At 31.7% G+C, this 72,089-nt stretch overlaps 4 protein-coding genes across 7 annotated transcripts; all 4 read right to left on the bottom strand.

Annotated features, from left to right (window-relative positions):
* Positions 1-35,319: 35,319 nt before the first annotated feature.
* LOC133699514 (uncharacterized) lies at positions 35,320-37,217 on the bottom strand. The gene is made up of 2 exons (XM_062122788.1): positions 37,079-37,217; positions 35,320-36,657 (listed from the first exon to the last, which is right to left on the bottom strand). Exon 2 carries the CDS (start codon positions 36,569-36,571, stop codon positions 35,414-35,416), a length of 1,158 nt encoding a protein of 385 aa, XP_061978772.1. The 5' UTR covers positions 36,572-36,657; positions 37,079-37,217; the 3' UTR covers positions 35,320-35,413.
* A 6,109-nt stretch (positions 37,218-43,326) lies between these two features.
* Positions 43,327-48,517, bottom strand: LOC133673675 (protein ALTERED PHOSPHATE STARVATION RESPONSE 1-like). The gene is made up of 4 exons (XM_062094527.1): positions 47,370-48,517; positions 46,962-47,137; positions 45,848-46,071; positions 43,327-44,325 (listed from the first exon to the last, which is right to left on the bottom strand). The coding sequence occupies exons 1-4, from the start codon at positions 48,265-48,267 to the stop codon at positions 43,536-43,538; spliced, it is 2,088 nt and encodes a 695-aa protein (XP_061950511.1). The 5' UTR covers positions 48,268-48,517; the 3' UTR covers positions 43,327-43,535.
* Positions 48,518-54,804: 6,287 nt separating this feature from the next.
* On the bottom strand, positions 54,805-59,057 carry LOC133693954 (uncharacterized). Of its 4 annotated transcripts, XM_062115352.1 has the most exons (10): positions 58,754-59,057; positions 58,453-58,599; positions 58,247-58,363; positions 57,709-57,782; positions 57,526-57,628; positions 57,034-57,084; positions 56,188-56,341; positions 55,914-56,052; positions 55,347-55,452; positions 54,805-55,254 (listed from the first exon to the last, which is right to left on the bottom strand). In XM_062115352.1, exons 2-10 carry the CDS (start codon positions 58,559-58,561, stop codon positions 55,088-55,090), a joined length of 1,020 nt encoding a protein of 339 aa, XP_061971336.1. In that variant the 5' UTR covers positions 58,562-58,599; positions 58,754-59,057; the 3' UTR covers positions 54,805-55,087. The 4 variants fall into 4 exon arrangements, with proteins under 4 accessions (XP_061971336.1, XP_061971328.1, XP_061971353.1 ...); XM_062115344.1 differs by lacking the exon at positions 58,754-59,057 and having other exon boundaries at positions 58,453-58,747; XM_062115369.1 differs by lacking the exon at positions 58,754-59,057 and having other exon boundaries at positions 58,247-58,347; positions 58,453-58,747.
* A 1,679-nt stretch (positions 59,058-60,736) lies between these two features.
* Positions 60,737-64,741, bottom strand: LOC133700921 (uncharacterized). The gene is made up of 6 exons (XM_062124655.1): positions 64,300-64,741; positions 64,053-64,185; positions 63,411-63,514; positions 62,565-62,709; positions 62,334-62,474; positions 60,737-62,099 (listed from the first exon to the last, which is right to left on the bottom strand). Exons 1-6 carry the CDS (start codon positions 64,338-64,340, stop codon positions 60,990-60,992), a joined length of 1,674 nt encoding a protein of 557 aa, XP_061980639.1. The 5' UTR covers positions 64,341-64,741; the 3' UTR covers positions 60,737-60,989.
* Positions 64,742-72,089: the final 7,348 nt, after the last annotated feature.

The raw sequence follows: 72,089 nt of genomic DNA, 5'->3' as shown, positions 1-72,089 counted from the left end.
ATAACTACTGAATCCACTACCCGTCATTATGCATACTGTTAAAACTTAGCTATATGGTGTTAGGTTCAATTTTGTGTGTGAGCTCAAAATTTATTCGGTCACCTCTTGCCATTTTAATGAACATCAAGTCATTTCTATAATCAAAACACTTTTAATCTTCTAGCTTTAACTTTGCATGTTGGAGTTTGATCAGAATGTTTTATCAAAAATAGAATGTTAAACACGTTTTGATTTCAAAACAACAAAGAGACAAAGAAAAAACATATTTCATTGACTGATGAGATGTGATCACAAAACAAAATGCATGGCATCAAAATTCCATAATAATATGACATTCTAAACCAACTTCTCCTGCAATCATCCATGTCTTGTTATCCCTTAATGACGATGACCTAGTGATAATATGATCATTGATAGAGGCATTTGAGTAGATGCTATGATGAGACTTGACGCACAACCAAGGTTTTCCAATTGAGAGTCATCTTCATATTCATCTCTCATCGTTGTTGAATTCTTTCAGCAATCCTTACCACGTCATGGAAATGTTGAGCTGAGCTTCCCATCAAATGCTCATAGTAAGAGGATTGAAAGGTGTTTGCGAACAACATCAGCATTTTTATATCCATTAGTGGTGGTTGAACATGTGTTGCCTTATCTCGCCATCTTTATGCATATGCCCTCACAAACTCTTGGTTTTCTTTCTTCATAGCCATTAGGATGGTTTAGTCATGAGCAGTTTCCAGATTGAATTTATACTGCTTCAAGAAGACGTATACCAGGTCTTTTCATGTCTTGATCCTGATATTATTTAGCCTCATATACTAGCTTAAAGCAGATCCAGTGAAACTATCTTGAAAAAAATAAATCATCATCTTGTTATTATAGATCATTTCAACCATTTTGTTGCACTATGACCGGAGATGGGTGTTTGGGCATTCTAGTTCGGTATACTTGATGAAGTCTAGCACTTTAAACTTCTTTGGCACTATAATGTTTGGAACCAAACAAACTTCAACTGCTATCATAAGGTCAATCAAATTTTTTTCTTCAATTGCTCTCAACCTCTCTTCTAGGGCAACCCATTTATCATGGTCTGCGGGATTGGTAGATCTATTTTCAGAAGATCTTTTCATTCTTGGTTCCACAATGATCTGAGTTTGATTCAAATAGATGGGGGTAAAAGGGATAAAATGATACTCGGTTACTAGTTTGCCCCCAAGTTTTGAGATGTGTAAGGAACGCAGACTGATGGTGTTTTCATAGGAGGCTGTGCAGATGTTCCTTTTCCATTATTGAAACCCAACACTTGTTCAAACAAATCTGCAAGTCTAGTTACTTGGCCTTTTATGCTCTTAATTTTCTTTTGATAATGAGCCTTTAACTAAGCTCTTTCTTCATTTTCCATCTTTCAGGCATAGCAAACTTTGAGTGGGGGACTTATGTTTCAACCTGGCAATATGCATGATAAATGTATGAGTATATTTCTATATGATAAACTCGTTCTTCAAGGGTACACACATGGCCATAAATCTTGTTTGATGAAACAAGAACTTTGGTTCTTGTTCAAAATCTACAACATAATTTTCCTGGGTGACGACCATTGTGTTAACCATAAGTCTTGAGTTCAAGATGCTTTAAGAAGGGCTCGATTCGATACAAAATAATAGGTAGGAAGCATACACCCTAAATGCAGGTTCTAATTCTTTTATGTGAGACAAAGGGCAAGTCAACTACTTAGCCTTTAAAAAGGGTTCCTTGTTGTCCTAGTGATCACCCTTAAGGCGATATAGGGGCTTAATAGGTAATTGGATGACATGTGAACCAATCATTACCAGTTTAAGCACTCAGCGAAGAGTTGAGGTTTACACAAACTTAAACCTTAACTAAAATTCATAAGGTAAGTTGTTAGTGCCCTTCTTAACCTCTAGTCTTTTTAGTATAACTCTCACAGAATAAGTGAATGATGCATGAATCAATTCTATACCATGCATGAATAAATATGTACAGAATTAAAGCGTATGAGCAAATGAGCAAATGCATATTAATAAAAACACAAACCAGCCATAAAACACGATAATCAGACAAAAACAAAGCTTAGTTAACAAGTTCCTTACAATCTTTTCAGTATAACTCTCACAGAATAAGTGAATGATGCATGAATCAATTCTATACAATGTATGAATAAATATGTACAGAATTAAAGCGTATAAGCAAATGAGGAAATGCATATTAATAAAAACACACAAACCAACCATAAAACATGCCATTCTGTCGCTCGTGTGCGGCGTCGTCCACTCTCGTATGTATTTGGAAAATATATAGAGACAAGGATTTCTTGTCTTTTATTAGTGGAATGAGAGAATGAGAGTCGTCATTTAGTATTTTGGTCACTATGAACCCTAATTGGTGTCAGAGATCGAGCACGGGGACTGGTTGCGTAAATGGAAGATATTAGCACCCCAAATATACCCTACCTAAGGTAAGCTATATTATTTAATTGTCTGATATATGTTAAGGTGCTATTGTATTTCTAATTGTTGGTCCATCTATAGTTTAAGAAAAATCCTCCTCAGTAAAGAAATCCTTATCTTATCAGGTAAAACCTAACTATTCTAACGTCAACAAAAGAATTTAATATCTATAATACGTTTTACGTATAACATCGTAACCCCAAATACTAAAAGAAAACAAAATATATTTTTTTTTTGAAATATTGGCCTGATTCTCATGACTTTAATAAATTGGTTATTAAAGCCAAAATACATGTTAATACATATTTTTGAATTTTTTTCATTGTATGAAAATACAATATGATTTTTTTCGATCTTTGAGAGACTTGGTTGTATGCATGAATACAAGACTTTTTTTAATATAATGTTTTGCAATGTTTTGATGAAAACCATGTATTATGATACCGGATTTGTATAAAAATGCAAACCAATATTAAGCAAAATTGATAGAAAAATACGCGGGAAAATCACAAATTTTTCAAAAGGAGTTTTTGGATTTTTTTTACTACGTTGACCCGGCCTAGTGCATTTTGAATTGCGCCAGTCTGGCCCAGTAAATAGTAGGAAAACTCCCCACTGTTCACTTTGCAAAACAGTGGTAACGGGGGCAAATAAAGCATGAGAATAAGAAAAGGAGGAGGCAGGGAGGGGGCCAACTGATCGAGCAGTGGTGCTGGCGGTGACGCTGGTAATTCTTCTTCCAAATAAGGTGGTTGTTCGCTGGGGAGCTGCTTCACCAGCCAACCGTTTTTTTTCTTCTTTTTCTTTGTGTATTGCCTCTGTTTCTTCTTCCATTCTTTTCTTTTCTTTCATGTCTTTCTTTGTTTGATTTCTCTCTGTTCTCTCGTCCTCTTCTCTATTTTTCAGCTCTCAAAATCCTCTGCTTTTCCTTTCTTTTTTTTTCTTTTTTGTTTTGTTATCTCTCTCTATTCTTCTGTCTTTTCTTGTTTCTCATCTCTCTCTAAAACCTTTCTGTTTTTCTACCCTCCCCTATTTTTTTGTTCCCTCAACCTTCTCTCCAAGTCTCTCTTTCTCTCAACACTTCTTTGTTTTTCCTCTATTTTTTTCACCCCTATGTAATCTCCTCTAAAACTCCCCCCCCCTCTCACCTCCCTTTCCCCTCCTCTATTTATAAGGGCAGGGGAGAGGGAGCCACCCTACCTCCATCCAATCATAGAGGCAGGGTAGGGTGGCTGGCGTGGCCGTTGTGTAGTCGCCTCAGCTGCCCATAAGGCATGGCTTCCCTATCTAATCTTCATCATGGTGGTGGGTAGGAGGTGTGGGTGGTGTTAAGATTTGGGCAAGTGGGGAGGGGGGGGGGAGAGAGAGAGTGGCGTAGCACGGGAGAGAAACTTCTTCTTCTCCTACCTCTGTGTGTCTAGGGTATGAAAAAGCACAATGCCGTTCAAAATGGCACTGTTTTGTGCTTCCTCTTTCTCTTTTTTTTTTGGAACAAAGCATAACACAACACCGTTTTTCCCCAAACGTGTCGTTTCATTTAAAAAGAAAAGGCACCAAAACATGTTGATGTTCAAATCAGTCCTCAATTTATGATTTGTTCAATCAAGTCTTTAATTGTAATTTTGATTTTAAGAATCAATTCAATCACCGGCTTTGAACTTGGCCGCATTTTTCAATTTGGTCCTTGGTCTCGGATTTATGTAATTGGAACCTCAATTGATCAACAAACTTTCAATTTCTTCAATTTAGCCCCTGATTAGATCAATTCCAAGCCCTTTATTTACACGTCTTTTCCAATTTGATCCGTGGTTTTAGATTTCTTCAATTAAGTCTCTAATTGGCCATCAAACTTCAATATTTATGCAATTAAGCCCCTGATTTGACCAAATCAACTCTCAAAACTTTAATTTGACCCCAAAACTTTAATTTCTTCCAATTAAAGCCCAATTTGATTTAAAAGTCAAATTTTCTTGCAATCAAACCCTCCATAAATTCAATTAAACCTTCAATAAAATTTAATTGAGTCCATAAACATATGATTTTTTACATTTCTTCCTCAAATTGAATTTACTTTATCAATAGGGCTCTCATCAATCAATGATATACTGTCAAAATTTAATTTTTTTATTTTTGAATCTCCTCAACGAATTTTTAGCCATTTTCTAGGCACTCTGACATCCTCCTTTCACTACTATTATTTTTTGAATTTCTTCTGAATATATATATTTTGTATTTTCTCTTTTTTATGTGGGGACCCGAAAATGGATAACAACAATCTTAGTCACCACATAAGAAATGGAGGCCAATTTAAGCAACTCCTAAATAATCCTAGGCAATTCACATCCAAGCCAGGCTAGAAAAATTCTAAAAGAAGAAAATTAAAGTCATTTAACATTTTGTTCTTTTGTCCTGCACATTATTTTCTCCATCTATATTTACTAACTTTATCATCAGAGGATTTTCTATTCTGACAAGGAACTTGTTTTTTTTATAGGAACAACCAAGCCCCCCTAAAAAAAATGACCCCAAACCCATACACTTAAGCCTAATCCAATCCAATCCTAGTGTTTTTATGACTTTATTTATTGGAAAATAAATAAAAAGCTAGTTTATTCTTGTTTTACACCTTTTCCCAAAACTCTTTTCATAGCTAATGACATAAACTCTCTAGGATGTGAGAGAGTAACTGATCTTCTTACCTTAGAAACTCTAGCTTTTTTAGATCTTTCATAACTCTCCCATTAAATGTAAGTGCTTGACAATGTTGTTTCAGCTACACAAGAACAATTTCACACTTTTCCATTCCCTCAACATGATTATTAATCACACAAACTCCTAAGAGTGAAGAACATTTCCACCAATTATAAGATTTTATACTATGTCATTGAGTGTTATACACTCATTTCCATAAAGATTGTGTCTCTATGAAGGCGACAACTATAATGGTCTTATAGATCCTAGAGAGCATATACAAAACATAAGAAGCACAATAAAGCTTTTAATGAAAAAAAGTGACACTATGTAAAAAATTATTCCAGCAACATTACGTGGATTTAGTAGGGTGTCATATCATAACTTCTAGCCTAGATCTATCCTTGGCCTTCACGATATCTACATTAAGCTTATCTCTAATTTTATAACTAACATACGAGCTAAAAAAAGCATGATTGCATTCTTCATCAACACCTAACATGAAGATAAAAGCATCAAAGCATATCTCTAGAGATTTAATGAGGAGTGCTAAAGTGAAAAATCTACTCAAACCGATTACTAATGAAACACTGATTAGTAGATTCTAAAACTATTATTTATTGGAACATTTGTATACTCTCCCTGATAAAATTGCCCTCAACATGAAATAGGTAATAGAGAATTGTATTGGAGTAGAATAAAAAAACATGACCAGACTAAGACACCCTTATTTTCAAAGAGTATAATCTTCTCAACATCATCAATCTCTTACTAGGACATTTAATAAGAGCACCAATGAGTTCATTAATGATCACCTAATAGTTCATGAGCCCCTAGCCACACCTCCTAACACTATATGTATTAAGGTGTTGTCTACCATTTAGAGAAATAATTTTTCTAATACTTGTATCCTATGAAAAGTGATATGAACATAAGAAATTCTAACAAGTTCTATCACTTTTACCATGACAATGATCATGACACCGATGTATGTTATGCTCTGAAAAAAGAGATTGATTGTTTGATTTTGAGGGTGTCAAAGCCTAATTTTGACCTTTTTTCCTTAAAAATATGAAAAAAGCAAACATTTCAAAGAAACATGTTTTTAGTTATTCACATGCCTATTTTGAGAATGTTTTCCTAAAAAAGTAAAAAAGTCAAAAATATTTTTTAGAGCATTTTAGCTATTAACACACTCATTTTATAATTCTTGATTAATTTCCAAATGGAATTGACATTGTCATTTTTTTTAATTAAAAAACAAAAAATAAGAAAAATCAATATAGGAAGCAAAGTGGACAAATGAACTAAAGTGCAAGATAAGAGAAGTAAAAGACAAAAATAAAATAAAATTACTTGGGGACTAAGTGATTGAAAAAAAGAAATAGCTTAAAAATACTAGAGAAATCTTGCAAGAATAGGGGGCATTATTTGATGAAAGAAAACCCTAGCTTTCATTTTTCTCCCTTTAAAACATCTAACCACCAAGAGGCCACTATGAGAAAAAACCCTAGCTACTACAGAAAACAAAACCAAGCTACCAAATAGTCACCTTTTCTCACTCTTATCTCCTCTCATTTCAGAACACATAAAAATAATAAATAAATAAATAACAAAGACATAAAAGGAAATAAAGAGAGAAACTCATAGCTTTATTCTTTGTTTCTTTCCTAGTCAACTGGTAAAAACAACTAGCCTCCTCTCTCTCTCCCGACTAACCATCTCATTCGCCTCCTGCCATAAAGATAGTAGCCACCAAATCCAAACCCAACAAACCTTCCATCTTTGTTTTTTTTCCACTAACAACAAAGCACAATCGAACTAACCATGATGAAGGATACCCATGATAGCTCTAATGGTGACAATAGCCTGCGTTAGCCATGAACAACAATGGTGTTGTCATATGTCTCTCCTTTATTATTATTGAAATCAATTACCCCTTACACAAGCACGATGCCGACAACCATGACTAATCATAGTCTATAACAAAGTGATAACAAATTGCTCTTCCATGCATAATTGATATAACAACCATCTAAAAAAAGAAAGAAACAATTGTGGTAGTGAAAGAGTCAAGATCAGGGAGAGGAAACCAAAACCTTAATAGAGTTGATCTTCCTCTACAGATGTCTATTTTCTGCATCGATAATAGGGAATTAAAGAGAGAGAGGCGCTTCTAATCTACTAGGTGGTATGACTTAATAGCAACAACATGTGAACTTCACGTGACGGTAGCTACGGTGGTGTGTGACCTCCACGCGCTGAAAATAACAAGCTTTGTCATTGTTCTAAAAAGTTTTCAACTTTGTTCTATTAGTTCTAGCAACTTTCAGTTGATTCCTACTACTTTAGTGACTTTGGAAGGTCCATTTCAAATCCTAAACATATTATTGTGGTTGATTTATATTTGTATTTGTGATGAAGTTGTTGAGGTTAAACAAACTTTGTGATTGGTTGTGTATGTGTGCGAACATTTGAAAATCTTGCATGTTTAATTTATCAAGATGATGAGTTTTATGGATGGTTGTGCATTGTGAATGTATTCAATGTGTTTTCAAGTCCTTTAAGATTTTGCATATCAAGGTCGAATCCTTTAAAGTTTGCATCTTGCTCATATTTGATTTTTTATTCATTCATTTTTGTTATTTATACATTCAGTTGCTTTTAAATAAAAGGATGATATTCACATTCACACATATATTTGCATTGGATTTTATAATTTATTTATAAAATTCATTAAGGATTCAGCCCATTTTAAAGGCCAATTGGGTTGACATATCAAAAACTTTTAAAAAAACAACTTTGTTTTCCTAAAACTCAATAAGATTTTTTTTTTTTGCCATAACTAATGGTTATGACATTAGTAACAAATAAATCGGACTTGGACCTGAAGAGAGAGGTGCAGAATGAGGTATCTAGAAATTCTTCTTTTTATGACATCATCTAAATAATAGTTATTTTGATCAACCGAAAGGTCATATTATAATATTTCATTGAATCTACCAATCTCAATGGATCAAGAAAAGGCTATCTTTTTCATTCCAAACTAACGGCTGGGAAAAAGACAGATCTTCAAATTCATTTTTAGTAGATAAAATCTCATCTCAGGTTAAGCAATGCAATTCAATTGCTGCTCAAACAAAAACAAAGCGATAGGATCAGAACAGGATGAGAAAGTGGGTGTCGACCGGTCTTTTGACCTGATCCCCCTGAAAACCGATGGGGGAGGGGAAGATGACTTGAGGCTACTATTCAATTCAGTTAAAAATATGTGTGTGTATTCTACATATTTTATAGAATTTAAAATAAGAAAAATATTCCTAGTATTGTATCCATACATTTAAAATATCTTAAGTTATTTTAATTATGTTTTGTTTACACTATTATTTTCCATTTAAGTCCATATTAGACAAGATTATCAGATCATATGATATAACTTGTATTAATTTATTTTTTCAAAATTCAAATATAATTAAAAATTTTAAATAAATATGCATCAAATACATAGAACATCTTATTTATACATTATTTTTTAAAAAGTAGAATCTTACATATTTTAATGAAGTTAATTTTTTTTCCATTCATATTTAGTTGATAAAATATTGATTATATATATATATATATTAAAAAAACTTAGCTAAAAGTTTCTTTGTAAATAAAAAATAATTCTTTTTTAAATACACAAAGTTATTATTACAATATTATATTGCAAACCTTATAAAATTCATTTAAGTTTTTGGCTTTACTTTATAATTTAAGTTCAATTCATATTTATATATGTACAAATTAATGCAAAGTTGTTGCAAAGTTTCATTCAAAAAGTTATAGAGTAAAATTCTTAAAATTAATGCAAAATTGTTGCAAAGTTGCATAAAAAATTATAACTAATGCGGAATTTAATAGATTTTCAAATTTTATAAATGATTCATAGTTGTTATAATTATGCATTAGTAAGAAAAGAAAAGAAAAGCAAACAAGGTAATTGATTATATATATATATATATATATATATATATATATATATATATATATATATATATTCCTTTTCTTCCATTATAATGGCCTTCCTATCTCAAGTATTTTTTTATACATTTTCCCTTAGAAAATAAATCATGTTAGGAAATTGACAGCTCAAAAATAGAAAATGCTATCATGGTTTTTTTTTAACAAATGCAAAATTATGAAGATATATGAATTAATATGTGTAAGAACAAATTGATGACATTTATTTTGAATCTAATAAAAATATATATATATATATATATATAAAACAATAATGTTAGGTAGTGCCTTCTTTTTGTTCATTTTAAAAAAAAACATGGACTCTTGAATAATTATATTAATGTTGCCTCATTCAAATTTATTATAATGCAAATTCAAAGAAAAAAAGATAAATACTTTACAAGAAGATCAGAGTAAATTGATTTAAGGATAACTTGAGAGAACAAGAACAAGAGTAAAAAAAAACAAATGAATGAAATGCGGCTATTTGCAACAAGATTCAAGAGTTTCTTTGCTATATTTTATTGGTTTAATGAATTGTTGATGCAAATGATATTAGTTAAATCAACCCTTCATAAGAAAGTTAAATTCAGGTTTGTGATTGAGCTTATCACAATGATAATTTGTACCAAGGCATAAAGATCATAAAAATTAAACGCCCACTTAATGCTTATAAAGAGACATGAATGAGAAGTATAGAAGATACAATAAAGCTTCATTAATTATTTGATGAGTTAGAGTAGTTCAATGAAAAACCAAATTAAAAAAATTCACTCTCACACATGCAATAGATTATTTTGAAATTGAAGTCTATATAAAAGCAAAACCTAAATATAAGCTAACTAACCATATTTATAATAGGTAAAAACATCCTAAATAAATCTTGAAAAATAATAAAAGAGTTCTAAATAAAATAGAAAAAATAATCTTAAATCAACTAAGAAACTAATACAATTCTTGATTACTATGCAACTTTAACCATATATAAAAAGGCCTTTAGAATCTTCTGGTAAAATTCAACTTGATTCAATGATCGGATAAAACATTAATATGCTTGTTAATGTAAAACTATACATTTGAAAAAATAAGCTCAAGAAGTAGATGTATTAGGCCCTTAGTGTACATAAGTTAAATTGACTAAGGTCTGATCATCACTTGTTGAAGATGTAGCCTTCTAGAAATTCACATTGGCCTAAATACTCTAAATAAGCTCATTGAATGTATCTTTTAGCTTCTTTTCTCTTGATCTTGTAGTTGGCTGAACTATAACTTCTATTGGATCTTTTGATGTAGTTTGGATCGTATCAAACATGTAGTGAATTAATTTAGAGTTGGTCAGAACACCAAGTGGATAGAAAATTTGAAGGTCTTGTTGAAAAGAATAGGAAAATGGATTAAAGTTTGTCAAGATTGTACAAATGTGATTATTAAGGACCAAAATCAACAAGGTGGTAAAAAATGAGTCCAATTTTACTAGTTGAGGGCCTAATTCAAGAGAAAAATTGAAGATTGAGGTGAAATTACATAAATTAGAGAGTCAAGGACCTAAATGAAAGAGATGTAAACTTGAAACGACTTAATTGATTTAATCAGGGGCTTAATTTATAGCAAAAAAGAAGATTGGGAGTTGGTTTGATCAGTAGTTTGATCAAAATTGGAGGAATTAAAGGTCTAGAGACTAAAGTGTAATTGACACTATAAATGAAGGGATGAAATTGACTCAATCAGGTGCAAAATTAAAATAATATGAAGTTAAAAGGTCAATCGTGCGCTAAATTAATTTTTTTAAACCAAGGACCATTTTGTAACATGTGATGAGGTACCAAGATTAGAACATAGTGGAAAAGTTTCAAAGATTAGGTACCAAAATTGAAAAAAAGAACATGTGTTTGTGTGTGTATTCTTTCTTCCTTAAAATGACATTGTTTAGCTAAACTCTATTCAATTAGGGCTTTCATATATTTGTCATATTACATGCATATTGGGTTCTATAACAAGTTTATAAAACTCATTGAGGCTTCTGCTAAATTAAAAGGCCAATTGGACCAACATTTCAAAACTTTTAAAAATCCATGGTTGTTTTTTCACAAATCATGTCAAAAAAGTTTTTCTACTCACTTTTAGTAATTAAGATTGCCTTTGAGGAGTAGCTCATCTTTTTAATTTTTTAAACAACAAAATTTTCAATCAAATACTTCCTTACATTATTTGTAGTATTGTTTCTAATTTTAGATAAAATTATAAGATCATATAATTTATAGTACTATTTTTTTAAGTCAGTTATAATTAACGAATAAATATAACATCTTATACATATATTTTTTTTCAAAAATAATTTCTTACCTATTTTTAAAGAAGTTGATTTTTTCTTTCAAATTTAGTTCATAAAACAATTGAGCAAATAGTTAATTGACTTATATATATATATATATATATATATATATATATATATATATATATATATATATATATATATATATATATATATTAACTAAAAGTTTCTTTATACATAAAAAAACATCTTTATTTAAATACATGAAGCTATTGTTACAATGTTATATTGCAAACCTTATAAAATTAATTTAAGTTTCTGGCTTTACATTGTAATCTTAGCTTAATTTATAATAATAAGTGTATGATAATAGTGAAAATTAATGCAAAGATGTTCCAAAGTTGCATAAAAACATTAAGACTAATGTAGAATTTAATAGAAGTCCAGATTTTATAAATGACTCTTGATTGATATAATTCTGCATTATTTTTTAAATTTTAAGTTAATAATAAGAAAAGAAAAGCCACATGTTAATAAAATAACACAATGTAGAAAAGAAGGTACTTGATTCTCAAATTATTTTTTGATTATTATTGAAAAAATATTTCTTAATTTATTTAAGTTTGATTATTGTAGTACTCAACAAGATTTTCTTACACTAACCATCAAAATTATAAATACAAACACAAGACTAATCAATAATACATTTTATTTCCTATTTATCCATCCAAAATTCATCAACAAGTAACTATACTATACATTTTGTTCTAACCTTCAGTGCTTACTTTATTTATGAGATCTATTGTATGTAGTTCGATTATCATGTTCTATCCTATATCATTTCTTTTATTATATGTTTGTTATATTTTTGCAAATATATATATATATATTAATGGTACAAAAAATTAAATAAAAAAAAATTCCCATCATGTGGGCGAGGCCTAAACGCAAATGGGTTCCCACTCTAACCTTACATCTACACCTCAAATTGTCCAATACCTACAAGGCACACTCCTCAAAGTGTTTTTTAGGTTTTAAGAGTTATGCACACAAATTCTTTGCACAAAGATATACACATTTTCTATATAGATGAGGTAAGGGTTATTCTTTGCCCACACTTCTCTATCGCAAGCACAACAACCAATGACAACGTTAACCTATCCATCTATGGTTCAACTCCCATTCAGACACAGAGGTCTTGCAACTGTACACGCCGTTAGGTAAGCTGACATGATTGGAGCCTATAAATACCTTGGTCACGACGTAAGAAATGAAGGCCAACTTAAACAACTTCTAAATAATCCTAGGCAATTCACATCCAAGCCAGGCCAGGAAAATTCTAAAAGAATAAAATTAAAGTCATTCAAACTAATTACTCCAAACTAATTACTCCAAACTCCTTTGTCTTGTACATTGTTTTTTCCTTCAACATTTACTAACTTTATCATTAGAGGGTTCCTTATTCTGACAGGAGACTTTTTTTATAGGAATAACAAAGCACCCCCCCTTCCACCCCTAAAAAAAACTACACCCAAGCCCATACATATAGCCCATACATACAAGTCTAAGATGTAGCTAGGGAAAGCCTAATCCAATCCTTGTGTTTTTACGACTTTATTCGTGGGAAAATAAATAAAAAGCTACTTTATTCTTGTTTTGCATCTTTTTCCAAAACTCTTTTACATGGATGATGACATAAAATCTATAGGGTATAAAAGAGTAACTAATCTTCCCACCATAGAAACTCCACCTTTTTCAGATCTTTCATAACACTCCCATTAGATACGAGTGCTCAACAATGTTGTTCTAGCTATACAAGAACAATTTCTTACAACATAATCAGTAATTAGACAAACTCTTAAGAATAAAAACCATTTCCACCAACTACAAGACTCTATACTTTGTCATTGGGTGTTACATACTTATATCTCTAAAGATTATGTCTTTGTGAAGGTCAACTTGGATATCTATGACGGTCTTACAGATCTTAGAAAGCACATACAAAACACAAGAAACATCATAGAGCTTGTAATGCAAAAAAGATGACACTATGTGAAAACTTCTCCCAGCAACACTATGTGGATCTACTAGAGTGTGGTATCATAACCTGTAGCCTAGCTCCATCCATGGGCTTCTTGACCTTTATGTTAAACTTATCTCTAATATGAGGACTAACATACAAGCTAAAAAAAGCTGGATTGCATTCTTCATTAGAACCCAATAAGAAGATGAAAGCATGAAAGCATAATCACGATATGACATTAACATATCTCGAGAATTAAGAATTTTTGGATTTAAGTTGTTGAATCTAAGATTTGATGAAAAACCTTAATTTGCAATTTAAACCCTATTTTTTCCCTTATGCAATTCTTTTATCTTTATTCTTCCTCTTCTTTGTTTTTAATTTTGAATAACTAGATCTCAAATAATCTTCATTTTTTCAAGTTTTACCGCATCTAGGTTTTAGAAGACGCTAATGATGAAAGAATATGAAAACTAAAAGATAAAGGGATATAACTTGATTTTAGAGTCTTGCTGTGATACCAACAAATGTGAACCTCATGGATATAAAGATCTAGAAGCTAAAAACCCACAGTCAAATCAACCCTTCTTAAGGAAGTTAAATTCGGGCTTGTGATTGAGTTTGATAGAACAATAACCTGTTTCGAGGCACTAAAACCATAGAAACTAAACCCTAACTCAATACCTATGAAGAGACTTGAATGAAAAGTATAGAAGACACAATTAAGCTTGATTAATTATTTGATATATCAGAGTAGTTCAATGAAGAACCAAATTAAGAGAATTCACTCTCATACATGTTATAAATTATTTTCAAATCTAAATCTGTATAAAATCTAAACCTAAATATAAGCTAAATAACCTTATTTATAATATGTAAAAACATCCTAATTAAAGCTTGAAAATAATAAAAGTGTTCTAAATAAAATAGAAAAAAAAAGAATCCTAAATCAATTAGGAAACTAATACAATTCTCGATCACAATGCAATTTTAACTATATATAAAACAAGGCCTCTTAAATCTTTTGGTAAAATTCTACTTGATCCAATGGCTGGATAAAAAAATATGCTTGTTAGCATAAAATATGCATTTGAAAAAATAAGCTCATGAAGTAGATGGATTAGATCCTTCTTGTACATAAATTAAATTAACTAAGGCTTGATCATCACTTGTTGAAGATGTAGCCTTCTTGAAATTCACCTTGGCCAAAATACTCTAAATAAGCCTATTGATTGTGTCTTTGAGCTTCTGTATCCTTGATCTTATAATTGGCCCAGAACTTCTAATGAATCCTTTGATGTATTTTGGATCAAATCAAACATGTAGTGAATTAATTTAAAGCTGGTCAAAATAGCAACTGGATAGGCAATCTTGAGGTATTGCTGGAAAAAAAGGGTAAATGGATTGAAGTTTATCAAGATTGTATAAATTGGATGATTAAGGACCACAATGAACAAGGTGGTAAAAATATGAGTCTAATTTTACTATTTAAGGGCCTAATTGAAGAGAAAAATTAAAGATTGAGGTGAAATTACATAAATTAGAGAGTCAAAGACCTAAATGAAAGAGATATAAACTTGAAATGGCTTAATTGATTCAATCAGGGGCTTAATTTTGATAAAAAAAGAGATTTGGAGTTAATTTGCTCAAAGTTGGAACACTTAGTGTAAGAACTATTAAAAAAAAAACAAAAAAAAACACTTTATAATGAGCACTGCGACTTTCGTTTTTTCTTTCATTTCAAAAAACATGGACTTTTGAATAATTATATTAATGTTTCCCAATACAAATTTATTATAATGCAAATTAAAAGAAATCGATATGAGTACTTTAGAGGAAAATTAAAGTAAACTGGTTTAAGGATAACCCAAGAGAAGGAGAATAAAGGTAAAAAAACAAGTGAATGAAATTCTAATCATTCAATAGTTTTTTGCTATATTTTGTGAGTTTAATGAATTGTTGATGGATATTATATTAGTTGGGGAGTTATATATAGTCAAGAGTGAAGCTCATAAATGTATATACATGAATGCAAATTGCAGAACAATGAACAAGTTCTTTTCTTAATTGAAAACTCTGAGTAAATTCCATTTATTGTCCTTATATCTCATTATCTTAGATTAGATGCAAGATTGCTTTTTTAATAAAACCTAAAAAGACAATTATTGTTGTCACATAAGAAAAAATATGTTTTTAATTAATTTTAAAAAGCTAACGCAAAGCAACAAATTTATTTAATGAAATTAAAAATATCATATGGCATAATATCAATGATTATAATAGATTTTAACGCATTGATGCCGAATGTAATAGTGATAATGGAAGATTTTTAAAGAAATATATTTTTTATTTAGTTATTTTTATTTCTATTTAGTTGTGTAAAATAGTTTCCTCTATGATTTCTTTATTTTTTTCCATATAGTTTAGAAATTTTATTTTTTCTTAGTTATTTTTAGTCCTATTTAGTTTTTAAAAATATTATTTTATAGTGTATTCATTCTTTCTACATAGTTTAGAAATTTAATTTTTCTTTATTTTTCTTTATTATTTTTTGAGATAGGAAGAAGTAACTAAGAAAAAATAAAATTTCAAAAATAAATATGAGGAATTTAATTAAAAATAAAATAACAAATACTTTCCTAAACTAAATAGGAATAAAAACAACTAAGAAAATTAATATCTTTTTTTTTTAAATCATCCCACGTCAAGAAGTGATTATCATTTTACTAACTAGATGGTGGACTGACCTCTCATCATGGATCCTATTGCTTTTACATAGATTTCTTAAATCTATGAATTGAATAAGAGTTTTTGGAAATATTTTTTTATTTAGTTATTTATTTTATAAAAATATTTTTCTTTATCATATCTTTATTCTTTCTATTTAGTTTAGAAAAATATTTTTCTTTATGGTGTTTTTATTCTTTCTATAGTTTAGAAGTTTTATTTTTTCTTATTTATTTTTAGACTTATTTAAATTAGGAAAAAATAACTAAGAAAGACAAAAATCATAAACTAAATAGAAAGAACAAAAACACCATAAAGAAAAATATTTTTCTAAAATATCTAAAAATAAAAATAACTAAGAAAATAAATATCTTACTCTAAAACTCCTCATGTAAGGAGGAGCCACTATGAATATGGATTAAGGAGAAACAATCACGTGGACAATCAAGATCCTCGTTTATTTATTCCTATAATTGATTTGCAATCTTTTTTTTTTCTATAAATAAACATGACAACCATATTGAAAAACATTAGAAATAATATTGAAAATGTATTTGAATATATTTTATTATCATGTTTGTGTCCGTTGACATACCAATTTAAATCTCTGCCACATAAATTTCTATTTATAGTCACTCTAAAGTTAATAAATCCTTTATGGTTAGTCAATTTTAATTTGTGATTTTTAGGTAAACATCTATTTATTACTATTCTTTAGGCTTTCCATGCATGATATCACAAGTATATGTTTTTTTTTATGAACAATAAATTTACATATATTGTAATATTAAAACCCTTTGAAAAAAATACTTAAGGATAACAATGGGTATCCACAAGTTGGATTTTTTAACATTCATATCCTACTTATTACCCATCAAGTAAGAAATTTATATATCTATAAACTATCCATCAGATTTCAGAGATGTGTGTGTGTGTGTGTGTTTATATATATATAATATAATATTTACCATTTTACCATTTATATGTGTGTGTGTGTGTGTTTTCTGTCAATATTGAGATATGTGTATAACATAATCTATTAAAATAATATAAATGATCTACAAATATATCTATATAATATAAATAGATATTGGTTTGAGAAATTACAAGATTCTCTTGTAACTTTTATAGAGATGGCTTGAGAAATTAAAATAGGACTCGTAGGATCATAAAACTTTTATAGATGAGAGGCCCTAAGCTATAGTATTGGTTTTGGGATTAAACTACAATTGCGTTTGGTTAGACTTTAGCTCGAGGTCGTGTTAATTTTAACATATTTTTTTTCCCATAAAAAAATTATATTTTGCTAACCAATGAATGATTTTATCATTAATTTCCTTCTACCACTCGAGCTATTTTTTATAAAGGAAAAACATCTAGCTTTAAAGAAAAATCTCAGGTTTTATGTGTTTTATGGTGGGTGATTAAGGGTTAAAATAACTGGAATTAATTCGTGTATCGGTTTTAATCCTAATACTATTGTATACATAGGGGTTGACAAGGTTTGTTCAGCACAACAAAATAACTAGCTCTTCTACCATCTTCTCCTTTCCAACTAATGCTTTTTTTAGTAGTTTTTTTTTCTAGATATTCTATTTTTTGTTCTAAATCTTTTGGCATATATTCTATTTTTTATTCTAAATCTTTCGGCTCTTGTGTCATAAAGAAAATTTGAGTCTATTTTTTAATTTTATAAGCCTTAATTGGTAGTGCAACATTTCAAGAAGCTATTGTTGGAATCTTAAAATGTAACTAGCATACAAACCATTTGCACCATGTGAGAGACAATTTAGCCTTTAGATAAAAGCTATAATCCTCGACAATAATACACTTTATTTCCTATTTATCCCTCCAAAATTCATCAACAAGTAACTATACTACACATTTTGTTCTAAGCTTTAGTGCTTACTATATTTATGAGATCTATTGTATGTAGTTCGATTATCATGTTTTGTTCTGTAGCATTTCATTTATTATATGTTTGTTATAGTTTTGCATATATATATATATATATATATATATGTATGTATGTATGTATGTATGTATGTATGTATGTATTGATGGTACAAAAAATCAAATAAAAAAAATTCCCATCATGTGGGCGAGGCCTAAGCGCAAATAGGTTCCCACTCCAACCTTACATCTACACCTCAAATTGTCCAATACCTACAAGGCACATTCCTCAAAGTGTTTTTTAGGTTTTAAGAGTTGTGCACACAAATTCTTTGCACAAAGATATACACATTTTCTATGTAGATGAGGTAAGGGTTATTCTTTGCCCACACTTCTCTATCGCAAGCACAACAACCAATGACAACGTTAACCTCTCCATCTATGGTTCAACTCCCATTCAGACACTGAGGTCTTGCAACTGTACACGCCGTTAGGTAAGCTGACATGATTGGAGCCTATAAATACCTTGGTCACGACGTAAGAAATGGAGGCCAATTTAAACAACTTCTAAATAATCCTAGGCAATTCACATCCAAGCCAGGCCAGGAAAATTCTAAAAGAATAAAATTAAATTCATTCAAACTCATTACTTCAAAATCCTTTGTCCTATACATTGCTTTTTCCTTCAACATTTACTAACTTTATCGTTAGAGGGTTCCTTGTTCTGACAGGAGACTTGTTTTTATAGGAACAACAAAGCACCCACCCCTTCCACCCCTAAAAAAACTATACCCAAGCCTATACATATAAGTTTAAGATGTAGCTAGGGAAAGCCTAACCCAATCCTTGTGTTTTTATGACTTTATTTGTGGGAAAATAAATAAAAAGCTAGTTTATTCTTGTTTTCCACCTTTCTCCAAAACTCTTTTCATGGCTGATGACATAAAATCTATAGGGTATAAAAGAGTAACTGATCTTCCCACTATAGAAACTCCACCTTTTTCAGATCTTTCATAACACTCCCATTAGATACAAGTGCTCGACAATGTTGTTCTAGCTATACAAGAACAATTTCTCACTCTTCCATTCCCTCAACATAATCAGTAATTAGACAAACTCTTAAGAATAAAAACCATTTCCACCAACTACAAGACTCTATACTTTGTCATTGGGTGTTACATACTCATCTCTCTAAAGCTTATATCTTTGTGAAGGTCAACTTGGACAACTATGTCGGTCTTACAGATCCTAGAGAGCACATACAAAACACAAGAAACATCATAGAGCTTGTAATGCAAAAAAAAAATGACACTATATGAAAACTTCTCCCAGCAACACTATGTGGATCTACTAGAGTGTGGTATCATAACCTGTAGCCTAGCTCCATCCATGGGCTTCTTGACCTTTACGTTAAACTTATCTCTAATATGAGGACTAACATACAAGCTAAAAAAAGCTGGATTGCATTCTTCATTAGAACCCAATAAGAAGATGAAAGCATGAAAGCATAATCACGATATGACATTAACATATCTCGAGAATTAAGAATTTTTGGATTTAAGTTGTTGAATCCAAGATTTGATGAAAAACCTTAATTTGCAATTTAAACCCTATTTTTTCCCTTATGCAATTCTTTTATCTTTATTCTTCCTCTTCTTTGTTTTTAATTTTGAATAACTAGATCTCAAATAATCTTCATTTTTTCAAGTTTTACCGCATCTAGGTTTTAGATGACTTGATAAAGGGATATAACTCCACCTTTAGTTTCTATGAAATAATATGTAAACTAAAAGATAAAGGGATATAACTTGATTTTAGAGTCTTGCTCTAATATTAACTAATGTGAACCTCATGGATATAAAGATCTAAAAGCTAAAAACCCATAGTCAAATCAACCCTTCTTAAGGAAGTTAAATTCAGGTTTGTATTGATTTTGATAGAACAATATCCTATTTCGAGGCACTAAAACCATAGAAACTAAACCCCAACTCAATACCTATGAAGAGACTTGAATGAGAAGTATAAAAGACACAATTAAGCTTGATTAATTATTTGATATATCAGAGTAGTTCAATGAAGAACCAAATTAAGAGAATTCACTCTCATACATGTTATAAATTATTTTGAAATCTAAATCTGTATAAAATCTAAACCTAAATATAAGCTAAATAACCTTATTTATAATATGTAAAAACATCCTAATTAAAGCTTGAAAATAATAAAAGTGTTCTAAATAAAATAAAAAAAAAAGAATCCTAAATCAATTAGGAAACTAATACAATTCTCGATCACTATGCAATTTTAACTATATATAAAACAAGGCCTCTTAAATCTTTTGGTAAAATTCTACTTGATCCAATGGCTGGATAAAAAATTATGCTTGTTAGCGTAAAATATGCATTTGAAAAAATAAGCTCATGAAGTAGATGGATTAGATCCTTCTTATACATAAATTAAATTAACTAAGGCCTGATCATCACTTGTTGAAGATGTAGCCTTCTTGAAATTCACCTTGGCCCAAATACTCTAAATAAGCCTATTGATTTTATCTTTAAACTTCTTTGTCCTTGATCTTATAATTGGCCCAGAACTTCTAATGAATCCTTTGATGTAGTTTGGATCGTATCAAACATGTAGTGAATTAATTTAAAGCTGGTCAAAATAGCAACTGGATAGGCAATCTTGGGGTATTGCTGGAAAAAAAAAGGGTAAATGGATTGAAGTTTATCAAGATTGTATAAATTGGATGATTAAGGACCACAATAAACAAAGTGGTAAAAAATATGAGTCCAATTTTACTAGTTAAAGACCTAATTGAAGAGAAAAATTAAAGATTGAGGTGAAATTACATAAATTAGAGAGTCAAAGACCTAAATGAAAGAGATATAAACTTGAAATGGCTTAATTGATTCAATCAGGGGCTTAATTTAGAGAAAAAAAAGATTAGGAGTTAGTTTGCTCAAAATTGGAAAAATTAAAGCTCTAGTGAATGACATGTAATTTGTATTGTAAATGGAAGGATAAAATTGGCTCAATCATGTGAAAAATTAAAATATTCTGAAGTTAAAAGGTCATTTGTGTGCTAACTTATTATTTTTAGATCAATGATCATTTTTTAACACGCTATGAAGTCCAGGGGGAAAATGAGGATGATGAGAGTGTGTGTATATATATTTATACACTCATATTGCATACATATTGGGTTTGTAATTTAGATGGCCTATTAGGTCGACATTCTAAACTTTTAAAACCCATCCTTATTTTTTCACAAATCTAGTCAAAAATATTTTTGTAAACACTTTTGGTATTTAGGGTTGCCTTAGATATTAAGAGGAGTAGCTCATATTTTTTATTTTCTAAACAATAAAATTTTTAGTCTAATATTCACAGATAGCAAAATCAGGAGTATTAAAAATAAATTCAATCTAATACTCACAAATTATATTTGAGTATGAATAAGGAGTATTAAGTCTTCATTAAGCAAGTATTGCATGTGAAACCTCGGTGCTATATTATAGGTAAACCTCATTGAGATACCTTCCATAGACCTTTTCTAGGATTTAGGCTAGATTTAATGAGCCCAATATAAGCCCATGAATCATTCACTAACATGACTTGATCGATACTTAGTTACAAATTATAATCAGGAGTGACCAACCTTAGAATTTACAATTCACCAGTTACATAAAGGTAATAATTAGGAGAGTAAAAAATAAAACAGATTTTAGAATGACCAGGTTTAAACCAATAATTAAGGTTTAACTCATAATAGTAGACCCATCATCACCCTATAGATAGACCATCAATATACTAAGCACAACAAGTTGTTAAGAATAAAAGACAAGATAAGCAATGCAACCTATATAAAGTTAGGATGTTTTAAGGTGATAGTATATTTTCTTTAATTTAATGAGTCCCTTACCATAGATCTCTATTAACCAGTTAGGGTTTTCTAATTATCATAATATTAGATGACGATTTTTTTTACCCTATTTTTCAAACTTAGAACAAAGTTTTTTGTTTTATTTTTATGGGCATGACACAATGTGAGGTGCGACATATGTAAAAATTCCTTGACATAAAGCACAAAAAATGTCTTATTGGTAATGTTTTACTATTAATGCTTAGTTTTAAGGTTGTCAATGCTCTATTTTAAAATAATTTTAATGTATTATTGCAATATGAATGTTTTGTTTATGGTGACATAGCTTCCTTAAGAATATATTTGAGATTTATGTTCGAACATGTTGTTTAATTGAGAATACTAAGGAATATATTGATTTTATTTTATTTGTTGGACATGAACAATATAACAGATACAAACATTAACATTTCACATAGTAAATTAGCTACCAGTAATAACTTTACACTTGATCTAGTATTCACTTAAGACTATTAGCACCTCCTCCCCCTCTCGTAATTAATTCAATTTCATTTATAGGTTTTCTCTAGTCAACGAAGGTATTGTCTCATGATTTATCGTCCTATATTTCATGTACTTTCAATTCTTAAACTTTAATCCATCATAGTTGTTGTAACTTTATATGTTATTAGCATTTGATGTAGATGGAAACAAGTTGTTAATGTATGTTCTTGTTGTGTTAGAAGTTTTGGGAAATCAGTGTGCTTTTATTTTGGCCTGTTTGTTTTCAAATTTTAATCATTGTTCGGTTGTTGGAATTTTGGTAGTGGGATTGATGTATTTTGACAGTTGGGTTGAAGAATGTTTTATGAGTGTATATATGATTTTTTTCACAGTTGGATTGATGAATTATGATAGTGTTTTATAGCTAGTAGTTGTGTGTGGTTTGATGTATGTATATTTGAATTTTTGGGAACTGGGTTGATGGATTTATGGGCTGGTGTTTTCAACTTTTATTTCTTATACTGGATTAATGGAGAAGAAATGAGTTTTTGTTGTGTGTTTTGATGGGAAAAAAATATGTTTCACTGGAAAAATAATATTTGTTTGCGGTGTATTTTGTTGGGAGTAGAAAAGAAAGAAATAGGTGTTGAATTAAAATGACTGTAATTTTTAAAAGAATAAAGAGAAGTGTAAAGATTAACTAAATGTTTTTTTATAAATAAATAAAAATCTTTTTTTAAAATACATGAATCTATTATTACAATATTATACTACAAACCTTATAAAATTTAATTTATAATAATAATTGTATGATAATAGTGAAAATTAATGCAAAGCTGTTGTAAAGTTGCATAAAAACATTAAAACTAATGTGGAATTTAATAGAAGTTCAAATTTTATAAATGATTCATGGTTGATATAATTCTGCATTAATTTAAAAATTTTAAGTTAATAGTAATAATAAAAAACAGCAACATGTTAATAATATAACACAATGTAGAAAAGAAAGTACTTGATTCTCAAGTTATTTTTTGATTATTATTGAAAAAATATTCATTAATTTATTTAAGTTTGATTATTGTAGGACGCAACAAGATTTTCTTAAACTAACCATCACAATTATAAACACAAACACAAGAGTAATCAGTCACAGCGGGATTGGCAATGCATTGCCCTCCTTGAATTGAACTGTGTTTCTCGTAGCATTTTACGCCGCAATCCTTGAGAGTACATCCACTTTTATACAAAATATCCACGCATCTCTTTTGTCCATTTACTTGAGGTGTCACCAATGCAGCTGGAAAAAAAAAACTATAAGTATATGGGAGTTTGTTGACAAATACTTTGTGCTCCAATATTTAACAGTTTATTTATTCATGTTATTTCCCAAAACACATGAACACTTAGTGTATGAACTATTAAAAAAAAACAAAAAAACACTTTATAATGAGTACTGCTTCTTCTTTTTTTCTTTCATTTCAAAAAATATAGACCCTTGAATAATTATATTAATGTTTCCCAATACAATTTATTGTAATGTAAAGAAAGCGATATGAATACTTTAGAGGAAAATTAAAGTAAACTGGTTTAAGAATAACCTGAGAGAACGAGAATAAGAGTAAAAAACCGAGTAAATGAAATTCTAGCCATTCAATAGTTTTTTGCTATATTTTGTGAGTTTAATGAATTGTTAATGGACATTATATTAGTTGGGGAGTTATATATAGTCGGGAGTGAAGCCCATAAATGTGTATATACATAAATGCAAATCGCAAAACAACGAATATGTTCTTTTCTTAATTGGAAACTCTTAGTAAATTTCCTTTATTGTCTCTATATCTCGTTATATTAGATTAGATGCAAGATTGCTTTTTTAATAAAACCTAAAAAGACAATTACTATGGCCACATAAGAAAAAATATGTTTTTAATTAATTTTAAAAAACTAAGGCAAAGCAACAAATTCATTTAATGAAATTAAAAATATCATATGGTATAATATCAATGATTATAATAGATTTTAATGCATTGATGCCAAATGTAATAGTGATAATGAAAGATTTTTAAAGAAATATATTTTTTATTTAGTTATTTTTATTTCTATTTAGTTGTGTAAAATAGTTTCCTCTATGATTTCTCTATTTCTTTCTATATAGTTAGACATTTTATTTTTTCTTAGTTATTTTTAGTCCTTTTTAGTTTTAAAAAATATTATTTTATAGTGTATTCATTCTTTCTACATAGTTTAGAAATTTAATTTTTCTTTATTTTTCTTTATTATTTTTTGAGATAGGAAGAAGTAACTAAGAAAAATAAAATTTTAAAAATAAATATGAGGAATTTAATTAAAAATAAAATAATAAATATTTTCCTAAACTAAATAGAAATAGAAACAACTAAGGAAACTAATATCTTTTTTTAAAAAAACAAAATCATCCTACATCAAGAAGTGATTATTATTTTACTAATTAGATGGTGGGCTGACCTCTCATCATGGATCCTATTGCGTTTACATAGATTTCTTAAATCTATGAGTTGAATAAGATTTTTTCAAAAAAAAATTTTATTTAGTTATTTATTTTATAAAAATATTTTTCTTTACGATATCTTTATTCTTTCTATTTAGTTTAGAAAAATATGTTTTTAGTGTTTTTATTCTTTCTATGTAGTTTAAAAGTTTTATTATTTCTTATTTATTTTTAGACTCATTTAAATTAGGAAAAAATAACTAAGAAAGACAAAATTCATAAACTAAATAGAAAGAACAAAAACACCTTAAAGAAAAATATTTTTCTAACATATATAAAAATAAAAATAACTAAGAAAATAAATATCTTCCTCTAAAACTCCTTGTGTAAGGAGGAGCCACTATAAAGATGGATTAAGGAGAAACAATCACGCAGACAATCAAGATCCTCGTTTATTTATTTCTATAATTGATTTGCAATCCATTTTTTTTCTATAATTAAACATGACAGCCATATTGAAAAATATTAGAAAAAATATTGAAAATGTATTTGCATATATTTTATTATCATATTTGTGTCCGTTGACATACCAATTTAAATCTTTACCACATAAATTTCTATTTATAGTCATTCTAAAGTTAAAAAATCCTTTATGGTTAGTCAATTTTAATTCATGATTTTTAGGTAAACTTCTATTTCTTACTATTATTTAGGCTTTCCATGTATGATATGATAAGTATTTGTTTTTATAAACAATAAATTTACATATATTGTAATATTAAAACCCTTTGAAAAAATACTTAAGGATAGTAATGGGTATCCACAAGTTGGATTTTTTAACATCCATATCCTACTTATTATTCACCAAGTAAGAAATTTATATATCTATAAACTATCCATCAGATTTCAGAGATTTCGGATATGTGTGTGTGTGTGTTTCTATATATATAATATAATATTTACCATTTTATCATTTATATGTGTGTGTGTGTGTATGTTTTCTGTCAATATTGAGATATGTGTATAACATAATCTATTAAAATAATATAAATGGTCTACAAATATATCTATATAACATAAATAGATATTGGTTTAAGAAATTACAAGATTCTGTTGTAACTTTTATAGAGGTGACTTGAGAAATTAAAATAGGACTCGTAGGATAACAAAACTTTTATAGAGGAGAAGCCCTAAGCTATATTATTGGTTTAGGGATTAAACTACAATTGCGCTTAGATAGACTTGAGCTCGAGGTCGTGTTAATTTTAAAATAATCTTGAATAAAGGAGTGTGTATCATTTTACTAACTATATGGTGGGCTCACCTCTCTTCATGGATTGTATAACTTTTACGTAGATTTTTTAAATCTATGATTTGAATAAGATTTTTATGGAAATATATGTTTATTTATTTATTTTTATTCATATTTATTTTGTAAAACATTTTTCTATATGTTATCTTTATTCTTTCTATTTAGTTTAGAAAAATATATTTTTTGGTGTTCTTATTCTTTCGATGTAGTTTTTAAAAAAACATTCTTATTTATTTATTCTTTTTTAAATGAGGAAAAAATAACTAAGAAAATTAAAATTTATAAACTAAATAGAAAGAATACAAATACCATAAAAAATATTTTTCTAAACTAAATATAAATAAAAATATCTTCCTCTAAAATTCCTTATGTATGGAGGAGCCACTATGAAGATGGATTTAGAAGAAATAATCATGTGAACAATCAACATCCTCTTGTATTTATTTCCATAATTAATTTGCAATCTTTTTTTTTCTTTTTTACAAATAAACATGACAACCATATTGAAAAATATTACAAAACATATTGAAAAATATATTTGCATATATTTTATTATCATGTTTGTGTCCGTTGACATACCAATTTAAATCTCTACCACATAAATTTCTATTTATAGTCGCTCTAAAGTCAATAAATCCTTTATGGTTAGTTATTTTTAATTCTCAATTATTAGATAAGCTTCTATTTATTACTATTCTTTAGGCTTACCACATTTGATAAGATAAGGTTATTTTTTTTTTTTCATGAACATTATATGAAAAATTCTCCCAACAACACTATGTGGATCTACTAGGGTGTGATATCTTGACCTTGAGCCTAGCTCTATCCTTGGCCTTCACGATCTTTATGTTAAGCTTATCTCTTATTTTAGGACTAACATACAAGCTAAAAAAATATTGTTTACATTCTTTGTCATAATCCAACAAGAAGATGAAAGCATCAGAGCATATCTCTAGAGATTAAATGAGGAGATGCTAAAGTGAAAAATCTATGCAAACCCATTACCACTGAAACGCTAATTAGTAGATTCTAAAATGATTATTTATTGGAACACTTGTATACTCTCCCTGACAAAACTGTCCTAAAAAAGGTAATGGAGAATTATATTCGAATATAATAAGCAAATATGACCAGATAGAGACACTCTCATTTTCAAAGGGCATAATCTCCTTAACGCTATTAATCTCCTACTAGGGCATTCAATAAGAGCACCAATGGATCCATCCATGATCACCTAACAATTCATGAGCCCTTGGCCATACCTCTTAACACTATACGTGTCGAGGAGTTGTCTGCCATTCAAAGAAATAATTTGATGGAATATCCATATCATATGAAAAGTGGCACGAACACAAGAAAATCTAACAAGTTTTATCACTTTCACCATGATCATGATCATGATCATGACATCAAGGTATGTCATACTCTGAAAAGAGAGATAGATTCTTTGATCTTTAGGGTGTTATAAACCAATTTTGACCTTTTTTTTCAAAATATTTTCTAAAAATCTAAAGGAAAAAAAGAAGCAAACATTCCAAAGAAATGTGTTTTCAGCTATTCATGCACCTATTTTGAGAATGTTTTCCTTAAAGTATAAAAAATTCAAATATATTTTTTCAGCTCATTTTAGCTATTAACCCATTTGTTTTATAATTCTTGATTAATTTACTAATCAAATTGATGTTATCATTGTTTTCTTTTAAAACAATAATCAAAATTAAAAAAACAAGATTTTTTTTTAAATCAAAATAGGAAGCAAAGTGGACAAATGAACTAAAGTGAAAGACAAGACAAGTGAGGGACCAAAATAAAATAAAGTAACTTGGGGACTAAGTGATTGAAAAAAAGATAAAAATTTTAGCCTATAAATACTAGAGGAATTTTGCAAGAATATGGGGCACCATTTGATGAAAGAAAACCCTAGCCTTCATTTTCTTCCCCTCTAAAAATCCTAACCACCAAGAGGCCATTATGAGGAAAAACCCTAGCTACTATTGAGGAAAAAAAAAACAAGCTACCAAATAGTCACCCTCCCTCACTCTAGAACGTATAAAAATAAAAACAAAAACAAAAACAAAGAAATAAAGAGAGAAACTCGTGGCCTCCTTTGTAGTTTCTTTCCCAGCCAACTATTAACAACAATCAACCTCTTTTGTCTCTCCACTAAACATCCAAGTCACCTCCCACCACCAAGACAGTAGCCACCAATCCAAACCCAACAACCCTTCCTATTTTGTTTTTTACCACCAATGGAAGCAAACCAAACCAGTCACGATAAAGGATACCCATGACAACTTTTATTATGATAGCAACCCACGTTAGTTATTAAGAACAACAATATTGTCATATTTCTCTCCTTTATCATTATTGAAATCGATAACCCTTTCCTTCCACAAGTACGATATCAACAATCATGACCAACCACGATCCATAACAAAGTGATAACATATTCCTCTTTCATGTATAGCTGACATAGTAGCCATCTAAAAGAGAGCAAGAAATAATTATTGTAAAGAGAAAGTCAAGAAAGTCAAGAGGAAACAAAAACCTTCATAAAGTAGATATTCCTCTACAGGTGTATGTTTGCTACATCGACAACAGAGAATTAAAGACAGAGAAAGACACTTCCAATCTGCTAGGTGGGATGACTCAATAATGGTTGTGTGAGACCTCCACGTGCCAGTAGTAGCAATGATGTGTGACCTCTATACACCGACATTAGTGGGCACCATCATTGTTCTAAAAAGTTTCCAACTTTTTCCCATTAGTTCCAGCAGCTTTCAGTTGATTCCTACAATGCCAACGACTTTGGAAGGTCTATTTCAAATGCTAAACATATTATTGTGATTGATTCAGATTTGTATTTATGATAAAGTTGTTGAGGTTAGACAAACTTTATGATTAGTTACGTATGTGTATGAACACTTGAATATCTTGTATGTTTAATTTATCAACACGATGAGTTTTGTGGATGACTGTGTATTGTGAATGTATTCAATGTGTTTTAAAGTCTTATTAGTTTTTGCACATCAATAGTGATTTCTTCAAAGTTTGTATCTTGCTCATGTTGGCTTTTTTATTCATTCATTTGTGCTATTTATACATGAGGTTGCTTCTACATAAATGGATGATGTTCACATTCACACATATACTTGCATTGGATTTTATAACTTATTCATAAAACTCATTAAGGATTCGACCTACTTTAAAGGCCAATTGGGTTGACATGCCCAAAACCTTTAAAAAACCAACTTTGTTTTCCTAAAAACTCAAAAAGAAAAAAATTGTTTTGCCATAACTAATGGTTATGGCATTAGTAGCAAATAAATTGTACTTGGACTCGAATAGAGATGTAAAAAATAAGGTATCTACAAAATCTTCTTTTTATGACATCATCTAAATAATAGCTATTTTGATCAAATCAAAGGTTAAATTATAATATTTCATTTAAAAATGTGTGTGTGTGCATTCCATATATTTTAGAATTTAAAATAAGAAAAATATTTCTAATCTCTTAATTCCTTCCTAATCAAATGTTCAATTACACTAGGAAGACATAGTCCATTCCTTCATTTGAAGGTTGTAAGGGGATTTTCCTGGGGAGATGACATCAATCCATTTGTTGATGGCATTGTCCTTCCCATCCTTAGAGGTTGTGCAAAAGCATTACGAACATCATGTATATCCATTCCAATACAAATATGCAATTACACTAGCAAGACCGAGTTCAACATGTCTTTGGAAGTTTATAGGATGATTGCCCTAGGGAGATGGCAACAATCCCCTTTGTTGATGGCATTTTCCTTACCATCCTTGGAGGTTGTGCAAAATAACTAGAGTGATTATATTTATCATGATATTCATAATGACACTAGGTCATCATGTCATTTGGTTACTGTTCATCATCGTTTTCTTTTTTCACCTAAAAATGTGTCCAAGTGGCTATTTCCCAAGGGTATTTAATTATTCTCCCCCCCCCCACACTAAATTGGGTAAACCATACACCACCATAATGGCTTGACATTATACTACACCTTATAGTAGGTCTTGCCGGCCATCTGTCCCTATAACCGTTGTGGTGCCACCCTAAAGTGGCCAACATGACAAGCTTTAGCAGCCTATTTTAACAGACCATAATGACACATTTGAACCAACAATTGAGATTCTTCATGTTTGAATCAATAGCTAATATTTATCACTAAAAGAGACAAAGTGTTCCTCTTCCACAACCTATAAATAGGGGTGGATTTCATGCTTTGAGTATTAAGAAATCATAGCCCAAAGTAGGTAAAAAATCAGTTTTTCTTCCTAGATTTTTTTCTTCTCTATCAGCCCTCTTCTTCCTTTTTTTCACCGCGCCTCCACCATTAGCGGCACCACCAACAACACATCATCCTTCCCAGCATTGCTAGTTAGCCATCCCCCATACCAAGTAACCTTCTTCTCCTTCCTATTTTGCTAAAAAAATCATGGTAATTTGCATGCAAAACCATAGTTCTGTATGCAAAATAAAAGAAAATTAATTAACATGGTTGACGAGCTGGGCCAGTAACCATGTAGGTCATAGGTTGGACCCGTTCCAGCCTAGCCCAGATGGCTGGGCTGGGTCCAGTTCAAACCCAAAAAAAGGGTTTGTTGGGCTGCTAGCTGGCTTATCCCGACTGAGTTAGGCTAGACCCGTTTTGACCTGGCCCAATTTATTTTTAATAATAATAATAAAATAAAACAAAAAAATTCAAGGGTCATTTTAAAATATTGTGATTTTCTCGCATGTTTTTCCAATAATTTTGCATAATATGGGGTTGTATATTTACATTGTAAGATATAGATTCGGTATTAAAATACCTAGTTTTCTCCAAAACTTTTATTAAAATGTTTTTTGAAAATTAAAAAAAATCTCAAATTTTTTTTAATTAATTTCCTCTAAAAAAACCAAAAATATTTCATTTTTGTGCATACGGTCAAATCCTAAAAGTTTTCTAAGCATACTTTTATAAAACAAAAATGCATCTTTCTCATGTTTTAAAATATAAAAATGAATATCGTAACTAATTTATTATTATCCATTAGGGTTTGACTAAAATTTCAAAAATCATTTACCAATCATTTTGTTCACTTTATATTTAAAGCTATAGACTTTAATACTTGTGGGGGGGGGTGTAAAACTACACACTAGAGTATACCCTAAGGTATTAAAGATATAAAAAAATAAATGCGATGCTAAAATTTGGGTCTTGGAATAGTTAGGCTTTAACCTAATAAGGTAAAGAATTTCTCAGAAAGTGAGATCTACCTTGAACCTTAGACAAGACTAATGGATAGAAACACAACCTATAAAAAAACAATCAAACAATAATGCAACTTATCTTAGGTAGGGTGCACTGGAGATAATGCATCTTTCTCTTGCATAACCAATCTTTTACCTAAACTGTCGCAAACCATTAGGTTTCCTAGTGACCATAACAATTGGTGGCGACTCTTGAAATCATAATCATAACTTTATGATTCTTCCTAAACCCTATTTTCAACACATATCTCACAAGAGGCAGACCTGCCCATAGCTCGATGTCCTGTGCGCGCCCTATGACACATACCAGAGAGATAATTGATCCCTTCCAAGGAAAATGTACAATTACACTAGGGAGGCCAAGTCTATCTTATCCTTGAAAGGTGATGGAAGGCTTGCCCTGTGGAGATGACATCAATCTATATGTTGATGACATTGTCCTTCCCATCCTTAGATGTTATGCAAAAGCACTAACACTATCATGTTTATCTCTTCAAAGGGAAGTCATGCAATCACATTAAGGAGACAATTGATCCCTTATAAGGAAAATATGTAATTGCACTAAGGAGACTAAGTCTATCCCATCCTTAAAAGGTTATGAGGTGGTTGTCCTAGGGAGATGACATTAATCCCGTTTGTTGATGACATTGTCCTTTCTATCCTTGGAGGTTGCACAAAAGCACTATAAAGAACACGTTTATCCCTTTCAAGATAAGTTGTGCAATCGTACTAGGGATATAATTGATCCCTTCCAAGGAAAATATGCAATTTCACTAGGAAGACCGAGTTCATCTTATCCTTGAAAGGTTGTGGGGTGATTGCCTTATGAAGATGACATCAATCCCTTTTGTTGATGGCGTTATCCTTCTTATCCTTGGAGGTTTTCCAAAAGCACTAAAAAGATCACGTTTATCCCTTCTAAGGTAAGATGTGCAATCGCACTAGGGAGATAATTGATCCCTTCAAAGGGAAATATGTAACTTCATTAGGAAAACCAAGTTCATCCCATCCTTGAAAGGTTGTGGGGTAATTGGCTATTTTTATTCCTCCTTCTAAGTTGGTTTGGCTTTTAAGGATTCTCTAGGAGAGACAATATCATTTCGAATCAATGAATAATTTATACTTTATTGACTATGATATAATTTCAAATGATCTGAGTTATATACATAGAAAGATGTTTTCTCTTTGTATCTTAGAGGTGATAGGTGTTAGCCTTTACTATCCTTGCGATTTTGAATGGACCATCCTACTTTATGGCCACTTTACCTCTACTTTTTGTATTGTCGGTTGCTTCCAACTTTCTTAACACTAAGTCTCTGAGCTTAAAGATTTTCTTATAAACCTTAGTGTTGTGATAACGAACAGTTCTATGTTGGTAAGCCTCATTCCTAATCGCTACAGTCAGACGAGTTTCTTCTAGGAGATCTAAATTGTTTCTTAAGTATCCTTGCGATTTTGAATGGACCATCCTACTTTATGGCCATTTTACCTTTACTTTTTGCATTGTCGATTGCTTTCAACTTTCTTAACACTAAGTCTCCGAGCTTAAAGATTTTCTTATAAACCTTAGTGTTGTGATAACGAGCAGTTCTGTGTTGGTAAGCCTCATTCCTAATCGCTACAGTCAGATGAGTTTCTTTTAGGAGATCTAAATTGTTTCTTAGGCCTAGATGGTTGCCCTCAGTTATGTAATGGGCTACCCGATAACTTGAGCATTTGATTTTAGCTGGGATCATGGCCTTAGTTCCATAAGTGAGAAGAAAAGGATTTTCCTTATAGATGTCTTCTAGATGGTTCTTTAGGCCCATGAAATCTCATTAAATAGCTCTACCTATTCTGACTTGGCCTCTACTATCTTCTTCTTGAGTCCATTGAGCAAAACTCCATTGAGGAGTTTGGCTTGGTTGTTTGTCTAGGGGTTAGATACTGAGGAGAATCGAGGGTTAATATGACGTCTTTGATATTATTCCTTTACTTTATGGTTGTTGAATTGTGTCCCATTATCGATGATTAAGACCTTCAAAATCATAAATCTATAAATAATGTTTATCCATAAAAAGGAAATGATTTTGTTGGTGGTTATATATGCTAAAGCTTTTATTTTTACCTATTTTATGAAGTAGTCAATATCCACCAAGATGAACTGATTGTTTCCCATGGCTTTTGGAAAAGGGCCTAGTATGTCCATCCCCCACTAGGTGAATGGCCATGAAGAAGATATAGTGGTCAACTCAACAGAGGGTTGCCTCGAGACCAATATGAATTTCTAATATTGGTCACACTATTTTACCAAGTTGGTAAGGATCGTTGGCCAATAAAACCTTACTCTAGTGACTGGGGTTGCAAGAGCTCTAGAGTCGATGTGTAAGCTACATACTCCTTCATGAATTTCCCATAAAACATAAGCATTTTCTACTAGGAGACAAAGATTTCAACAAAGAAGCTTGAGAAGACCGCTTGTATAAGGTTCCATCAATTATATAGTGTCTGGCTGCTTACTCAATTAGACATATGACTTTGTTTCTATATGGGGGCAGCTCTTCTATATGCAGATAATCCATAATAGGAGTTCTCTAGTCATCCTCTGTGTCAACCGAGGCAATCATCGACCCTTCCTCTATGCTAAGTTTCTCCAGGATTTCAATCCAAACTTTCACAAGGAGGTCAACTAAATTGGAGCTTGCCAACTTAGACAAGAGATCGGCCTTTGTCTTATTTTCTCTTGGAATTTGGTTGATCTAAATTTTCTTGCCCCATCTTTCCCCAAGATCTGTGTTTGGATTTTTTAGAGATACTTTATAAAGGTAGGGTCTCTGTTTTTTAAAACCTATTGGCATTGCCCTACTATTAACTAAGGATCATTGTGAATATGCAGGGGAAAGGCTTCTAAAGCTTCTACCAGACCCAATCTTGTTAGGAGAGCTTTATATTCTGACACATTGTTAATGGTTGAGAACTTAAAATGAATGTTATACTCTAAAACTTGCTCATGAGGACTTATGAGTACTACTCCCACGCCATATCCTTCAACATTATGATTTGAAGGGCTTGTAAGTTAGGTCTACCAGAGCTAAAACCATCTCTTTTGCTTTCAAATATCTGGTCTTAACATCAATAAGGGTTCAACTAGAGTAGTAACAGGATATTGTACACTTTTTTTTCTCTAACTAACACTGAATTGACTGCCTAATTGGAGATCCTAAGACGAAGGAACTAGCTTTCATGCTCTCTTAGTTGTAATAAAATATTAAAGGAGGAGAGGTTTATCTTGAGTTCTTTCAAAAGATTCCTGGCATCTTGGCACTCTAATGTACATTCAAAATTAGTGATGTTTTTATAAGATTTTCAAGAAAGGCAGGTTGCGTTTTCCGATCCTGGATATAAATTTGTTAAGGGTAGCTAGCCTTCCCTTGAGACGCTCAACTTCTTTGATCTTATGGGGAGGAATCATATCTAAAATCGCTTGAATCTTCTCAAGGTTAGGCTATATCCTCGGAAGTAATTTATTTGTGGATGTAATTATCTTAGAAATAAGGAACGTATTTTACTTCAAGCCAGCAAAACTCATTGACTTTTATACCACAGTTCATAATAAGGGCCGTATTGACACTTCAATTGTAGCAATCATCTATAAAACCTCTATCTGGAACATGAATATGTGATTTTCTAATGTAGATGACAAAGCCGGTAAGCCTGTTTGCAATCTATTCGCAATTTCTTAAACTAAATGATAAATAATGCTCCTGACTTATATGGGATTCACAAATCTCGTGTAAAAGAGCCCATAAACGCATAATTAAGAGACAAATAGTGCCAAGACCAGATGCAATTAGCTGGAAATAAAATTGAATTTGCGATACAAAGTATACGAGAAGTAGAATGCTAGTACACTAAAGCTCCACTTAAAATGAAAATGAATTCACCTCTTCTCCTATAGGTAAATCAACCACTTCTCCTACTTGTGATTTACTTGCATTTTGCTTATGGCACTCACTTCTGTGGATGGAGGGGAAGAAAGAACAGGAATTAAAATCTACGCCTGGAAATGTGTACCTGCATACTTTCAGCAAAACTCGATTCTTGGTGTTGTATGCAACAACAATTCCTGGAAGCTGCAAATACATGATCTCGGAATCTTGAACATAAGCAATAGGAGATATGTTGCGAGGCTCCCACTGATCACCAAGACTGAGAATATCAGGATCCTGTTCTGCCAAGTCTTCATGGTTGATAGTATATGCCAATGCCCACCTGAATTTTTCACGGTCATAGACGTTCTGGTGCGAGTAAACATTATGCTCATCTTCCTTGAGAAGATTCCAAGAATGAACCCCATCAAAATCAGTGTAAGTGTAGTGTACTCTCCCCTCAGATTCCCACAGACATCGCCTGTAAGTCATTGTCGATTGCCAAGACCAATCCTCAAAAACATTTGGCAGTTCAATTACTTCACAGTAATCATCTTCAACATGATAAACAAGCAACTGCCCGCTTATCTCCCAGTGGATTGCTCCATTGGAAAAAAGTGGGGTTGTGTTCAGCTCAGGAAACTCATTATCAGGTAACTCAACATTCAGAGACAAACTGAAAGGTCGATGATTTCTCCAAGCCCCAGTTTCAGAAGAGAAGACTTCCAATTCAATATCACCAGGAAGTGGGCCCAATCCATTCTCTTCATCTCTAGAAACATGTACAAGCACTACTTGATAATGTTTCCCATCAAAAGCGAGACCTGACCTGATAATCAGCCTGGCGATACCATGCTGTGGAAGAGTCACGGACTGCTTAGTCAAGGGATTGAACACAAGATAGTTGAGCTGATTCTCCCCATTACTAGACAATAAAAGCAAGCCCTCAGATGAAGAGATGATTTGTACATAACTGCCGGTGGTGAGACTCAGGGGATTGTTGATACTGATGCCTCCTGTTTCTTTATCAATGTCCAGAAAAATAAACTGAGATGACCCGTCTTCAAACTGATAATGGCCAAGTAGACCCTTTGTACCCATGTCAGAAATAATGATGGGATTTTCAGAACAATCCTTCATCTGAGCCTCCATGTTTGCTAATGACAAATAATCTTGCTTGTAATTGAGAGCTAAGTCGAGCTCAATGCAATAGCTTTATCTCTATCTGCCACCGGTCCCTACAAAAAGGAAAGAAAAGGTAAATAAATAAAGACCTGTTAGAACTAAAGTTCCGTTGACTTATCTCCCAAGCACCTTCCAAGAAAATTCCAACAACCCAAATCGCAAGCAAAGAATATATTTCTTCACTGTATATCCACAATTATAACCACCTCGGGAATATGCTGAGAAACTATGGAATGATACCGGTAAACGAAGTCAAACATGATTTCTTACTACTCAAGCTGGTTAACGCGCGCATGAACAGGAGTAGTAAAGTAACATCACTGGGCATTCAAGCAGTATAAGATACCTAGCAGAGTGGCGAATCCAATGCGAAAGCAACAGCGAGGACAATATTTTGTCAGAACAATTAGTAAACCTCGAACCCTTACAACACTTTGGGTTTTTGGTAGATTGAATATGATTAATAATAAATACCTCACTACCCCGCTGGTAGATTGCATGAATGTCCTTGAAGTGTCTCGAAATCACGATTACTGCCCACGATTTCTTGAATTTCAATACGCACCTGAGAGTTTCAGTCAGGTTCTTCCTATATTGTTAAATAGCATTTGCGAATTTGCGAATTTGCCAATTCTCAATACCCTAATTATACTTACAAGAGGCGAATCTAATATTTTGAGCAGCTCGAACCATTTGTGGCAGGGCTAGGGTCAAGGATCAAATTCCTTGCAAAAGCTATGATTTGAAGGTTTATTCGGTACTGTTGTTTTTGCTCTAAAACTAAACTAACGTTAATAATAGAAGTCTTAAGAAAAAACCTTACGTTTTCAGATTATATATATATATATGGTACATAACCTATAAGAAGACTAAACTTCAACTGCTCTAAATCTTGAATTAACCGATCATCAGATTAATTGAATCAACTTCAACCAATTTAGATCTTAAATTAACCGATCATGAGATTAACTAATTATATCAAGCTAGTTTTAATAATATTGATTCCAAAGAAAAAGTTTGTGACATTTTCTTTTAAAAAATCAATTCAACCTAAAAATTTAAGATATTAAATAAAATATCAAGATATAATTTATATTATTCTCTAATACACCTCCTCAAGTGACAACCTTTTAGATTTAAAACTTGTACAGGTCCACACTATCTTATGTTAGATTTTTATCAAATAAACGAGGATAGTAATATTCGAATTCGTGGTCACTTAATCATCAAAACTCTAATATTATATTAAAAAATTATATCAATTTAAAAATTTTAATCATTAAATAAAATTTTAATATATAATTTATATTATCCTTTATCAAACTCATAATATAAAAAATCAGATTCAACTATTAAATAAAATTTTTATATATAACTTACGTTATTCTTTTTACAACCTCATAGTACAAGAAGTCAAATCAGCTATGCTGGTCTTGTGGTTGGTAAAGGCCGCAACGATGCTCTGATGTTTCGAAGAATGGAATCAGAATAATAATGTTGTTGCTTACAATACAATCAAGAGCTGATCATATCAACATTGAAATATGTTCCCCAAGTATTTATTCAAGTATGTCTACAATGATCAGCAAAAAGATTTTGAAGCCTTGGTGTTCAGTGCTTGGTCGTACATTCACCTTTATAGCAAAATTTTGTCTTTGACCAGAGCGCATCATTATAATTATGATCATAAAAAAAAAAAATCTAATTGAGCTCCCACAAACACTGTACAATAAGATGCAAAATATTATAAATTAAAATAGTGTTTTTCTTATTTATTATTTTTTAAATATTTTCTATTCTAGTAATTAACTAAGTTTTTTAAAAAATATTTATTCTTTTATATTGCGTTAACTACTAGGATTTATCCTAGTAGTTAAATATTTATCCTTTCATATTGCGTTAAATATTTATCCTTTCATATTGCGTTAACACTGTACAATTAGATGCAAAATATTATGAATTAAAATAGTCTTTTTTTTATTTATTATTTTTTAAATATTTTCTATTCTAGTAATTAACTAAGTTTTTTAAAAAATATTTATCCTTTTATATTGCGTTAACTACTAGGATTTGTACATTTGTCATGATAATTTGTTTCAACTACTCTACTACAATGTTTTTATGGTGTTAAAAAAATATCTCCGTTAATGCTAGATTTAGTAAAATAAAATTCTATTTTGTTGCTACAAAAAATGAGGGGAGGGGTTGATATTGAAGCAAACAACAGTTTTTATTTTCTTTTTAGAATTTTTTATTTCGAACATGTTTTATTTTTAATTCCTATACAATGAGGATTTGGCATTTTAGTCCAATACATTATTTTTTTGGTTTTGCAGTCTCTAGAATTTTTTAGAAGAGAGTCACTAGAAAATGGTGGCAAAGAGGTCAAATTCCATGAACAAAAAAGTTGAATTTTGTGTCGAAGTGCTTCTCTTAATGAAAGGTCAAATTCGATTGCCTACTCATTGAATCTATTATTTAGCTCTTGTAATTGTTGATCAATAATAATTGTAAATATATCAACTTGGTATTAATGTTCAACTGTTATTGATTTTTTTTTACGGCGAGATTGTTCCACAATAGAAAAACAAGCATCCATATCAGAAACTCTAATGTCTTGATGCTTATAAATGATATCACTTCTTCTAAAAGAGTTTCTCAACCATCATCTTTTAATTTCTAAATTAAAGTCTTTGTGGTAGTCACCAAATACATAGCGTTTAAAATGTCTTGAGATTTTTGTTGCAAGGCTTGACAAAGCACATCAATAATTCCTATAACATTCTTCATTATATAGAAGATGAATGCAAAATCAAATGACATTAGCAACTTAAATGAAAAAGCCGAATCACCACATTGAGAATAAGTATATCCATCTAAAGCAATGTTTTCAAGAACCAAGCAAGTTTCCCTATATATTTTTATCAAACTGCAAATTGATTTGAAGTGCAAACTTCATCTTCTATCTCCAGGTCGTTGCAAACCACCTACTTGATTAACTCCTTTACCTGTTTCAATCTCACGAATATCAACTAAATGTTTAATTGTAGCTGCTTGAAAAGCCCGTAATTCATCATTACGCTTGCAAGAGCATTAACAATGTTAACAATAAAAATCAAATTTTAAAAGAAAATGTGAACATTGGATATTTCTCTAGCTACAATAACAAGAGCCAATTGTAATTGTTAAGCTAAGCAATGTACATAATATGCATAAGGGCAATTATTAATTAATAAAACTTGCAAACCATTCCACTTTCCACGCATATTACTAGTGTCATCATACCCTTGACTCCTAATATTTTGGACATCAAGATTGTGATGAGATAAAACAAAGAAAATCTTTTTCTTAATAGTTGAAGTAGTTGTATTTTTAATATGAACTATATCCAAAAATCATTCTCGTATAAATCCATTTTTATCAACAAACCTAATAACAAGGGTCATTTGCTCTCTTCTAGATTCATCTCGAGCTTCATCAACAATTAAACAAAATCTTGCATCACCAATTTCATGACGAATTGAAGACTAAACATTTCTAGCAAAGACATTCAAAATTTCTTTTTGAATTTGATGTGAGGTGTATAAGCATTTTATGGAGTAGTACCCAAAACAAGATCACTTACTTGTTCTTTGTATGATGCTAAAAGTTCCACCATTTCAAGAAAATTACCTTGGTTTTTTTTTATTCTTGATGTTCATCATGCCCTCTAAAAGCACATGCTTGAAATGTAAGCCAACGAACTTATTTATTCAACCTTTAATACACAATCAATTATTTAGAATTTCTTGAGTAGTTTGCCTCTTAACTACCTTCTCAATATGACATGACTAATTTTTTAAATTTTCCAAGCACTTAATAGCAAATCTATAAGCTAAATTTGAACCTTTTTTTTCATATGAGTCAAAAAAGCACATTGTTCCCCATCATTAACTTTCTTCCAATAATTGAATCATTTAATAGTAAATGTGTCTAATTTTGGCTTTCTAAATGGCTTACTTGGAAATAAATAGCAAGGGAAACAAAATGTAGTATTTTTCTCTGAATATCCAAGCCATGGATAACTTTTGAACCAATGAGACTGAAATTGACAAGGATATTTTTCACCAATCAACGGATATTCAGACATCAAAGGTTGATATGACCCCAAATTAATGTATGCCCTTTGAATTTCATCTTATTGATTAACCGGTTATTCTTAAATTTGAGGATGATTGTTTGGATCTCTAATTAAATGAGATATGTTGATTCTAGTAGAAGACTGACTAATCAATACAGGTTCTCCATAAACATATTGGAGCTGCTTAACCATAACTTCAACATTACACATTAGAGTTGGTTTACTAAGCTTTTTTTTCTCAAAAAAAGAATTAATTCTTCTTATTTTGTTCATTGTTCAACCTAAAATCAAAACATATACCATGAGAAAAAATTTATAAGTTTTATGGCTCTGCCAAAAACAAAACATAAAAAAATTCAAGCATAATCAAAACAAACCCATAAAATATATTCAAATAATTAGGGGGGAAAAAGTATTCACTATAACAAGAATTCAAAAAAAATTGTAAAACTAGCAAATTTGGGGGAAAAAAGAAGCAAAAATGACAAAATTATAAAAAAAAAAATTCATCAAATTCTTAACAAACATCCCATAACAAAACAAAAATAGATTTTAAATTGAGGTTACCAATGACAAATTACTTTATTTTACTTGATGAAAGATGAATACTTCAACTTGTACACTTGCAATTTGTATTTTTTTTTTTTTACCTTTTGTGGTAGGGTTTCAAAGAGAAAGAAGACGACAAAGTTAATTTAATTAAAAAAATTATTTATTTATTTTTTCCACATAAATAGCATAAAATAAAGAGTTTTAAAGTCAGAGAATAGCAAATACATGTTTAATTCTTATATATAAGGAAATAGTAATTTACTATTGAAAGGCCCATTTATTTAAAATAAAAAATATTTCACCTTCCCACACTTAAGCACTAAGTAATAAAAAAATTAAAAAAATAAAATGTTTTGCAGGACCGCCCTGCTCGCCTCCCCTTAATTATGCCCCTGGTCTAGCCCACGGCAAATCAACTAGTAGAATTCTATTTTATGTTGACAATCGTTAAGACGTTAGGTATGAACATGCATGCTAAGCTGAAGACTTGTAAGTTTTTCTTCTTGATTAGGAGGGCTGTGAGAAATTGGCTATGCATATTTTTTTGTTTATTTGTACTGAAGACAATTCATATGCTCGTCCTTTTATTTTTGTATTTCATTTTCTATTATAATTAAATGATGGTGAGCAATTCGCTCAAGAGAAGGGATGTTCTTCCTGGAAACATCTGCAAAAACTGCACATAATATTAACAAGCTTTTCCATGAACTAGCTAGTTTTATTTGTTTATCACGTCAGAAAGTTATGATCCCGTTAAACAGGCAAAATAAAGGCAGATAATTATAATCATATCTGACATGAATTAGTGTCAGAAAGTTATGATCCCGTTAAACAGGCAAAATAAAGGCAGATAATTATAATCATATCTGACATGAATTAGTGGATTTTTCTCCATCAATAATCATGCCTTGGATACATATCCAATACAGCAGGAGCATGAACTATATTTATCCATCAACGGGAAATCTACGTTTTGCTCTTATTTCCCTTTGTGCTTGTCTTGGGGTCATTTTGGTTTAAGATTTTCTAAAGGTTCCGTCTCTTTTCTACCATTTAAAGCAAAGAGACTGGCAAGAGCTTAACCTTCAAGGCCTGCAGGGGTGAATCTGAACAACGAAACAGAAAGCAGGACGCAAAACCACTTTGTTTCTCCGGGCAGCATCCCTCATCAGAGAGTCCTCGCAAAAGCAATTACTGCGAGCCCTGAAGGAATTTGAAAATTCTTAATAGCTGACAAGTTTCTGTTTCACTGCTCTGTATACAAGTTCGCCAAGTTGTATGGACAGACGTGTTATTTGTTTATAGAATTCAACTTGAGCTGTTTCAAGGCTTTGTAGGTATGGGAACTTCATCTTTCTAGCTGAATTTGAAAGCAGAAAGGAGGAAAACTCACTGATACAAAGATGGTTTGTACGAAAATGAAGATTTACAACTTCATCGAGATCCATTTCACAGTGATCAGGACGTACAAAAGTTCGTAGAGTTAACAGAACCCAGAAGAATGACAAAGAAGAGAGAAACTACAAAAATTGGAGAAACAATGCTGACCAAACTGAAAGCACTACATGATAATTTGAGGACATCAGACACCGGAAACACATTTCCACCAGTTGAATATTCCCAATCTGAAGCACAACTACGTTGCGTTAAGCCACCAAATGACCAAATAAGATTTTAGCAATAGAAACTATCTAGATGGTGGCCAGTGGTAAGAGTTTGAGATCAAAAAATTTGCTTTCTATGTGGTTTTAGGTTCGAGTCCTGTAGTTACTCATATAATAGCTACTGGAGCCTTACATGATTATTAACTTCAAGGTCTATGAGATTAGTCGAGATGCGTTCAAACTGACCTGGACAAATGTTAAACTAAAAATAAAAAAAAAAATTAGCAATAAATAATTCATGGATAATTCGAGTCTAGGTTATGATAATACACAATTTCCATTATACTGCAATGTTGGCAGCTAGATTTTCTTGGGTCAACTGTAGGCTAGCTAGTCAACGTCATACATGCAGGTCATCAATATTCGTAACAGTATAGAACTGAAAATAAAGTAAAGACATCTCCTTAAGTTGAAACTCAACAAATTTTATGAATACATTCATGATTTTTGGGACTTGTTCGATCCAAAAATCCAGTACAGCTGTTGATTATACTGCAAATAATACAAGCAGTCTATGAATACAATATTTTCTTTGGATATTCATTTGCAAGGTATACAAGAAAGTGTACAAAATCCTATATCCTGCTAAACACTTTTAGCCTGCATTTCGGCGCTGTGATATTAACCTCAAGTTCCTATACATTTCTGAACAAGCTTGCGCAATGTCAAACATGGCTCTGAAAAGCTCTGGCAAGCGAGTTTTAAGACTTGCCAAAGACTTCTCCCTCACCTGAAGGCGCTGCTTCTTATAGGCTTCTTCCTCCTCTTCCAAGCGCTTTTTCACTGCATCTACAGCAAACTGTCTATCTGCAATAGCATCATTGTCAGATTTGTCTTCTGTCAATTCAGGATCGAATTCAGCGGGCATTTTCTGCTGCATATACTTATGGTACCAGTCTTCAAATTTCCTCGTCTTCTGGAATAGTTCCTTTCTTGTTTCTTCACATTTCTCTTTCAACTTCATCTCTTCTTCTTGATGCTGCAGGATGGTATGAATTACAGAGGCAAAATTATTTATAGCAGTTCTTGCAACCTCGTCCGGGAGTTTGTCCAAAAAATCATGCCAAGCAATAAGAAGTGACTGGATGGGGGGGTTCTGGACCCTTGGTGGAGAAGAAACCTTTTCTTTCAGACTGCTCTCTATAGGAATAAGGTTCAGCTTTAGCCAGCTGTTCAGGGCCCTTATGTATCCTTTCTGATTATCTATAAGTTTACAAAATTGTGACTGCCACCCTTGCACAACAACCAAGAGCTGAAAGGTACGATCATGGTGATGCTCACTAGTTTCCTTGGGAGATTGTGAAATGTCCAAAGCTCTTAGGGCATTTACAATCGTAGACTGGGCCTCATGGTGATATCGCATGGTATCCCACATTGTGGCCATCCTGAAATCCATACAACAGTTAATGTGTGGTTTAAACAAAGTACGGATTTCACGTGGAAATTGCAGTCAATATTCTCTAGGATTCAAACCAAAACTGCCTTTTCTTTTTCTACTTCAGTTTTTTTTTTTTTTCAAGTAAATGCTTGTTAAAAGCATACAACTCAATTTTCCATGCCTTCAAAAAGCAATGTTGAATGATGCAGAAGCGGAAACAAGGGAAACAGAAATCAACTGAAATGAAAATGTCTGTAGAAATTAAAAACTCCGCAACTTCTTTTAGCAATAAACTGCAATTTCCTACAGCAACTTGGGTGATTTGCAAACTTACTGCAACCTTCAACCACATTTCTCAAAAACCATCAATGACATGAGTAACCCTAAAACCATCTAAACTAGCAATTTCACATGATGGGTAAAGATATCAATTCACCTTTTGTGTTACTTTTGGTTGAACAACAACATTTTAAAGATTCTCACCATTATTTTGCTAAATATCCCCCTTCTTTTGACTCTCTTCTATTCTCAGAAAATTTTATGTAATTTCTTTAGGACCCTATACTCTTTTCTTTCACTTTTTTCAAATATCACTTTCTCGTAACTTTACCAGCTTTGCCCTCAATAGGTTCTGATGGTAGATTGATCCCTAAAGATATTAATAGCAAGGACATTCACGTGAAGGATGACATATAAGCATAATGTCTCTGTTATCTGCAAGATGGTCGCCCCTAGTAACATCTCATACTCTTCTCTGGTATTTTGTAAAACTTTTCTAAAACCACCATTTCATGACATTTTTCTATTAATAATCACCCTTTGCTACAAAATTCTCCTTTTAAAAAAAATATGATTTGGTGCATGATTCAATCAAAACCATCAAAGCCATGCACGATCATATTGACATAACAAGTAAATGCATTTGCTTTACTTTTTGGTGGTGAGGAACATCCAGGAGACTGTATTTGTTGCCACTTATCTACCCATTCTATACTTTCCGCCAACTCTGTTACTTACAGCAATTTCCTACAACCTTCACACTTGTACTTGTAACTTATGCAACTTTCTGCAACCTTGACTAAGAATATCATAAAGAGAGGGTGAGGGAGAGGGAGTTGAGAAGTGTGTAATATCTTTCCATCATGGTGCGCAAATCTAGTTTAAGCCCTTCCAAGCTAAGTGACAAAGATGTCACTAAGTTCTATGATGATCCTGTAACAATCACCTAAAATTTTACAAAATAATTTTCAGCATATCCCCTAATTAGCCAGCTTATAAGTGAAAGAACCAAACATTCTTAATCATACAACTCCATGCAACCCCTGGCATTTTGATTTGCCTCATAAGATCATTTATAAGGTTTATGTTACTATCATTCATACGTCTTTAATTTCCATTCTATCACCAATTATTCAAAACAAAATTACATGAGGATTCTGTCTCATAAAAATTTATACCTTAGCAAAGAAGAAACCAAGCAACTTTAACCATTTAAATTCATTTTTCCACTAATCCAAAGAGAAACTTACCCGTCAACAAGCTCAACAAGTTTGGGATATAATTGTTCATCACGTAATTGGTTTATCTCTGAAACTGTTGAATCCATTGATTGCATGTCTACAATGTATCTTGTATGCAGATGACTTACAGTAGCCTTTAATTTCTCTAGTGATTCAGTGTTTGTACCTCTTGTCTTCTGCTTATTCAACGAATTAACTTTCCTTTGATACTCGTACTTCATCAATTCACCTGCCTATCAAGCCGCAGCGAAACATGATGTCAGATTCATCTCCTAAACCATTGAAGGACAAAAAAACAGAAAACTAAACGAGCTTAGCCAAACCCCTCCAGGAAAACTCTCATCTCTAGAAAACTAATGATTTTAAGCTTTAATTAATTTTGACAATAAGTTTTCAATTCATAGCAACTAAATGCAGTTTCATGTGGCAATGGAAGTTAACCACCAGTGTGTTTCTTCCAGTCGACATAAATAGGGTCAAAACAAGTAGGCAGACAAATGCCAAACATATGATAAAGGAAAAATTGCATGATTGTATCAATTAATTACTGTTGTTGGCAGACAAATTTGTTGGGATCCTAGATCTACAGCATAGTACGAAGTAGCTGCAGATTGGTAGTCCACAAAAAGAAAAAACAATCAGTTTTCACTTCTTAGAAAACTATAGTTTTTGAAACAACAAAACATTGCTTCAGATAGAGATTCTGAGAAATTATAGATAGCAGATTTCTTAATTTGACGGCGAGGTAAAAAAACCCCAAGCTATCATCAACTTCATCATTGATGACAGTTACAAAGTGCTACATATTATAAAGCAGAAATTTAAAGATGTTAATTCTGCAAACGTAACACAGTTGACCAAACAACAAACAATTTCACCATTCTATTGAGATTAACTAAGCTTCATAAGAAGGTAATCCAGATTCAATAAGGCTATGCATGCACAATAACAAATGATTTAAATATTTCTATGGGCTAAACATAAGCAACCAAATACGAAAATACCAGAAGGAAGTACCATGTATCATTGGCCAATTCAAGAATTTGAATAGAAGACAGGCAGGCCGAAACACACAATTAGCCGTCTCATGTAAAATGAAAAGAATGTAAACATTGCACCATACCTTCACTTCATCGAAAAGCTTCTTTTCCCATGCCAGCATCTTATCCAGTACTGTTGCATGAGTTTCATACTCTTCTATGTCGAAATCATCCTTCCCATCATCAAGACCAGGAACTCCTCTAAATGATCGATTCCATGTAATAACACGCATTACTCTTGCAGAGTGATCAATATGTCCTATAACATACAGGACAGGATTATTTAAAATGACAGGACATAATGGAACCATCCCATTGCTAAAGTATCCAACTACAAAAACATTTTCTAAAAAACCATCACTGCGGATAGATATTGGGATAAGCAATTACATCAAAATAAACAATTCAAGAAATGAAAATCAATCAGAATTATGAAACAATGAATGAACAGTAGAAAAGAAAACACACAGAAACAAACAAGGTCCGATTACCTCTATTGTCCGCAAAATTTGAGTGATAATACAATCGCGTGGCCTCTAGCAACTTAGAAACTTCATGGGCACTCTCAGATGCCTTCAAAAAATGATCATCAAGTTCCACAAATATCTCCATAAAGTTCATCCCTTTCACAAACCTCCTCCCTCCTTCCCCTCCTCCCATCTTCCTTCCCACACTCATCTCCGGCACTGGAACCGGAACCGGAACGGGAACCTCCATGGCCTTCTCCATCTTCTCCTCCACCACCATCGGTGGCGGATCCACCTTTTCCTCATACACTTTCCTCTGCACCTGCTCTTTATTTATCCTCACCTCTTCCTCCATCTCTGGCGGTCCCACCAAAGTCGGTCCCGGAATGCTATCCATGGGTGGAAAGAAATAATCCCAATGGTAATCTTGGGGCTGTTGCTGTTGATGGTGGTTTTCTTGCACAGAACTTCCTCTGTTACTACCAGTACTGCCTCTGTTACTACCAGTACTACTTCTCTTTCTCACTAACCTCTCATTATCATGAGCTTCATATTCCATCTCTTCCTCTTCGTGTATCGTCTCCACCGGCTTATTCATCTCCGGTTTCTGAATCTTCATCTCTGGCATGCTCGTCGACCGCTGTAAAGTCTGGAAATCCATGTTATTGGGGGGCGGCGGAGGAAGGACAGAGGAAGGAGGAGGAGGAGGAGGTGCGGAAGTGGCGGCGGAGGAGAGGGGGTGGATTTCGCCCTGGGCATAGTCGTTGAGGGCGGCGCCGGTGTTCCTTAAGGACATGGCGTAGGAAGAGTGCGCGGCGGCGAACGCGTTGCGGTTGGAGACAGCTTCTTTCATGAAGTGCCTTCGATCTTTGCATCTTGATACTGCTTCTTCATTCTCTATCTTCGATTGGTTACATCCCATTCTTTATTTTATTTTTTTATCTGCAACTGAACTTTACCTAGCCAAAAGCAGAGTCGTCGGAGTGTGGCTACCGGAGGGAGGTGATGTAGTTTCAGAAGCAGAGAAAAGTGTGATTTGGCGGTCATCGCTGCTGGGGGTTTAACTTAATAGCAAGCTAGGAATTGGTGGAGAACTTACTTTTTAAAACATTTTTTATTTAATAATATATTAAAATAACGTTTTCTAGATTTATTTTTCAAGTTATTATATTAAAATATTTAAAAATAAAATTAAATAAAAATTATTTAGAAATATATTAAAATAATATTTTTTATTTTGTAAAATCGTGGTATATTAAATAAATCTAAAACCATGAAAAGAAATAAGTAAAATAAAAGGAATTTAAGAACTCTTAAAAATAGGATTAAAAAAAAGAGCAAATTAATAAATAAGTGGAGGCATCCTGGAGGAGGGAAGATAAGCGAAGAGAATCCACATCTGTAACTGTAAAAGGAAAGAAGGAATGAGTTGAGAGGCGTGTGCATGCAGAAACAAGTCTGAGTTGCATTTTTCTTTATCTTAATGGACAAGGCAAGTCTAATCTGCCACTTGTGACTCATTCTGTGGATCCTTTTCTTTTCCTTTCTTCTTTTTTTTCCTTTCCACCAATAGGTAGGATTTGTCGAGATGGAGTGAGCTGGCAGGTACAAGCAGAGCACGTTTTCTTTTTCTTTTTTTACCGTAATGCACTCATGGTAACTTCTAGTCATGAAAGGAAGAAAATCATATCACTTTACGTATATCCTTGTTCAGCTCCTGTCTTGAATTGCGGCTGAACTATTGTTTTATTATTTTTATTTTTTAAAAAAAAAATTTTAATCATCTTAATGTAGTAATATTAAAAATAATTTTTAATATATTTTCAAAATTATTCTTAGATTCTCAACCTCTCCTATCTCCTAAAGTCCACCACAATACAAATTAAATATATTGTTGATTAAGGTACATATCATCTCATCGATGTCTCCATAAATAGTTGTTATTACTCTTCAAACTTCCCGTAATAAGTAATGAATCTAATTAAAAAATTTAAAAATAATTAGCACTCATCAATCATTTATAATAACATTAACAATATTTAATAAATGTTATATAAAATAAATATTACATCTCAATCGATTATGTCTAGAATATAAGGGCTCATAATGCATTGGATTATATAAATGCATTGGGAAACACAACCATGTTGGTGCAATAACTCAGTGTGTTATTTGCAAATATCATCTCATGTAAGTATCTAAATCAATTATCGATTGTTAGTCTACAAATATTCAATTTCTCTTGACACCTTAAAGATCTGGATAATTTGTATAAATCATCAATCAATTATTTTCCACTTACATTGACAGTTGATAGTATGTAACTCCTCACCGGTATCAATATACTCTAGGATATGTTGAGATAGGTTAAACTATTATATTACCAAATCAAGGCAATGCATCTTAATTATGTTAAAACAATGTAGCAAAACCTTTGCTAACCACGAGTCATCTCCCCCTAGCATACAAGTTCAGTCGATAATATCAAACTCTTAGTATATTGTGTTCATATAACCTATTAAGACATGAAAGAAATATATTAGAAAATAATTCAAAACTAGAAAAAATTAAAGTCCAAATAAAAAAAATTATAACTCATACCTGAAGAAATTGTTATACGTCTAACTCATCTCGGTAGAAATGATGGATATGAGTGGTATTCAAAGTAAAATAACTTGCATCACACTATTTGACGCAACTATATTATTCGATAGTTTTACTCACATTTACCTAGTATTTTGCCCATGTTTTATATATAAGATGCCTTGATATTTTTTGTTTTATGTTTTGAAGGTAATTTTGGATGTAAGATTAAAAAAGGAATAATTTGGAGATAAAATTCAAATAATGTTCCAACCCATATCAAATATTGGTGATTTGACTTTTGATCGATTTTTTTATGCAGAACTTGAGTTATAAAGGTCACAATGAAGTGATTCTAATGGAATTAGAAAGCCAACATCTATACATTTATATACATATGGCAAGAAAAAAATATCATATAAATCATAATTTTCAAAGACAAGTCTCGTATTCTACTAGTTTTGACCTTTAGTCATTCCAACTTAAATATTTTAAGTTAGAGAAGTTCATTTGATGTAAACTCAATTTTTTTGGATTCCTAACTCAAAGACCTATCAACTTACCAAATATAAGCAGAAAAGGAGCTCATAAGAGAGGGATATGAGTTTTTTAAGACAACCCATAAATTATGTCAGTATATAGGTTTTGTGAAGAAACAAGTAAGAAAATTCTTAAACCTACCTTTTAAAACCATAACTACAATAAATCAATATGCTCACAAAATAAAACACCAATCCAATATTAGGATGTTTATCTAAGACTACAATAACCTCATGTAAAGAAAATCAAAATAAATTATGAAACTCAGTTTACGATCAACACAAGTTAACCCATCAAAATCGTGGTCCAGGTCATGGACTTCACTGATTTAATAAATTTTTTTTAATTATATGATAAAAAATAGAAATTTATAAAATTGAGCACCGACCAAGTGTCATGATATTTATTTGAGACCGTGATAAACATACAAAAAGCAAACCAAACAAATCATGAAGCCCAATTCAAAAATAACTAAATTTTGGAGGATGCAATTAGAAAGAAAAATAAGTAAGAAAAATAAATAAAAACCCAACAATAAATGTTGAAATTAAAAATAAAAAGCCAGGTACATGCGCCAAGTTGGCACAACACGTTAAGGCCTTAAAAAAAGTTGAAGCGCTAGCCTGGGGTTGCCCATGTGTCTAGGCCTTTTGTTTTTTTAAGAGGTGAATGACATTTTATATGCCCTTTTTTTAAAAAAAAAAAAGAGTAGGCGACACAGCTAGTGATATGTCGCCTGATGTTTTATACCCGACCATCTATGATGGCGAGAAAGTCGGACAGCTGACTCCTTAGTGTAAAAATCCTATTTTTACATTTTTTTTTCTACCAAAAACACCCTAAGAAAGCAACACATGAATCTTTTAAAAAACCCATTTCTAGTATTGAATTAGCATTTAATATGTTAAAAACTAAAAAAATCAACTCTAGTCCAAAAACATTCTTGAGGCTAGACCTATTTTTTTTCCAACAACATAAGATTTAAATGGAATTCTCCTCATCAAATAAAACTCATTGCAACAAAAAAATGACGAATTTCATTGCTAAAAGTGGCATTCATCCATTTTCTCTTTCCTTCACTATAATTTGTTGAGTCTTTATTTCTTTTCTCTTGAACTCGTGAACTAAAATGTAAACAAAATAAAGTTTTGGATAAAACTATTTAATTTACAAAATAAATGAGTCAAAAAATAAATTTTACAAAATCCCAAAGGCAAAATGAGGCGAAAAGACAAAAAAATTATATAGGCCTTATAATTTCTCTTTGTTTTAATTTTAGTTAGCTAAATTTTATTTTTTGAGTTTTTTCCATACAAAAAAATTGGACTCTTTTTCATAAAATGAACACTAACCCTATGATGTGAAGTTTTTTTTAGATTGAGGTAATCATGTAAGAAGTAGATTGAAACAAACTATCAACCCTAAACTCTAAATAACAAAACATTGAAGGATCAAAATGAAAAGAGCAGAATTTGATGAATAAAAGGTAAAAAAGAAAAAAAGAAAAGAAAAAGGACCAGAACTAATTTTTCTTAAGAACTAAAGGCCTACCATTATTTATTTGTTCCAATTTTGTTCTCTTATTTTCAATTTCTTACAAACAATAAATTTGATTTTTTTTTTTGTAAAATCGATCGCTAACCCAATACTAAAATATTTTCAAGACTGTGATAAGTATATAAAAAGAGAATCAAAACAAATTATCAATTTCAAATCTCAAAAAACACAAATTAAAGGATGAAATTGAGAGAGGAAAAATGAATGATAGAAGAAAAAAAAAGAATAAAAAAACAAAACATTATGTGAAACCACAATGTTTACCTTACAAGCCAAAATGCTTTACTAATGGCTTTTAGCTTTTTTTTTTGTAGTTTAATACACCTTATCTCCAACTTAGATACAATGGAAGATGTCGACGATGATTTTATGAATGTCTAATCTTTTATTTTAAAGACGCTTATGATAAATATAGAAAAAATAAGATTTGAAAGTAAGGAGAGGGTCATATAGGTCTAAATCAAGCAAGGAGGTCAGGATTGTCAAATGCAATAATTACAAACAATTTGGATATAATTGAACAACATATCAAAGATCACTCATTGAATTGAAAAGAGAAGACAAGAGAAGCAAGTATAATGTTTAACTTAAATATCATGTAATTTATCACAACATCATTTTAATTTATTTATCAATTATTTAAAGAATGATGAGGCACCTAAAAAAATCAACTTCACCTTTGGTTTAACCAACCTAACATTCGATCAAACAACTCATTATTTGGTCCTTAACCAAACCTACCTAAATCAAAAGCTGGTCAATTAACCTAATGTTTAATCAAGCCACATAACATCTATTCAACCAATCAAATCTTTGGTAAAAATAAGAAGAGAAGGGAAAAAAGAAGAAAAAGAAGTGGGTCGAACAACCCAATCTTTGACTAAACTTAACCCAACCTATACCATACACTTAATATAAATTGATTACTCTCCAAGCCAAACTCAACCTAATCCTCTCTAGACTAGGCCTAACCAACCATTAACTTAAACCCAATTAAAGGTAGAGAATAAAAAGAGAAAAGAGGAAAGGTTAGACCAACTTAACCCTCTCAAGCCTAATTAGAGTCTCTTATAGCCAAACCCAACCAAATATAGGAAATAAAGAAGGATATGAGAAAATCCAAACCTAACTAAACCCTATTCAATCATGTCCCAACTAAACCCTACACCTAGACCACCCTTTCTCACCAATAAACAACTTTTCTCAAGTTAAACTTTCCATCAATAGTCATTTCCAAGCCTAACTTTGCACTAATTTTTCTAGCCTGACCACTCTTTCCAACAATGACTATATCTAAGCCTAACTTTGCATCGACTTTCCTAGTTTGGACATCATTTTCACCAATATCTTTCTCTCAAGCACAAATCAATCAACCAATGAAAAATATGGCACACTAACCAATGACATAACTATATAAGAAATCAGATATTCCCAATAATTTTCCTTCTCCATAAAGTAAGCTTATGCGACCTTTGGTGTCTATAAATATCATAGGTCACTAGGGAAGAAATGAGACTCTCTTAAGCCTACATTATACATTACTCTCTTTACTCTAAACATTCTTTCTCCACACACTTTATTTTTAAACACAGATTCCACCCCTTCTACATTAATAACTTAAGTATTGTAAAATCTTTTATTCTGATAAAAGACTTGTTTTACAAATTAGTCACCAGCCTCATAGGCAACCATAACAAGCTCATATCCATCCTGAATTTTTTCATAATTTTATCAAAGAACAAGGAAGACCATGAAAGAAATATTAAAACCATAAGTGCGGGTTATAATAAGACACAAAGAGAAAAGTTAGTGGTATATATTAACAAATAAACTAAATGACATGCTAATAACCACCTGAATTTTTTTTCAATTTTAAACTTTTTTTCCCTTTTAGTTTAACCCTTTAATAGCCTAATTAAATAGAACTAGGCTCCAATTTATCATCATAACACAAAATTAAAAGAATGAGTGATGAAAAGTAAAATATGGAGAAATTACATGTTTGGCATCAAATTTATAATAATTTTTTATTGTGATTCAAAAGTTTATTTTATTTATTTTTTAGTTCATTGCTTTGAAAGAAAAGAAAGAAAATCATCTTAAAAAGCTAAGGAGAGAGAAAAGGTTGGTTAGGCCTCTTTTGGCAAAGAAACTTGTTGTTCTTGCTGTCATTAAGTTATATTCGATAAGAAAAGTTTGATGGTGATGATTGTTTTCTTTAAACATTCATGAGAATGAAGATCAAGCTTGATTTAGAGATTTCTCAAGCAATGAATTTTTTAGGTAATTTTAGGGTTATTATGTGATTTGGAAAGATATTTTTAGATAAAAATGAGTTGAAAAAAAATGTTACCCTTGTTTTTCTGGCCACCATATTAGTAGGCAAATTTTATGCTACAATCCAACAAATGATATATTGTTTTTTTAAAAAAAAAAAATAAAAAATGGATAACCTGTTATCTATCACCTAACAAAAAAAAATATTGATCTAAGCACGCAAACCTACCTCAAGCCCAATCACCTAGGGTTTTTTTATTAAAATAATCATCTTGGTCCAAGCCACGGATAAGTATGGCTATTAGTGTAATTTTCTTTTAATGTTATGTTATTAATATCACTCCTATCATGTATTTGTTACAGAAAGGGAGATTGTATAAGTGACGAGTAAGAACCTCCAACACAGAATTGAACCTTCTAACACTTTCACAAAGTACATTTAAGTGAGTTAAAAGAAAGAGGAGGTATTGCAAGTCATATAATAAGATGGAAGCTAGCCAAATCCTAAAAAACATAGTGATTTTGATTTGAATTCAAGCTCAAGAAAAGGCCCACTTCCTCACTTCCAGATATATGCATGTACATTTCACCAAGCATTAAAATACGGGAAAATTTTTTTATCGAGTAAAACATATATAGGATTGAAAGTCGAATGGGATGCTGTCCACAATAGCTGCTGATGGAATTGCTAAGCCGCCAAGTCCAGCCATTTAAATTTTCCACCATAATGTCCATAGACGAAGAGAGACGCCATGGATCACAGAAAATAGATATAGATGGCAATATCAGTCACAAGAATCCCCTAAGTCAGGTTTTCTTGCTTTGTACATGATTTGCCAAAGCTCTACATCATTTCCTCTCTCATATTCTCGAACATATTGCGGGATTAATGACAGGTCAAGACATTTTCCCACAAAACAAGGGGAGGATCCGTGTTTAAGGTTGTCATATTCTGCATCACGCATACATCACTATATTATAAATTTAAAAATTGGGAATGGATTATAGTATGTCAAGCAGAGAAATAATATGGAACAAACTCACCTTCCTCCCCTCTAAGATAACTTCGGAAATGTGAGTAACCATTTGCCACAACATCAAGATCATCTAGACTGAAGTTGTAGCGCTTTTCCAACGCCAAGTACAAAACCTTAAAACAAAGAAATGTAACTGCCAATTAATACCTTGCAGAACATTGAGCTTCAAGAATTCTAACAAAGCAATCCTGCAAATACTGTGAAATGCAACAGAATCATGATTCAAAGTGCATATGGGATGACTTATAAACAGTGATAACCAATGCATTGTAGTTCATCTAGCAATGCATCCATTGAGAGCCTTGTATGCTTCCTTTGGCTGGATGAATCATCCTTGGTAGATAACTACCCCCCCCCCCCCCCAAAAAAAAAAAAAAAAAAAAATTCGATAAGGACTGCATAAGTCATGTTGCCATGACATGTGTTCTTACTAAAACAGGTCAATTATATCATATAAAGATCTCAAATGTTTCTTATGATATCACTGTTCCATCCTGATTTATAAATGCTATTTCATATTGCTTGCTATCCTATCCGGACTTCATGAATGCTGTTCTCCTTTGTTGATGCATACCTTTTTTGGACCAAGCGACATTAGTTTCTCTAGAATACAGAAAAGAGCATCAGTTAGATCATCACTGTAAATTACATCAGCAGCTACAAGCAAAGCAGCTCTCTCAGCTTCTTCAACATTCGAGGATGTCCAAGAATAACTGTTATCACCATTGAAGAAAATGCAATGTGTTTCTTAAAGTATATCACTATCAAATAAAATAACTATAAAATGAGGAAAAACTCTTTTGACAGATAAGAAACTCCAGTGACTGTTGAAAAGAATATCAATTAACCTTTTATGACAGGTAGAATTTCCTGAACTTGTTGAGGGTGGCCAGGAGTCCATCCAATCAAGTTCACGGACATGAATGCTTCCTTGATAGTTTAACACTTCAGAATTGAGATCAACATTACTTGCACAATTGTCAAGGATTTCATCTCCACGGTCTGTAGAAAATTACAAAAAGCAGTTTGTTCAAGAATATGAAATCACAAGCATGTCTAACCTTACTCTGTCCCTAAGAGCTCACCTTCATTGAAAAGAGCATTTTATCAAAATATTAATCAAATCATTCCAACTCAATAACTAAATATGATTTTCCAATATGAATGTTCTGCTAATTTGACATATGAAATATCATAGCTCCTGCATTCTAATGATGGACAATTAAGAAAGGAGAAACTAATCCAAAAGCATATTTTTAAATGGGCAGTTACCATGAGACTGACAAAAATAAACAGAAGCACAACCACCTTGGAGTGGAGATAGAGTAAATTTTCACCACCACAGCTAGTAAAAAACAATATATGGATCCAAATTCGCCTAACACAGAAGATCAAATTCATGGAAACCAATGAATTTAAGATCACCACTAGTTATAAACAGAATTCCATATTTTCTTCAACTTTGCTGCATTAATTCAAGCAACAAACCAAATTCTAATTTGAAAGTAGAAAAAAAAGGTTATAGAAGATACAAAATGTTGCAAACAATTGATTGGCATGTCAACCCAAACGATTGACACAATAAAAAATTTAAGTAATTGAAAGGTGCACTCCTGAGAGTGATAATCTTAGATAATCTAACAATAAAAACCCATAAAGATAAGGTTCAACATATAAACACAGCCATTGGATACCTGTTAGGAACACTGTTTTAGCAACATGTGCAAGCAACATACCGACTAGCCCTGGCAAAGACAGTGAAATAAATTCCTGTCACACAAGAAATACTCATGATTCAGGTTGAGAGCACTTAAGATAGTTGAATTTAGAACATATAATATCCAAAAAGAAAATTTTGAGATTGTACAACTGACTCAGCTGCTACTAAGAATCAGAAGATGAATCCATGGGACCCTTATTTTCTATTCATTTCAGACAGAATCCAATTCATTTCGACCAATGCTGGTGGGTGGGTATTTGTCATTCTTTCTAAATTCCTGCACTACAATTTCTCAGTCTTGCTAGCAAATCTTCTTGAATTAAAGGAAACTCTTTAAAAAAAAAAAATGGCCAGGATCTAGTCACTGGATGCCAGGAGCAACATGATCAAATCACATTGTATGGCCATCAAATCACAAGTGACATAATATTCGACAGAAATGATATAGCGCCAGTGATCAACATACCTATTCCAGCTCCAAGTTCTAATGAAACAATCTCATCAAAATCAGACGAAGTCAACATCTTATGCAACACAAAATCAGATAACAGTAATTCGGCCTTCCAAACCTGAGAGTGGAGAACAACTTATATATGATTATGATTATCTAGCAATAAAAATAAAAACTTACTAAGAAACCAATAATCACCTGCAACCCAACATTTGAAATTGATGATGTGATGTTATGCTGGATGGTTACACTAAAACTACGAGTCGGCAAATCTGCGCATTTTGACAACAAAATACTCCAAGAGAGTTCAAATCTTTCTCATAAATTCAAACTTAAGAAGGAAGATCATATCAATCTTTTCATCATTTATCACAACTTATTTCACTCAGTTAAAAAAAGCAGAAATGGAAAGGGTTTGGTAAGAAGGTGAACAAAAACTAACCTGCAGATCTAATTGTTCACAAATATGAACACTGCGCTATTATTAGGCAAGGTAATCAGTCTCGGTGCCTACTGGATTTTTTTATTATTATTGGTAGGAAATTCACTAATTTATATCAAGTTTTTCAGGTTCATGTTAAAAACCCTTGTCAAGGTCGTTAAAAAATTCCCAAACAAATCTCGGGAGTTACAACTTAAAATCTAATTACAACTTGCACTGCTAATCCTATATATATTCAGTAATATGACACAACAAGTAAATCCAGTAGAGAGAGAAAGATTTGTGAGTACTTACAGTGATGAGCATGGCGTCTGGTTAATATAAGATCACCATCTTCATCCACACAAACCATTTGGTACATAGGAACTTGCTCATCTTTGAACAGATTATTAAATCTTCCACAATCAACACCTAACATAATTAATTATCGTGAACCAAAAAAGAAGATTAATTACATAAGAATGCAATGAAGTTTGGACAGCAAAAACAAAATCAATTACCAGGCGGGATGGAGATGGTGAAATGAGAAATATGGGGCCCAGAGGAGCCAGGTGGGCAACCAAGATGAACCTCGCTCATCACATGATCCTCTTGGCCCTCCTCCTCCATTTGCTCTTGATTCAATTTTTCTAAATCCTCTTTTCCTACTGGTGAATGGTGTTTAGCAGCAGATTTGATTATTATTTCTTAAGAGAGAAATACAAGAAAGAGAATAAAAATTTAATTTTTAGCCTGGGTAAAAATATGTTCATCAGGTATAGATTGACGCACGGAAGGCAGAAATTTGAGTGAGAAATTTACCCTTATGACAAAGGGTATTCGGGCTCTGAAGCTTATAAGGATTTGTGGCCCAAATTCATATGCCAAACAATCACGTGACTATGACGCGTCTCAAAGGCTTGATAGGACTTGTTCCGGAGGATGAGGATTGCTCAGTAAATGATAGGCAGTCATGGAAGACATTGAAAGGGCTAAGAAGCAATACATTATTCTTGCGACAAAAACAAGTCGATGGTTGCAAGCTACATAGGATTTTAAGGCAAACCTAGCTAGAGATGGATATGTTGGAACCTCCTCAAAGTTCAAGGCAAAGTAGAAAAAGGAGGAAAAGAAAATGAAGAAAAAGTTTACTGGAATATTGAATCCAAGCCTGTTGCACGCTGACAAGGTGCATGTTACTTAAGTTAACTTTACATATCTGAAAGAAGATTGTTAACGAGGTTAAAATATCATTTCGGAACACGGAGCGAACTGAGCTTTTTTAATTTTTAATTTTTTTTATATAAAATTAATAATTTTTAGTATTTTTAAATTGTTATGATGTACAAATATCAAAAATAATTTTTAAAAACTAAAAAATGTATTATTATAATATATTTTTGAATAAAAAACATTTAAAAAAACAAACACAACTACACTTTCAAACACTCTCTGAAACACCAAAGATTTGGTGCCAAAAAATGATGATAGTGGTATATAGGCTGAAGTTACCTGAATGGATAAAACTTAACCCTGCATTCCATGTGAGCTACTAGCTAGGAACTATTTTATGAAGACAATGGGAATTAAAAGAGGAGCAAGTTGTCAAAATCCTAGATCATCGAAGTTTTGGCTAAGATAAAATTAAAGAATCAGCGAACCAAGTTCTTGGTGAATGGAACATAACCTGCAAGAGGTTTCGTAGAAGAAAAACGTGATTTGTAACAATTTAAAGAACAAGGTTCCACCAACGAACACACTACTTGAAATTTGCACAAGGAGCTGGGAACTCGCATGTATAGTGGTGAAATTGTCAGGGAGCGTGTAACAATTTGTGTGACCAGTGGTTCCATGTTGGTATAAACATAGGCTTGAGCGATGGACTGCTTGATCCATGGCGAACACAACTAATTTTTCTGTTTTATTTTATTAATATAAGTATTCGAATTAGTTTGCACGTACCTCGATTAATTCATGATAAACACAACTAATTTTTCTGTTTTTTTTATTAATATAAGTAACCGGGCTAGTTTGTATATGCCTCAACTAATCTCACGAGTCTTTAAATTAATGACCATGTGAGTTTTCAGTAATCCTGAATTAGAAAACTCAAATTGGTAAATTCAATACTTAATTAATTAAAATGCACCTCTCAGAATTAAAAAAACAACCAACTTTAGTAGCAGCAGTGGTGTTAGGAAGTTGGCCAGTTGGCTTGCAAGTTGGCATCCAAGGAAGTTGCAACAGTAGTGTCTAGTTGTAGGAGAAAAATGGCCAGATCATGGGAGAGTTGGTAGCTAGCGTGGGACATGGGCGAACATGTCTTCAAAACTACCAAGTTCATGGAGAACATGTAGTGAACTGCCCCGCTTGCTAAGAAGTGGGGAGAGTTTTTATATGCAACTTCCACAGATTTTCTACAAGAAGACTGTAAAATATGCCATGCAGTACTATGCATTACCTTGTACACAAAAGGTTTATTGTGCATAAAATAAATATAAATTAAATACACGGAGGATATAGTGTTGCTGAGGAGTTGGAGTGGAAATCTGACCCCTTAACTGACACATTCTATAATGACCTGGCTATTCAACAAATTGTTAACCTATGGGCTATTTACATATATGTCGTAGAAAATTGTTTTTGGCATATTAAATCAGAAAATTACCTTAATCAACTATTACATTCTACAAAAGCAAAGCATGAAAAAAAAAAAAACACATTTGCAGCCTGAGTTGCTGCTATTATTAGAATTAGAGAAGCACTTCAATGTCCAGGATCAAGGAAGACATGGAAAAAGCAATCTGGACCTAAACGTCTCATGAATGTATTAGAATCTGCATCTTTTTCGACATATTTTAGAGTGTAACAAATTTTAAGGAATCAAATGGTTGGAAAGCTAAAACTACTAATTCTGAGTACCTCACCTATGAGTAGACAGTACTCCAGAAGAGTACAAGTTTAGCAGAATACCCTCTCTTTTTTTTCTCTTTTTTTTTGCGTTTTAAAGTATAGAAAGAATGCGGAGTAAGCTATCTAAGAGCCTAATGAAATCTTTTTATCTTCCCTTAAGAGCCGCAATCCGAGCTGCCAATTCATCATAATCTGGGAGGTTGGGATGCACTCGACCAGTTATTATCTCTGGCTGTGCTGAAACAGCTCGACCAAGCCTTGTTGCTGCGCCTGTTTGAGTTCCTGGTTCTCGCGGGCTTGTTGCTCTCCCAGGTGGAAGAGGTAACTCAGATATTGCATTTCTGTGCCTCGTGCTTTTACCAGAATGATCACTTGTTTTCCTTGCAGGAGGGTTTGTATATGGATTCAACTTGCTCGGTTCATAAGGTGAGTCATTCTTACTATAATGCATCAAAAGTCCATCTATTTCCTTTTCTTCTCCATCCCTTTGATCATCATCATCATCATCTGTTAGAAAGATTCTAAGACCTCGTCTAGGCTCTTCTTGCTTCATTGCAGTTGAATTAATACTGGCAGACTCATCGCTTTCAATACTGCCAACTCTTTCACGACCTGGTGGTGGCTTCAATGCTCTTTCAATACTGCCAAAATTTGTGTGCCCTGGTGGTGGCTTCAATGGCCTCCTTCGAACTGATCTTGGTTTTGGCTTGGTTTCATTGGTCGAATCGTCTGCATGATTATCTTCCTCCGCAGCAATTTTACCACTTGATTTTAGGGGTTCTTCAATCTTGCTTTCTTTCTCAACTATTTTTCTGCGGTAAGGGGGAGGAGTAAATCTATAGGAAATAGGCTTCTTGCTATCTACTTCATCCTCTGAAACACTTCCAACTGAACTCGAACTAGCTAGTGTGGTATCTTGGTCAGTGCTATCTCTCCTGCTGACTGAAAACACTTCATCTTCACTGCTGCTTTGCAGCTTGTATCTGTCATCACTGACATTCTTTCTTCCTTGATATTTGAAAATCCTTTCATCTCTTTTTAGCAAGGTATCCTCCCTTGTGTCATTCACACTGTTGCCCAAGTCATGGCTGACTCTTTTTGTTGAAGCATCATCATTGTTCTTTTCCCATCTGTAATCATCATCATCATCATCATCATTCAAGCTGTTCTTTTTTGTAAACGCGTCATCCTTGCTTTCCTTCAGCTTGTGTACATCATTATAAGTACTGGGTAAAGGTTCATGCCTATGATGGTCCTGCAGAAAAAAGTCATGCTCGTTCTAATTATCATCTGGATATCAGATCTTCAAATGCTTTCAAGCAGTATGGCTTTTAGTGTCCAATAATCATTCTTTGAAGGAAATTTGGTCAGAGACACAAGTAACAATCTTAATTAGCAGCCAACATATTTTGACACTCCATTTCCAGAATCCTATCGATTTCCCTTTCAGCATGGGTAAATAGTAATTGGGATAGTCAGGGAAGCTTACTTGTTGAGACGGGGGTGGTTTAAAGAGTTTCTGCTCCAAAGACTTTGCATTCCATTCTATGGAAAAATCATGTGCTATGTCATGCATTAATTGAAGCTTAATCTCCTTTGTGGTAGACTTTGGCTTCAACATCTCAACAAACTGCACATCAGTAATCAGCCACATCAGAACGAAAAACCAATATGATCCCAATGAAAGAGAAAATAATACAGAGGAGCTATCTGTTATGACCTCCTTATTAACGAATGCTTCAAGAGAAGGTCCATATCTACCAATGAATGCAGATCGAAGATCTCGGAGTTCTGGGAATTCAGAAAATCTCGCTGCAGCATATATTAGAGACTGCACAGCTTCTCTGCATTCCTCGGGGCATTCCCTGAATCAGAAAAGGAATGTAGAAGAAGATGTGTGAGTGACATGCTAAAAACAGCTGATTTGAAAATGCAACCCGAGACTGAGAGCATGAAAAGTTTCGAAAGCCAAACATCTAAAAATGAATTAGCTTAAGGCCTCACAACACTATCATAATAGCATACAGAAAACTAAAGTCTTGTAGTTCCTCCAATAGTTAACTTGAAGACACAAAACTAAGGTTCCTTCTTGTATTAATTTTCAGTTGTCACAGCCAGTATTTTCACCAATATTGCCGTTTCTAGAGGCCATTTTCCTAAATGGTGTTAGCTCTTACCACCCCTTGTAAGTTGTAGCCTGTGTTTACTGGTATAAATACATAGAAACTGGCAGAAAAATTACGACTCCTCGAGGTTTTGATAGAGATAAGGTAAGATGCATGAGCTCTGTGGTCAGGTGTCAATTTCATGAGCTTTACTAGCAGTAGGTTACGGCTACCACGCATGAATTAGTGAGCTTTTCGGGTCTGTGCTTTTCCTTACCATTCCTTGAAAACAATTTGGTGTTGTTCTTCCTTTTTTTTTCTTAGATGACTGCGTCGGCAATTTACATTTGTTCTAATTGGTTGCATGCCATATAGAATGAGAGAGAGATACTTGATGCAAAAGAAAAGAATTGATAAACAATAAATGAGTAGTCGAAAGCACGTTGAATAGCAATTCATACTTCTGTTTGTTGATGAGTGAGAGATTGCTTGAGATACAGCCACAGAACAGCTCAATGAAATTGTAACAGGTTAACATGTTTTGCTCAACAAGAAGCCCTTCTGCCTGCATCATCACGCAAAAGAAATCATTAGCTCTGATACTCAGGACATGAAGACTTTATCTGCCTGTGTCTGTTGTCAAAGAGTATATTTTTATTTTTAAGAAACATGAGTTTATCAGCTAAATTGCACAGGACTTTCAAGAAGGTGCATTTGGATTAATGGAAAGCATGAACGGGGAAGCGACGACAAATTAGGTCCCACGAAGATTTATTTTTAGTTTATTACTATACTAGAAAACGTCATGGAGAGATCTGCCATGGAAATCTTGCAAGGATGCCATGTTTTTTTTTCTACAGAAGCAAACAACGGAAAAGGTTCCATAACCAAGATAAACAGCTAGGTATTTGCAGATGACTGATATAAACAAAAACAGATAAACCCATAAAGATAATGCTTTCTTGACAATTCAAGAAAGTGATTGGAAATGTGCTAATTAATGGCCTTAAGAAATAAAAACTCAGGCGTCCACATCATAGAAAACCTACGGAAAATCAAATTCACTGTCCATTTAATGTATAAAATCGAAAAAAAAAACTAACCCTGCAGAAAGCATTGTAAGCAAGATCAGTTCTGATGAGATCAGCCATATCATTCTTTAAGTACATTATGACACTGTTCTTCTTCTTCTTTAAGGCGTCAAGGCGTGTCTTCGTCATCTTTACCAATGTCTTGCTGCATCAACAACGAAAAACAAAAGAACCAACCAACATCAATCAGCAAAACAGAGCAGCATCAATAAAACAGAAACAATAAAAGACAAAAACAAAACCAGGTATTTCAAACTACCATTTTGTATAAAACTTGGACTTTGTAAGCCCGTCAAACATTTTGATCTCTATAAGCCTTCAACAAATCACAAAAAAAAAAAGAAGTTGTAGAGACAAAAAGATTATGTCTTTGTTTGCTTTTTTTTTTATCTTTTTGTTCGTGTTTTCTGGGGTTGTTCTTTTAAGCAATGATGAGGTAAAAAGATTAGCAGAAATGCAGAAAACGGGTATCAAGAATATGCATTAAGGAGAACAAGAAGCACAAAAATGAAACAACTTCGAAGAGGGAAGAAACGCAAGAATTTGGAAGAAGCAAAAATGAGGAGGTTGGTGATTATCTTTTAATTCAAAGAAAAGAAAGAAACAAAGAAATGGGCTCTAAATTAACAAGATTTTTATCTCAATGTATGGAATTTAGCTTGGTTTTAGAGAGGGAATATATATCGGCAGCAAGGAAGCTCAAAGGCTCTTGGCCTTTTTTTCTAAAGAGAGAGAAAGTGTAGAAAGAGAGAATGCCTTTTTTAGAGAGAGAGAGAATCTTGCCACGTAGGACTCTTTCCCGGGTGTTTTTCCTTTCTATTCTGGTTTGAAAAGTTTTGTCAAGTTAGCACCGGTCAATTTTATTTTTAGAAAGTATAATTTGATCAATTTTATTTTTAGATAGCATAATTTAGTTAAAATAGGTTAAAAATATATATCATTAAATTAATATTTTTTAAGGTTTTATGATGGATTTCATGATCTGATATAAAAAAAAAATTTAATATATTTTTAAATTACGTGTACTACTTTGGGCTATTAAGATTTTCTATTTGAGTATATCTTTAATTTTGCAGTTAATAATCCATTTCTCGAGTAATTACCACTTCACTAGATTTTACCAAATGAAAGAGAAACGATGTAGTCATCTTAATTGGTTGGATTTGTATTAGACTTGTGATTAAGGGCAAGAGCTTCTAGCCAACACCTTACACCTTAACTGAGTCAAATTTGCTGTTATTTGGGGGGGGGGGGGGGGGGGGGGGGGGCACAATTTATTCTGTTTAGAATTGTTATTGATTTTTAAAGTATTTTTTATTTAGAAATATATAAAAAATAATATTTTTTTATTTTTTAAAAAGTTATTTTTGATTTTAGTGCATCAAAATGATTTAAAAACACCATAAATATATTAATTTGCAACAAATAAAAAAATTAATGTTTTTTTAAAATACTTTTAAAATACAAAAACAAACCGGATATTTAGCAGCAAACTATATATATATATATATATAGTTTGGGGAATTCATTATTCATCCCACACTCAATACACAATCTACATTGCATTTTTTTTGTTATTTTTTTATTTTTTTTGTTTTTTTCTTAAAATTATCTTTGTCAATTTTATTTTTTAATATTGAACTGATTAAAAATTTTACTTTGTATTTTTGTCCTTTGAAATACTGTGGATTGCTACGGTGTTTTTCCACATGGTTTTTCTATTTTATTTTTTTTATTTTTCAAAATTATATTTATGGATTTTATTTTTTTAATATTAAGCTGATTGAAAATTTAGTTTTGTAATTTTTTTCTTTAAAACATTGTTAATTGCTACAGTGTTTCTCCACATGATTATTTTTTTTTTATGATTTTCTCCAAAATTATCTTTTTCGATTTTATTTTTTAATATTGAGCTGCTTAAAAATTACAGTTACAATATGTGAGAGAAACACTGTAGCTTTCCTCGCAAATTACCGTGGATTGCTATAATGTTTTTTTCCACATAGTTTTTTTATGTTTTTTTCTAAAATTATCTTTGTCAATTTTATTTTTTTTAATATTAAACTGGTTAAGAATTACAATTATAAGTAAATACAAGTATGGTTAAATCATGTGGGGAAAACACTGTAACTTTCCTCACAAAACACTATGGATTGATACAATTTGTCCTCACATGGTTTTTTTCAATTTCTTTTGTGTTTTTTTTGTAATATTTTTTTTCCAAAATTATCTTTGTCGATGTTATTTTTTTAATATTGAGCTGTTTAGAATTTAACTTTGTAATAAAACTTAATCATGTAGGGAAAGTACTGTAGTTTTTCTTACAAAACACTGTGGATTGCTACAGTGTCTCTCCACATAAGTTTTTTTTCTTATGATTTTTTAAAAATTATCTTTGTTAATTTTATTTTTTTAATATTGAGCTGGTTGAAAATTACAATTATAAGTCATTACAAATAAGGCTAAATCATGTGGGGAAGTACTGTAGCTTTTATCACAAAACACTATGAATTGTTACAGTGTTTCTAACATGATTTTTTTATCCCTGTTTTTTTTTTAAATTGTCTATGTCAATTTTATTTTTTTAATATTGAGCTGATTGGGAATTTAGCTTTGTAAATTTTTTTTAAAACACAGTAAATTGCTGCAATGTTTTCCTACATATGTTTTTTATGATTTTTTTTAAATTATCTTTGTTGATTTTTTTTATATATTTAGTTGGTTAAAAATTATAATTACAATAAAACTAAATCATATGGGAAAAACATTGTTGTTTTCCTCACAAAACTCTATAGATTGCTACAGTATTTCTCTAAATGGTTTTTTTTATAATTCTTTCTAAAATTATCTTTTTTTGATTGTATTGGGAAAAACACTATAATTTTCCTCACAAAACATTGTCAATTGCTAAAAATATTTTTTCTCACGGGTTTTTTTCGTTCCAAAATTATCTTTGTCGATTTTTTTAATATTAAGTTGGTAGAGAATTTAGCTTTGTAATTTTTTTTTACTTTTTATTAATAGAAAAACTAAATCATGTAGCGAAAACATTATCTTTCCTCACAAAACATTATTAATTGCTGCAAATCATTTTGTTTAATCTTTAAGTTTTTGATCACCAATATAATTTTTTTTTTCATCATGAAATATTGACTCCATTATATTTTTAGTTTCTTACTTATTTAGCGTTGATTTACAATTAAAATACTATTAAATATATTTGTTTTATAAGTCCGTAGTAATGTACAGCATGCCATCATGTATGTGTGTCTATATATATATATATATATATATATATATATATATATATATATATATATATAGAGGACTAAGACCTGAAACATGTAGCTGCCCTTCACTCTCTCTGGTCTCTACATGGGCTTGTTGAAGATGTGCCAAAGACTCTCTCCCGGAGCATCTCGTCTTCATGTATTTTATAATAATATATGGCGGGAAAAGAAAAGAAAAGAAGAAGAAGAAGAAGAAGCCTCCCTAGGATCCTTCTAAAAAATCAAGTAATATTTATCCTCAGAAATTTTTAATTAATAGGATAATCATTTCAAAAATGGAAAGCAAGTCAATAGCTTTTGACCTGATTTTTTACTAGATTATACTGAGTTGATTCTTTTATTTTTGTTGAAACTTGATCCCACCTAAGTCTCCGGTTACCCGGGACCAACATTCATGAGGTCGTTCGGTCAATTTCTTGATGCAAAGAACGCCACAATTTGAGAAGAGTTAATTGAACCAAGTAATTAGAGAGATTCCGTGCAAACAAAGAAAGTAACCCAGTGCTTGGGCTCCAAGAACTAGTTTAGTCAAAAGGATTCTCAACTTTTTAGCTGGCTAGTAGTTGCCTTTTCATTTCCACCTGGGCATAGACATGGATGAAGAACAGCAAATCTATGCTCTGTCGTTCGGTTTGCATTATTTTAGGCTGAAAATAAGGGGAAGACAAGGGAGCTCCACGTGCTAGGGAGTAGAATTAACAACCGTGTTGCTTATTGTATCAAAAAGCATACCAAAGAAAATCATTCAGCTGCCACAGATTCCATGGTGGGGTAAAGGAAAGTAAATACAAATAAATAAATAAGGAGCCTTACTCGACCACAGCTGTGAACAACAGATTGCGTGGTTATAATTTCTGCGAAAGTTGGTTTTTTCCTTTATTTATTTCATAGATTCGGATTTTAGGGTAAACATTTACGAGAACTTATTGAACTTTTCTTAGTGCATCAAGTTCATGTTGAGGGTGCTGACTCGGCATCTAGCAAGGATAGAGTTTTCAATCTTTGAAGTTTTAGGATCCTAAACTGTAGAGAAATAAAATAAGATTCTTAATCCATAAAGTTACACCTCTTAATTGTAGAGAAAAAACTTTGATAATATCTAAAAAGTCTTTATTTCATTAATTCTCTTCTGAAAAATAGTTTACAATGTTGTTTAAATACAAGAAGATTGGCCTAATTAGTAAAGTTCTGATCAAATTGAATGTCTTAAGTGAAGTAGGAAAAAGAATTCGAAAACAATGAGGAAAAATAAAGAAAATCACTACCAGAAAATTAAAAAACACTTACGGAATATTTTGTTGGTGTTTAGACAAAATTCAGTCGGTAATTTTACTGCCATCAGAATTATCGACAAAAAAATATCATCGAAAAGTATCTTATCGGGTTTTTTTCCCTCGACATTTTCGTCAATGATGAAATGAACAATAAAATCAGCGATTAAATATTCGCGTATAAAAATCATATTTTATCATCATTTTCCATCGGAAACTTCATAGATAACAAAATTGTTGTCAACATATTTTATTGCTGATCTTGTTATAAAATCCCAAACATTCTATAGGTTTTATCAAAAGTTCCGAAACGGGTGCCAAAATTCTAGTGGATTACTAATGGAATTGTCTTTTTATTTCATCTGTGTTTTTATTGTTTTTTTGGTTTAGTTGTTATAATCCCCAAAACAAACCCATTATAACCCCTCTTCATTTTCTAGCTAAGAATTAGAGCCCATTTCCACCATTTTTCCACAACAATTCTCACACTAAACACACAACAACAATAACAACAACAAGCATTTTCAAACCAATAATTTCTCACAACAAACCCACAAGCAGAACAAAAACTATATGTGTAATGATTGAAAAAATAAAAATAAATTAGAAAAATATATAACAAAATTATCCAACAAATATAAATATAATGATTACCGAGCACCAATAAATATCTTACATATTTTCAATTTTGTTACACAATGAAACATCACAACTAAATCAATTCAACTCCTTTTAATCAGAATCCTGCTCTGCATTTTCATCATTGTCATGTACAACATCATCTTCTTTGTTGAAGTTATGGTTGATCTTATCATCTACTTCTCTATTTGCATTGTTACTCAATATTGCATTTAACTCACCAACATCAACCTCAATATAAGTATTCTCAATAACATGAAAATTTGGATTTTCTAACTTAGTAGATGGAGCAACTCGATATGGATTAATTAACTCATCCATTTGAAAGACATCATCTCTCTCAATTACTTCATTGTTACCATCTTCAACTATAAGAACACGACTCATAGGTTTTGTTTTAACAATAGAAATGAGTGTTTATATAAACACATGTCAATCATGACTCTTCATTTTATACAATTTGCATTCCTTTAAATTTACCAATTTAGCTATATTTGATGCATATCCATAAGAAAATCACAAACTTTTAAGCCATTCATAGAATAAAAAGTTGTGCTCATTTTTCTAAGGCGAAGATAGCTTTGGACTTTGAAACACAGAACCCACCATTAATTAACTCCATATTCTCATAGTAGTAATACAAAGGTAGATCCAATCTAGCTTTTATATTTTGTTTTGTTTTTCATTTCATGTCCATAACAATGTTAAAAATATTTTCATACATATTTTTTTAATGTGTATGACATCTAAATTGTGACGGATGACATTAGTCTTCCAGTAAAAAAGCTCCTAAAACATACTTCACTTAACCTAGTTATAGGTCACACCAAAACTAGGGAATTTTTGCTTCATTGAATGAAAACTAAAACAATGCCTTCATACTTTGAAACTTCATCATACGATTCTCCAATTAACAATATTGTCGGTGTAACATCCCTTTCAACTTTACCTTTCAAGATGTCTTTTCTGATATTTATAAATTGATGATAACTTGGAAAGAACCTCCTGTGATAATAAAAAAAAAAAGGAAGCTTAACATCATTAAATATGGACAAGCTAGTTTTCCATGAATACTCAAACTAGACACCATCTTATACGTAGAAAAATTATTTATAGTCAACATCTATGTTGTCCTCATTTATAAATTATGTTTTCTTGAAACATCATGTGTTAAAGCCTCGATTGGTCATAATTGATTCAACTTATCAATCAATGATTGAAGATAAATTTCTAAATTCCTACATGGATTGTGAGGACCATGTATGACTGATGATAAGAACATAAATTTCAGCTTCATAAATATTTATGTGGTTAGTTTTAAACTGCTAGGAGATCGATTAACAACAATAATGTGTGAAAAGGGATCTAAATGGATTAGATCCATCAGTACACAAGTTAAGTCGTATGTTCCATGGCTCCGTTGAAAAATCAGGATGCACCTTATTGAACTGTGTTCAAGCTTTACCAATAAAAAAGTGTACCATGACTCCGTCCACCTCTTTATATGAAGTCTTTTGAGACTTAAATAACCTTTACTGCCTAGAAGTGATTGGAAAGTATCTTGATTTTTATATATGATAAGTGTTCTTCTTCCACTATTGGTTTTATACCAAACATGCTGATAGGTTTTTTACTTGATGAAATTTGCTTATTTACTATAGTATAACATGCAAAGGTTTGGGCACATATTAATTTTTTGGTATCCTAATCCAAGAGGTTTCATCATGTATTTTACAACATAAAAAATTATTTTTCAGTCTATTCCCTTCAAGTAACAAGTTTTTCCATCATTTAAGGATTCGATCATAACCGACCTCACTCGATCTATAATTTGACTTACTGTTAAACACTTATGCAATGATTGATAATTTACTATAAGTTACACACTTGTTTCATAACGGTTCATCAAAATCTTTTATAAATTTAAAAAACCTAGATGAATCTGCATTTGGTTCTTCATCTAAAGAGATGTTACATGAACATTTACTTGAATAATCTTAATTTATTTCCATCGCATTCATCACCATACTCTTACAAGGATTTATATTATCCTCCATAAACTCATGTGCATAAATTTAATTGGAACACAACTAATTAACTATCATTTCTTCAATTCAAACTTATTCAACCTAAATTAATACTTTTAATTATTATTAATTCCACATAAAATTAATTTTTCTCAAATCTCTAACTTAACTATAAAATTGATAAAAACATAATTGGTACACATTAAATTACTTATCATTTCTTCAATTATAGCACACTTAAATTATAAAACCACCCTCAATTTCATCAAATGACAAATTAAATTAATTTCCTTCAAATTCCAAACAAACCATAAAATAAAAATCATACATTAATACAAAAAAAAATTAACATTATAAAACAAGTGAAACACCTAAAAAAATTAACAAATAAATTTTGAATTCATCATCTTTTTAGCCATTTTCAAGCATTTCCTTTCGTCCACAGTACTGGTTCCGATCTAATTAGGCATATATTTTTTTTATTATTTTCAAGCATTCTTTTTTCTCTTGGTTTATGGACAGCTATAATTTCCAATCCGTTCCCTTTTCGCTTGCTTTTTCATACGCATTTTTCTTGCCTCGGAAAAAAGAAGGTTATCGAATTAGGCATATGTTCCAACCTATGCATTTTGTTTGCATTATAATTGTTTCTCACCTTCCCATCAAACATGTCTTGCTGCCACCATGTTTTGCTGCTTGATTTTTACTTCAGTTATGCCTTTCTGTTTTTTGCAACGTCTTTTAGTGCCCAAGCTTTCGATGCAGGGATAAGAGCAAAGGTCTGGATAGACTTGAATTGATTCAAATAATATCAATTATCTG

Source organism: Populus nigra, chromosome 1 (assembly GCF_951802175.1).
Source record: "Populus nigra chromosome 1, ddPopNigr1.1, whole genome shotgun sequence".
In the NCBI taxonomy this organism is placed as follows: domain Eukaryota; kingdom Viridiplantae; phylum Streptophyta; class Magnoliopsida; order Malpighiales; family Salicaceae; genus Populus; species Populus nigra.
This window is presented reverse-complemented; position numbering and strand designations above follow the sequence as displayed.

What these genes read in the sequence shown, in the direction of transcription:
- LOC133699514 (XM_062122788.1), bottom strand. Translation starts at nt 36,571, where the DNA reads ATGGAGGCTCAGATGAAGGATTGTTCTGAAAATCCCATCATTATTTCT.
- LOC133673675 (XM_062094527.1), bottom strand. Translation starts at nt 48,267, where the DNA reads ATGGGATGTAACCAATCGAAGATAGAGAATGAAGAAGCAGTATCAAGA. An exon ending in AAATTTTGCGGACAATAGAG is followed by an intron (nt 47,138 to 47,369) that starts GTAATCGGACCT and finishes TGTATGTTATAG; the next exon opens with GACATATTGATCACTCTGCA. An exon ending in CTTGTTGAGCTTGTTGACGG is followed by an intron (nt 44,326 to 45,847) that starts GTAAGTTTCTCT and finishes TATGGATTTCAG; the next exon opens with GATGGCCACAATGTGGGATA.
- LOC133693954 (XM_062115352.1), bottom strand. Translation starts at nt 58,561, where the DNA reads ATGGAGGAGGAGGGCCAAGAGGATCATGTGATGAGCGAGGTTCATCTT. An exon ending in AGAACTTGGAGCTGGAATAG is followed by an intron (nt 57,085 to 57,525) that starts GTATGTTGATCA and finishes TGTCTTTGCCAG; the next exon opens with GGCTAGTCGGTATGTTGCTT. An exon ending in TTATCTTAGAGGGGAGGAAG is followed by an intron (nt 55,255 to 55,346) that starts GTGAGTTTGTTC and finishes TGCGTGATGCAG; the next exon opens with AATATGACAACCTTAAACAC.
- LOC133700921 (XM_062124655.1), bottom strand. Translation starts at nt 64,340, where the DNA reads ATGTTTGACGGGCTTACAAAGTCCAAGTTTTATACAAAATG. An exon ending in TCCAAGTTTTATACAAAATG is followed by an intron (nt 64,186 to 64,299) that starts GTAGTTTGAAAT and finishes TTGTTGATGCAG; the next exon opens with CAAGACATTGGTAAAGATGA. An exon ending in CTTACAATGCTTTCTGCAGG is followed by an intron (nt 63,515 to 64,052) that starts GTTAGTTTTTTT and finishes GTGATGATGCAG; the next exon opens with GCAGAAGGGCTTCTTGTTGA.